This window comes from Carya illinoinensis, chromosome 1 (assembly GCF_018687715.1).
Source record: "Carya illinoinensis cultivar Pawnee chromosome 1, C.illinoinensisPawnee_v1, whole genome shotgun sequence".
Lineage (NCBI taxonomy): Eukaryota > Viridiplantae > Streptophyta > Magnoliopsida > Fagales > Juglandaceae > Carya > Carya illinoinensis.
In genome coordinates, this window is record NC_056752.1 from 33,050,643 (window position 1) to 33,122,731 (window position 72,089).

The window sequence follows — 72,089 nt, forward strand, 5'->3', positions numbered from 1 at the left end:
TTCCATCCCTGTACGCAGCCAATGTGGCCACCAAGCACCACGACCGTGCTCCCTAGCCACCAAGGAACTACTAGCACCTCCTCCACGAGCCCCCCTCTCTCTCTCTCTCTACCCGAAATGGGTCTCTCATGGCCTAGATCTACCACTGACGGCCCTAGTGACGCCATGCTCCACCTTCCTTGCCACCAAGCACTTCCACCAACCTCCCTCTTCCTCTCCCTAGCTTCCCACGAAATTACATAGCCTTTCTCCACCTTAAGCACCCTCACTCTCTCTCGGATGCACTGTTCACAACGTGATGTCGTCGTGCTCTGCCATCTCAGATCATCATGAGGCCACCTTGAGCTTTTACAAGACCATGCCTAGCTATTCCTATGCCCAACCGCCACTTTACGCGGTAGACAGCCACCATATGCGGTGTTAACCATCACGTATAGCTCCTCTGACGGTTTGATCATGATGGGTAGCGAGGGATGCACTGGTTATCTCATCGATGGTATAACCCTCTATCTCTTATTGCTTATGATTTATGTTAGTTGGTTGGTTCGACTATAGATTATGTTGTTAGTAATTGTGGAGTTCGCTGTGTAGTTGTGAAGTGAAGTATGGCTGTGTAACAAATTGTTGGGTATAATGGTGTAGTGTTGTGGACTGTGCTGTGAGTAACGGTGTGAGGTGTATGCTGTAGTTGTGATGTGGCATGGTGTGTGAAGGGAGTACATGTGGAGTGCACTCCATGTAGTGCAGTGACGCACTGAGTGACGTGCGTTGTAGTAATGTGTGGCGTAGAACGAAGAGAGTACATGCAGCGTGTGCTTTGTGTTGTGTAGCGATGCACCGTGAGGTGTGTCAGGTATAAATAAATGGTTGTGTAGTTGAAGAGCGTAGAGTGTATTGTGTAGCGTCGAGAACTGTGTAACAATGTCTCGAAACAGCTGTGACATGGCCTGTAGTCCGAGGTGATGGGTGTCACCTTGTGGTTGACTTATGGCTAAGAGTATGTGTGAAGTGGTAGAAAGGTATCAGAGTAGTGCAGTGGAAGAATGACTGGCATCGTGCTGTAACTCGAGATTTGTCTCGAGCTACGTGATGTAACAAATGTGCATTTGTGGATGCAGTCCTCTTGTTAAGTGTCGGGATGAACATGTACAATGCCGGAAAGTAGGAAGAATCATATCGACCGGGTTTGAACAAGTTGGTATCGGAGTATGAAGCTTATTTATACATGCGGGCGTCCATTGGACTATAAGTTGGTCTTAGGTGATAAAAAAGGATACGTTACACGTGCCTCTGGCGAGACACGTGTACCAGACAGGTTTATCATATGTAATGGGTAATCTATCTTCAGCATAGTTACATGATGTTTAAGCCTCAGAGTTGGCTTAAGGTCATGTGGTTTGTATGGATGGGAATGAGAATTGAGTATGTGCTAAGATACATAAAAATATTTATGGGTAAGTTGTCTAGGATTGGAATGCATGACTTAGTCAGTCTGAGTCATGAGTCGACCTGTGGTTAATAGAAGAATAAGACGAAGGTCTTAGTGTCTTAACCCTAAGGTAAATTACGGAGGTTCACTTTAAGGAGTAAGACTCCGACTATTTTAGCAAGTAAATGGCATGTAAGAGTCCAGAGATGGATGTAGAGTGTTCCAAGTGAGACGTAATTCTATTTCTAGTATAGTTACGTATGCATTAGATAGAGAATGATGTCAGGTTATGTGTATGCATGTAGGTTGCCATCTGACACGCGCATGAATGGAGTACATGGAATGAGTATGGCATGAAGTTCAGGTAAGTATTTTGTTCATACTCTTCTAGAGTTTTCTTAAATAAATGAAGACAAAAATGAAACGCTTATTCTCTAAAATGCTTTATGAACTGACGCTTTTCTCTACAAAACATGCTTTATGAAAAAGAAAGCTAAGCATAAGTTTTCAAGTATACGTAACTGACAGCCCTCCTTGGCACCCTCTGTTCAGGCACCCAAAGTAAGTAAGGCCCCGTTTGGTTACATAGATGAGATGAGATGAGATGTTTTAAATAGTAATGAATAAAATATTGTTATAATATAATTTTTTAATATTAATTTTGTATTAGAATTTGAAAAAGTTAAATTGTTTATTATATTTTGTATGAGGATTTGAAAAAGTTGTAATGATGAGGTGAGATGAGATGAGATGAGATGTTTTGGGTTTTGGTAACCAATCGGGGCATGAGTGTATGCATGTGGATGGATGCTATACGTGGTACGTATTGTATGTATGTTCACGAAATGAAATGAACTGATGCTTTAAAATGATGCACGGACTGGCGTTTTTAATGATACCACGAAAGAAAATTGTTTTTAAAATGTCCAATGCTTTTAAAATGACTTTTGTGAATGAAATGACTGAAGAACTGTGCTCGCACCATGGCAGTTATATGAGGGAACAACTCTCTTAAATGTCCCTCCTCATCACCAAGCACAATCAAGTCCATTTTCCTCTTGGTCATCTAAATTGATGCATTGCGCTCACACTACGATGATTAAAGGAGGGAATACCTCTTTGAATTGTCTCAGTCACTTCTCGCCACAGGCACGATAGAGTCCATCTCCCACCCGAACATCTAGCATACGTGCAGTGTTTGTGACTGTTTTGATCGAATAGCACAACCCATTCCAAGCCCAGAAGAGTGGTATACACACACATTATGATGAAGGAAACTCAATCGAACACTAAATCGAATCAGGATGAAGAACATGGAAATCGCATAAACAATAATGGGCAAGGAAAATACAATCACGTAATGGTAGGCGGAAAGGATGTCCAGAGTCACACTCATTATACATTCAAGTGTTACAAAGTACAAAGTTCATTATGCGTCCACATCTAAGTGGGGTAGAAGGAATGGTAATAATATAAAATGATAATAAATGCACGTATACAAGTGTTATTAATAGATTAGGGATGAGGAGCCTGAGGTAGAAAGGTGTTGGAGATCATATCATGGCCAACTAATCGAGGAGATAGAGTGAGAAACTATTGGGAAGCAAGGTCTTCAGGTCAAGTTTAAGGAGGTTGGCTCCGGGGTTCTTAAGAATGAAATCTAGTATCTTTTCCAAGCTATCCCTGTAACCATAATCTTGTTGCAGATAGACCTAACTGTTGTTAACATAGGGGAGATCTGCATCAGTTCTTCTTGGGAGGAGGCGAACCTAGCCACTAGGAAGTCAACCCGAAGGTCACAAGCGACGATCTCATCCTAGGCCAAGGTCAGCTCGGATCTTAGGGCCTCGAGTTCTCCATCCTGAGATCTGATTTCTTCTCAACTTCGTCAAAGGGAGTCATCAAGTCCTGCAATTAGTCGGTCCTGAGATTTGACCTCAACCTCAAGCCACCTACACTTCTCGAGCTCCAGCACATGCTACCCTTCTAGGTCCTAAAGGTGTTTCTCAATCTCCTGGATGACTTTGCCATGCCGTTGACATTGCTCCCTTAACTTCACAAACTTGACGTCTTGATGGGATAACCTGTCTTGATTGGCATCTTGTTGCTCCCCAAGCTGCTTTGCCTCAAGATGACAGTTGCTTATCTCCTCGCCCCTCTCAACTAGCTCACCTTGAGGTGAGCCACATTTCCTCAAAGGCAAGAGTACCCCCTCTACTTCTTGTGCCACTGCCGATAAACATTGATGGAGGCCTCTACCACGCTTTCTCTCTCCCCCTGAGCATAAAGTAACTCTTCATAGGCCTAGACTACGAAAGCTACAACCCATGAGCCAATCGATTCCCTGGGGCATGTAGGCAGTAGAATCGTAAAACAAATAAAAAAAAGCAAAATAAATATGCTTATTAGAGATAGGAATCCTTTGAGCTGCCATGCTGTGTTGAGAACGACTTCCTCTAAAGCGCCCCCACTTGGATTGACCCTAGAAGCCCTAGTGCATCCCTATTCTCCTCCCTAAGGGACACACACTAGCCTCGCCAGCGCAACCGGTGGGGTCAAAGGAAGGGTCCCTGGGGGAGGGGGGAACCTACATGCCTATCGAGGGGATTCCACCACCCAAGCGCCAACCGCCTAGTCAACCAAAGGCCTTGCTATCTTCTCCACATTTACATTGCCGATTGGGGGTCTCAACCGGTCCTTGTCGGTGAGGTGCTTGGTTGAAACCTTTGATTCCACCTCTTCTTTGTTGCCCCTAGCCTAGATAGGACACTGAAAGGGGAGGAAGGCAAGGAAGTTGCTTCATCGTCTACAACAGGGGGGTCATCTCAGGACTAGCCTTGATTGCTAATGAAAAATGTGCATTTTGCCTCCATATGCTGTTGATGGAAGGGAATGGGAAGGGCAGTCGTCCCTAACCGATTTCCCCACCACCTTAGTTGCAGCCCCAGTCGAAGGCATCCCTCCAGCACCTTCAAAAGGGAGGTTGAGGACAATTGAACCATCTTGGGTGGGGTCTAGGAAGGTCATGAAGAAGGCCATGTCAAATTTACTGTTTGTATGGCCAAACATTGTGGGCTGATCCTGACCGTCTAGAAGGTAGCCAAAGCCCAATGTTGTGTCAAAGTGGCTCATAGGCCAAAAGTTGGATGGTAGAGCCTCATCGTCGCTGCCAATTGGCTTATAATTGCTCCATAAGGACTTGAACATTTTCTAGCAAGGATGGGTTGCACCGTGTCATCGCCCTTCTAGTATAGTTCGCTTGCTGTGTCGGTAGGGGTGACGCCCCAACTGGCATGACAGGTAGAGCACGAGAGTTGGCTTAAACTTCCCAGTCAAGAATAAGCCCCTCACCCCCTTGACTACTACTGGAGTTTGACGATCCCTACACAGCCTCGATGCGGCCCTTTTCTTCCTTCCCCTCTGCAGTCGAAATGTGAGGACTCTTCTCGCCACGAAAATCGAAGGCCTCTCTCAGGAAGTTGCAGCCAGAAACCCTTGATCTGTCTGACATCACCAAAAATGTTCGATGTTCTTTTTAGTCAGCAAAGCCTAGCTCCAAAACTCCTCCTGATGACCTTTTACCTAGGTGTAAACCCTCCCAATGCGAGCAAGCGAGTGAGCTCGTGGAAAACTTATCCCGAACTCCTGTTGTCAAGGACAAGCCCCCACATGGCCTGGATGGGAAATTCCTAGCGGATTGCATTTCTGGCTAGAACTCTCACCCTCGTCCCTATACAAAAAAGAACTTGTTGAATCAATCATTGATGCGGGAGGATTGTTGTTCAAGGTGGGCCACCCAAAATTTAGGTTGGGACCTGAAACTGCACACATTGCCCTCACAACCCTATATTTGGTAGGTATGGAAGAACTCCCTAACCATCAGGTCAGGATATTCTTCATCAACAACACCAAGCACCCTTAATAGGGTGAAGTTGCACCAGGGCCAACTCAACAAAGTCTAGAATGTCTTGAATAGGGCAGCATAAAGGAAGTCGCAATCCATTCAAGAACATCATAGGAAATAAGGTCACCTTCTTGACAAACCCCTCCAAGTCCATGGCCCTCTGATGGGGTTTCAGAACCTCCAGAGTAATGTAGTCTGATATCGCAAACGAGTCGTGTACGACATTCAGTTTTGAGTGAGAGGTAGATGCAAACCAATGGTATCCCTCGAAATACTAGGATATATTGTGAGGCATGCTCCCTAGGTCCTAAGGAGAGCCTTCGGGAAGCAGCTGATGCGAATCTCGAGATAGAAAATGGGAAGCTTTTTTTGGGGCCATTTCCTAGGGTTTGAGCGACGTTGAAAGAAGAGGGAAGGAGGAACACCGAACCAATGGGAAAGAAAGAACAAACAATGCAGAAGGAGAATGATTAATAGTCTGGGCTTGGGATATAAGTAGGTTTGTTGAGCTGATTGGACCACCATGTCCATTAAATGGTCCTAGCAATATAAATGGACATAGTAGTGGCTACTCAAATTCAAGACGTTTGAATTATAAGGCTTGCCCCATAATCTCTTTTGACCACTATACCACAACCTCAACTATATATATAGGAAGAAATATATTATTAATAATTTCTTTGCCTTTTTTGCTTACACAAACGAGATGAGATAATATAAAAGTTAAATAAAATATTGTTAAAATATAATTTTTTAATATTATTTTTATTTTGAAATTTGAAAAAATTGAATTTTTTATTGTATTTTGTTTAGGAGTTTGGGAAAGTTGTAATAATTATATGAAATAAATTGAGATACTTTGTGAAAATAAACTAGGCCTTAATATAATCTACCACAATCAAACATGGTAAGATTTTTATATCTGATAAATAATATAGGGGCTCTCTTTCTTATGGTAATTTGTATTAATTAAGTATATAATTTTGATTTAGTTATAGAATCTAGCAATACATTGATCCATAAGAAAAGATATTTGCAATCGTGAATTATGTAACTACCGTATAATCGTTTTGAAAAAAATAAATAAAATATAGGACCCATATGAAAAAAATTAATTTTTAATAGGGAACCTCACTCTTTTTCAAAGCAATTATGCGGCATTTACGTACTTCACGGATATATGTAAAATTACTCTTGATCCATATATGACATTTAAGAGTATGGATAATGTCTCATCTCGTTACAAATGATCATTTAAACGGTAATGAATTTTTCTACTCAGCATATCTATATCACACATTTGTTGATGTGGATTTTTATTTTTTGTCCTTTTATTTTTTTCCCCTAGCGGTCTAGGACTAAAGAGTATAAATTTTCAAGAACTAATTTCTAATAACATATCCTCTTATCATTGGATAAAATTCAAGAATCAAGACTATTTATTTAATGTTTAAATAAATTTGCATTAAAATCAATTGAGCGAATGCAAGACATAAGGGTGGAGAAACTGACAATTTGATTACTAAGACTAAGGAAATACTAGGAGAATGAAATGAAATGAAAAATTTGATAATAATAATTAAATGATTTAAGTTATGATGTTTTGTTGGATTTTAGAAAAGAAAAAATTAAAAATTGAATACAAATATTATAAAATTAAAATATTGATAAAATATATTTTTTTAATATTATATTTGTTTTGAAATTTGAAAATGTTGAATTATTTTTTGTATTTTGTTTAAAAATTTGAAAAAATTATAATGATTAGATGAAAAAGTTAAATATTTTAAATTGAAAATTATTTATCTTTGAGGGATATTTAGAAATAAAATAAGATCAGATAAGATGAGGTGGAATAAGATGAAACTCTTCCAAACAACTCCTAATAATTATGTTATGTCTAAAAGATTGTACAACAATTTTGTTTTCTCTCTCTAGTGAAAAAGCTCTTGAAAGAAGGTCCAAAAATCTTACACTTTGTACCACCCACCCTTATCCCGTCTGTATAATCTGGACATTGTCCTAATGTGTTTTTTATTTTTTTTTCTGGGTTTTCCTTAGTACTTTTCCTACAGTAGTATAGAGAAGTACCAATCTACTTCTTTCTGGCCACCCATGACTACTACACGCCGCATTGCAAGACTCATTAATCGCCGATCCTTTATAGGACAGAAGAAAATCGTCAAAAAGAGTAGTGCGTGGCTCTCACACGCGGCTTAAACCGCAAGTGGATCTCACATGCCACCAGACTAGGGCGAGTCTGCCGCCAACATAGGCGGCATTTTTGGGGCCACCGACCTTGAATATCTTAGATCCAACCAATATTCATTCTCCTAGGGTGGTGCATGGCCCCACATTTCTGAGCAGTCGCCTGCTAGTGATTCAACGCTTCCTCCACTTGCTATCTTCTTATGTTATCGCTCATCCAAACTAAGGATCGTGGGAAAAAAGTAGTGATAGTCTTAGTTAGTTAGTCCAGATCAGAGACATGCACAACACAAATCCATTTATTGTGGCTTTCGGTTGCAGTATTATAGTCCGTTTATAGGACTGTTTCAAAACCACTTCAGGCGGCTTCTCTTTGTAGGAAATGAGTGTGAGTTAGTCATTTATTTATTTATTTTTTTTTAGAAGAACATCTTCATTGAATTAAGTCATAGGTTACAATGCATCACTAGCAACAACTTGCTTAATACAATTAGGAATTTCCTCTAGATCGTGTAGATTAAACTCACTTAAAAGGGCATTATTGGCTAGCAAGTGTGCTGCCACATTAGCATCCCTTTTAGTATGATAAACATTCTAAGCAACAAAGGATCTTAATAGAATTTGTGTCTTCAACTATAAGCCCTCCTGTGCTTCTATCTTCCCCTGAGTCCTTGAGCTTTTTGACTACTTGAAGAGAGTCACCTTCCAGGATAGCTTCATTGATGCCAGATTCTTTGCAAAACAAAACAACCATAATCAATGCATAAGCCTCTGCAGCATAAGGAGATAGACTGATTTCCCTTCAAGCTCTAAGTGTACCTAGAACTCTTCCACAGCTATCTCTAATGATGGCTCCAATTCCAACTAGGCCTTTTGTGGTGTTGAGAGATGCATCCCAGTTCAGTTTGTAGTTCCCCTTTGGAGGTTTTTTCCAAGTCTGAGGTAAAGAGGCAGAACTGGCCAAAGTTTAGAGGCCCTTAGCTTTTATTGTTCTGAAGCATCTTAGGTCATTATGAGACCTTTGGATAATGGAGCTCGGGTGTTTAAGATCCTTCCCATACAAGAATTCATTCCTCCTAGCCCAAATTAGTCTAGCAATCGAGCCTGCTTCTTCCAACTCCTGCTGAGGTTGTTCTTCTATCATTTGCTCCTAGATAGACTTAAAACAATTGCCAGTCAAGGATAGCTTTTGTAGTGGCTTGCTGGCCTACCCCCATACATCTTGGGCAGCACCACAACTCCATAATATATGACATGATGTTTCCTCCTCGAGATGGCATATTGGGCATGAGGAGACTTCTCTTATTTTCCTCTTTTGTAAGTTACTGAAAGTGGGCAGTGCCTCAATGCATGCTCTCCATAGAAACATTCTTGTCCCATTTGACACTTGCAGCTTCCATAGAGATTTCCAAAAACCATCCTTGGTAGTTTTAGTTGAAGGGCCACTGTCTTGGCTAGGTTACAAGTCACGGTGGAGATGGTATGCACTTCTAACAGTGAACATACCATTTGAGGTACATTCCCAACTCAGTCGATCCTCTTTGTAGCCTAGACTGATGGGAATTGATTTTATAGTCTCTACACTTCCTTGTGAGAAGAGGCTGGCTAGTAAGTTGATATCCCATCTCCTCAAAATAGGATCAATTAAATCTTCCACCTGAGAGACAACTTCTATAGGATTCCTGCCATTGTTAGGGGTTAGAACATGAGGTCTTGGCAGCCATCTATCCTCCCATATGTTAACTTGTGCCCCATTCCCAATCCTCCATGTGAGTCCTTCTTTAAGTAGGTTTAGGCCAGCTTTTAAGCTCTTTCAGGCAAGAGAGGGTCTGAGTTCCAGTTTAGCTTTCAATAGGCTCCCTTTTGCAAAATACTTTTGTTTGAGAATTTGAGCTGGGAAAGAGTAAGGTTTTGTGAGGACTTGCTATCCTTATTTTGCTAATAGGGTCAGGTTGAAACTTTTGAAGTTCCTGAACCCCATTCCTCCTTGATTCTTTGGCTTGCTGAGTTTATCCCATTTGACCCACTGAATTTTGGCTTTTCCTTTATTAAAGCCCCACCAAAATTTCCTTAGAAGCTTATCTAATCTATTAACGATAAACTGAGGAAGAAGAAAAATCCTCATGGTGTAAGTGGGGATAGCTTGTAGGACGGATTTTACTAGGATCTCTTTTCCAGCTATTGATAAAGAGTTAGTCTTCCAGTTTTTCACTCGTGTCCAAACTTTGTCAATTAAGTTGTGGAAGGATGCTATCTTGGCTTTCCCCACCATGGTAGAAAGGCCAAGGTATCTTTCAAAAGATCCTGTTGCATTGACTCCAACTATCTGCAGAATTGTACTCTTGTTTTCAGTTGGGGTGTTCTTGCTGAAGTAGATTGAGGATTTTTCTTTGTTGAGCTTCTGACCAGAGGCTAGTTCATATTGGTCCAAGATCCTCATCAGTCTACTCCATTCAAGGGAGTTGACTTTGCAAAATATCACACTATTATCATCAAAGAAGAGATGGTTTACTTTGATAGGGCCTTTGCCCATTGGGACACTTGAGATATTTCCCTTATACTCAACCTTGAGGAGGAGGCATGATAATGCTTCTGCACAGAGGATGAAAAGGTAAGGGGAGAGGGGGCCCCCTTGCCTTAATCCTCAAGTGGGCATGAAGAAGCCTTGAGGTTAACCATTTAGAAGGATAGAGTAGGAGATTGAGGAGATGCATTTCAGGACCAAAGAGACCCATCTGTTATTAAAGCCCAGTTTGCTCATTACTGCTGCTAAAAAGCTTCATTCCATACAATCGTATGCCTTGCTCATGTCCAGTTTGAAAGCCATGTAGCCTGTTTTCCCTTGCATCCTGGTTGTCATTGAGTGTAGAGTTTCATAAGCCACCAGAATGTTATTTGTGATGGCTCTACCTGGCACAAAAGCACTTTGATTTGGAGAGATAATGTTAGGCAAAACAGCTTTAAGTCTATTTGAAATTACTTTTGCTACTATTTTGTATAACACATTACATAAACTAATTGATCTGAAATCTAAAACTCTCTTGGCCTATTGGATCTTTGGGATGAGGGTGATGACAGTGTCGTTGACCCCCTTCAATGAACCCTCTTTGTTCAGAATGTTGAGGGCAAACTTTGTTACTTCTTCTCCCACTAGGTTCCAGTTTGTTTGATAGGATAAAGATGGGAATTCGTTTGGACCTGGAGAGCCAAGACCATTCATTTGGAACACAGCCACCTTGACTTCTTCTGCTGTGAATTCCATCACTAAGTGTTTATTCATCTCAAAAGTAATTCTGTGGGGCACATCCTTGATGCAGTCAGCAATGCCTGTTGGGTTAGATGTGGAGAAGAGATCATAGAAGAATTTTGAGAAGATGGAACCAATCTATTGTTTATCAGTCACCAGTGAACCTTGTCCATCCATTACTTAGTTAATTATATTTGTTTTCCTTCTTTGGGTGGTATGTTGGTGGTAAAATTTGGTGTTCTGGTCACCCATTTTGAGCCAATGCTGCTTTGCCTTTTGTTTCCACTTTAGATCTTCCTTTGCAAGGGATTGTTCAATCTCATTTTGCAGCTTGAACATTAAGTCTACATGTTCCCCATTACCTGTCTCTTGTAACTTACTTAGTTTTGTCATTTTCTGTTTGATCTCAGCAGGTGCATGCCTATTTTCAGTAGCATTCCATTTCTTTAAATCTGAATTATAATTTCTCAATCTCTTTACCATGGTTGGGACCTGATCCTCTCCCCATCCTAGATTCCCTCATGCCTTCTTTATGGTAGATGCACACCCCTCCTTTAGGGTGCAGGCTGCTTGGAATCTGAACACCTTTGAAGGGGAATTGTCCTGATGCCTCTTGTTTGATAAGGCAATATGTAATAATGAATGATCTGGCTTGACAATAGGAGATACAGTACAACATGCCTCTTTGTACCTCTGAAACCAAGTTGGGTTGGCTAATTCTCGATGTAGCTATTCTTTAGTGAAATTTGGACCTCTTCTGTTATTGGACCAGGTGTATTTAGGACTTAAAGTCAAAATCATCTCCAATGAACAACATTCAAGAGCTTCTCTGAACTTCTCCGTCTGTTTATAAGGTTTGGGGGGCCTCTTGTGGGTTAGTCATTGGCCCTAGATTTTTTTATTTTTTCTTGTATTGTACTATCTGATTTGGAATGAATGTCAAGGTATCTATCTTGTTATCTTTTATATTCTGCAAATGTTTTATATATTTATAATATGTTTTGTTAAGAATTAAAACTACTTCTAATAATTAGTCATGCTTTCCCACTCAAAACAAAAAAACCATTTAGGCATAGATTGTTTTGAGAAGAGAATAGATGAGTTAAGATAAAAATAAAGGGTTAGAGCACCCGTTTAGGAATAAAGGAAAAAAACTACGCTGCTAGGGTTTCTCACCTCTAGGGTTCACGCTGCTAGGCTGTTGCGTCTTCATGGCTGTTGCCGAGGGTATCTCGGTAACGGCTCCTTCTCGGTCACGTTCTTTTGCAGAATTGGTCCAGGTTTCTCCCCAGCCTCTTCCTGAGATTTTGGTTCCTTTTCGGGCTCCAAAATCTGTGGATGTAGAGGTGTGTGTTTTATTCACTAAGGATGAAATTGATAAATCGGCGGTCTGTTTCGGTTCTCTATTGTCCTTAAATTTCTACGTCAGCGGCCTTCTTTAGATTCGATCAGAGCTTTCATTCGTGCTAGATGGGGTCTCACCAATCAACCTATTGTTTCCTCAATGTTAAGGCCTTGTAACGTTTTCATCAAGTTATCGACCAAGGAGGATTTTGTTAAGGCTTTGACGAGGGAGGCGACAGACATCAATGGTGTAGTGTATCGTGTCTTCAAGTGGAATACAGAATTTCAGGAGGATAAAGAACCTGTCATTGTGCCTGCCTGGATCTCTTTGCTTGGTCTTCCTCCAAACTATTATCATGATTCTTTTCTGCATTGTATTACGGCTCCTCTTGGGAGATATTTGAAATGGGACAACCCTACCAAATGTGCTACTCGGACAGAGGGGGCACGAGTTTGTATCGAGATCGATGTTTCAAAGGAGCCTTTGATGGCGTTTTGGATTGGTATCCCTCAACAGCCTCATGGTTTTTTTCAGCAAGTGATATATGAGACGTTATCTACATATTGTATGAAGTGCAATATGCAAGGACAAAATGAGAAGACTTGTAAGCGGAACAATCATAAAAAGGTGAGCGATCATAACCCTAAAGACGATGGAGGGAGGATGGATTCAACTCGGATGAGCAAAGATCAAGAAAAAATCCAAAAGGAGAAGGAGAATGATATGGAGCAAAGAATGGTGATTTTTGAAGCAGGAGAAACAAGTGATCCGATGAAGTTGCATGATGGTGGAACACATATTCAAGTAGACAACCAAGAAACTGAGAATAATCCAATTGAAAATTTGAATATTTTACGACAGGAAGTGGCTAATACGGATGGGGCCGAATAGTTAATGACGGTTTCTTCTCATGAGGACCTAGGTGCACAGAAGGAGAATTCGTTAAAGGAGGGAAGATTTGACCTGCATGTTGTGCCTAATGTGATGGAAGCCATGATTGAGTTGCATGAAAATGCATTAATTTCTTAGACATATTGGGGGGGAAGATCATGCCTGTCTGATTATGGATGGTAATGTGGAGGAACCTGGGTTGATTGTTATGGATGACCAGTACGGAAATATTGTGGAGATGAAGGAACATAATGTTGCTGAGGAAAATATTACGGAAAGAGAAGAAGGGGAATTCCAAGTTTGCTCAGAATCAGAAATGGAAGGACATGTACAACACTTGGCCAAAGGAAAGGATTGTATATCCGATTCTGAAGTACAAGTAGAGATTGAAAAAGGAAAAAAAACAAAGGCTGTTAAGCTAAGGGGATCGGCAAGGGTTAAAAGCAAACCCTCTAGATTTGCCCTATGATGAGTTCATACTTATTCTGGAATGTGAGAGACTTGGGTACGTCGAGAAATAGATTGAAGAAATTAATTGTGAAATTGAAGCCTAAAGTCTTAATGATTGCTGAACCTATGATTTCTCATAGTCGAATCTAGGTATGGAGAGATCGGTATAATTATGATAGTTGTGTTTCAAATGGAGATGTGGGGGGAAAGATATGGTTAATGTGGAAAGATGATACTAATTTGGTAGTGCAGGCCATGGGAGATCAGTTTATTACTGTCAAAATGGTGGAAAATTCGAAACCTATTCTCATGACTATAGTTTATGCGAAATGTTATTACCAGGATCGAAGACGTTTATGGCGTGATTTAGAAGTGACTAATCTGCAGAATGTGCCATGGATTGTTGTTGGCGATTTTAATATTATTAGAAATGATAGTGAAAGACGCGGGGGGAGGCCTAGAATTTCTATGGCTATTGAAGATTTTAATAATTCTATTGATATATGTGGATTAATGGAGATGCAGTTCAGTGGGTCATTGATGTTGTGGTGCAATGGGCACACTAACTTTACTCGCAGTTGGGCTCGTCTGGATTGTGGTTTTTTTAATTCATCGGGATGTGATGAGTATCCAGACACCCACCTTAAATACTTGGCTAGAACGTCGTCTGACCATGCGCCCATGCATATTACGTTGTCTAGGAAGGTAGTGCCCTATGGTATGTTTCAGCAAATGTGGACTACACATGATTCCTTTCTTGAGTGTGTTTCTAAGGTGTGGTCGGGAGAAGGGTCGGGGTCAGCCATGTCCAAATTGGCTTTTAAACTCAAAACTCTAAAAGATGCTCTCAGGGTCTGGAATAAATAGGTATTCGGAAGGACTGAATCGAATATTGCAACTCTGGAAGGGTGTATTAAGGATATTAAGGCTAAGCTACATAATTCTTATTCTCAAGAGGAGGAGATGGATCTTATGGCTTCCCAGTTGGAGTTAAAGGTCTGGCTGGATAGAGAGGAACAGAGGTTATCTCAGCAGGCTAAACAAACTTGGCTACCAAAGGGTGAAACTTCCTCTATTTTCTTCCGAGCAGTCAGTAGACGGAAGTATAGTCAAGTGGATGAGATGCATCTTGCGGATGGTAATATTCTTACTTCTCCCGAACAAATACATAATGGTGCTGTGGAATATTTTCAAAATTTTCTGGAGGCTCGTCTATTGGGTGATATGCCAAACTTGGAAGGCCTGGTTGATAAGATGGTCACTGATTCCGATAATGCAGATTTGTGTAGAGTTCCATCTCAACAGGAAATTAAGGAGGCTGTTTTCTCTATTTCGGTGGATAGTAGTCCGGGACCTGATGGGTTTGGTTCTGGGTTTTATCGATCATGTTGGCAGATTATTTATAAGGAGGTTGTTGAGGCGATGGTAGAATTTTTCAGTGGTGCCATGCTTCCAAGATTTTATTCAGCTTCATTCTTGGTATTAATTTCGAAAATTCCTAATCCCAATAGCTTTGATAAATTTTGTCCATTTAGTTTATGTTCGGTGTTTTATAAGATATGCTCTAAAATTCTAGTTGCTCGGTTATCTTCGATATTATCCAGAATTATTTCGTAGGAACAAGGAGCTTTTATTCAAAGTCGGAGTATTTTTGAAAATATTAGTCTCACTCAAGAGATGTTCCATGGTTTAAATAAGCCAGCTCGGGGGGTAATGTTGTTTTAAAGATTGATATGGCTAAAGCATATGATAGCATTGATTGGAGATTTCTTCTACATGTGCTTAATTCTTTTGGATTTTCCGACGTGGTTTGTGGTATTATAAAACAATGTGTTACTACTCCTTAGTATTCCTTGGTTATGAATGGAATCCCGAAAGGTTTTTTTAAGGGGGGCTGAGGATTACGACAGGGTGACCCGTTATCCCCATATCTTTTTATTCTAGTGGAAGAGATCCTCCCAAGGCTGTTAAAACAACAAATACAATTGGGGAAGATTAAACCATTCTATCATCCGAGGGGAGCACCTATTATTTCCCATCTACTTTATGCGGACGATATCGTGATCTTTACAAATGGTGGAAAGGCATCTCTAAAGGCTATTTCCAAGGTTCTCAAGAAATATGGTGAATGGTCGGGACAAATGGTGAATGAGAGGAAATATTCTATTTTTTTCTCTAAATATATGTCATTAAATCAGCGTAGAAGGATTTTACATGTGATTGGTTTTAGTGAAGGGACAATTCCGTTCAATTATTTGGGCATTCCAATAGTTGCAGGCAAACTTCTGGTGGCACATTTTGAAGGTATTATAAACAGAGTTCGAGATCGTATTGAGGGGTGGAAGTCTAGGCTTCTGTCCAGTGGTGCTCGCCTTATTCTTTTAAAGCAGGTTTTCCAAAGTATTTCAATTCATTGCCTCTCAATTTTACATACTCCTAAAGGGTGATGGAAAAATTGGAGCGTATATTCAGTACCTTCTTTTGGGGAGTTAGAGATGGGAGGCCGAAAAAGAAATGGAGGGCTTGGGAGGAACTCTGTCAGCCTGTTTCGGAAGGTGGTGTTGGATTACGGAAGTTGCATGAGGTTCAGGCCTCTCTCCATATGAAGCTGGTTTGGAATTTGTTACATGGTAATTCTATTTGGTCGAAGTTCTTTCTTGCTAAATATGTACATCAAAAGCATATTTCTATTGTGGATCCATTAAAAGGGTCTAAATTCTGGAAGATGCTATTACAAAATTTACCGGCAGTGCAGAAGTATTCAAAATGGAATGTCAAAGATGGTAATTTATCTTTTTGGCATGATAAATGGTTCTCGGCTGGCCCTCTTTCTAACCAACATGAAGTTAGAGACCCATCAGGTTTATCTTTAGCTGAGGGTAAGACTGAAAATGGTTGGAAGGTGGAAGTGTTCGACTAGTTGGTAGGGGCGGAAAAATCAGAACAGATCATTGCTGAATTGGGAAGTGTGAAACAGAGGAAAGACGTTCTTATTTGGCTTCCTAAGGCTCATGGCTCTTTTTCAACTAAATCTGCATGGGAATGCATTCGGATACGTGGTCCAAAATTACCATGGGTTAAATGGCTGTGGAATCCTGACTTACCAAGAAAAATGTCAATTATAATGTGGAAAGCTCAACATAATTGTCTTCCAGTGGACGATCGAGTGCGCAGAACAGGAATTCCGTTGACATCAAAGTGTGACTGCTGTAGTGAAGGGAGCTATGAAGACCAGAATGATGTTTTGGCAACTGGAGATTTTGCAGAACAAATTTGGCGTGTGTGTTCTATAAAGCTAGAGCTGCCATGCATGCAAGGTAAATCATGGAGAGAAAAGGTGGAGTTCTGGTATAGGCGTGCTAAAAATTCTTCTTAGAGTGGCCAATTAATTGGCATGTTGCCGAGCGTTATCACCTGGAGATTATGGAGTCGACGATGTACTGCTAGAATGGAAAATCGGTAGGAATCTATCCAATCCATTTGGCGTATTGGTTGGCCTCGGTAGGGGAAAATCTTAAGGCGTCAACAAATTGGTCATCAAGGGATGAGAAAATTCTGAGTAGCTTCCAAATTCCGTATAAGCAAAAAGGGGTTACGCCACAGATAATTAAATGGATGAGACCCCAGGAAGGATGGTATAAACTGAACGTGGATGGCAGCTCATTGGGTAATTCGGGTATTTCGGGGGCAGGAGGATTGATTAGAGATTTTAGAGGAAATTTCGTTTCTGGTTTTGCTATAAACACTGGCAGTCGGACCAATAATTTTGCTGAATTTATGGGGCTGCTTCAAGGAATCCGGATTGTAAGGTTTTTGGGTTTAAATAAGGTAGATATCGAGATGGATTCGAAGCTTGTGATAGATTGGCTAATGAAGAAGAGATGTGGTCTCTAGTACTTGGAAGACTACTGGGAGGAGTTGTTAAGCCTTCTTAAAGGAAGGACATTTCGGATTAAACATGTTTATAGGGAGAGTAATTCTTTGGCTGATGGCTTTGCACGATTGGGTGCTGCTAGAGTTAATAAAACATGGAATAAGAGTTCAGATTTACCTTGGCTACTTAGGGGCATTTTTTGATTGAATAAGAGTGAGTGCTCTTATCTTAGATTAAGAACTTGTTCTGCATCGTTTTTTTGATTGGTTATGATGTTTTTCTCTTTCTTAAGTTGTAATCATGGTTTTCCTTCGCTAAAAATGAGGATCTCTTAATAAAATTGGGGAGGGATCACTCTTAGACATGTGGCTCTGGCTATTTCATAAAAAAAAAAAAAAAAAAAAAAAAGATAAAAAAAAAATTAAAAAAAAATTATTATAATATATATTTTTAATATTATTTTATTTTTCCTTCACCCATAAACCCCCTTCGCTACGCTTGAAAACCCTTCCCTCCTTCGTCACTCGACTCCTCAGCTCCAACTCCCTTCACCCATATACTTCCAATGAACTTTTCCAAACCCCGTTCCTTTCCCGAGAAAATGAGCTCCGAAAACTCCAACGCCCCCAAAATTTTCCCACCACCTCCACAGCTTAACCTCCAACAAGCCTTCTCTAACCTCCAACACCATTGCTCTAACCTCCTCAACCACCTTCCCAACCCCTCCTCCTTCAAAATCCAACTCCAATCTGCTCTCTCAGACCTCCAACAACACGCAAGACATGCCTTGGACCCCAAGATTTCGGGATCTTCTTCTGGGAAGAACCCGGTTTGGGCTCGGGTTGCTGGACCCCCTAACACCCAGCGTACACCGGTTCCCCAGTCTCCTGGTGGTGGGGGTGTGGCTCTGTCGACTGAGGCCATTGAAGAGCGGCTGGCGGGCGTGCCTGTCTACGCGCTGAGCAATGCCAACGACGAATTCGTGTTGGTTTCGGGCGTCTCAAACAAGAAATCTCTGGGGTTGTTTTGTTTCAAGAAAGAGGACGCGGAGGCGCTTCTTGAGCATATCCAGAGCATGGACCCATCATCACAAAGTGGGTCCAAAGTGGTGGCTGTTGCTCTGAATAAGGTTGGCGGTTATATCTCGGTCTTGTAATTAGTGCTTTGCTGTGTGTAGGAGGAGAATGAAATTGGTGGGGGTGACGAGAAGACTTATGAATAGTAATAAAAAATAATAGAATATTTAATAGAAATAACAAGAAATGAATAATAGTAAAAAATAAGTGAAAAGTAATAATGAAGTAATTAATGATAATATAATATTTTGAGAATGCCTGAGGTATTCTTGGTATCCAAATCTAGAGTTATCTTTGAATGATGGTAAAATGATTTAAAGATAGCAGTGAAATGAAGGAAATTTCATTAATCATGAAGAAGCAATGCAAACATTGTCTCTCAAAATAATAGATAAAACCTCCCATGGACCATCCTCAAGCCACACAGATTCAGAAACTAGGCCTTTTGCTACCTGTGCAGCAGCATGTGCTGCTTTGTTCCCCTCTCTTTTAACAAACACTAATTTCCAATTTGGTTGCCTTGGCATAATGAACTGAATATCCTCAATCAAATGACCAGTCCAAGAGCAATCTACAGTGTTGTCACTTACGCTATCAATTACCAATTTAGCATCACCTTAAAAAATAACATGATGAATCCCAAACTCCTGACAAAGCTGCATAGCTCGTAACAAGGCATAGCAATGATAGCATTTTGCATGAAACACGGAAGAAACATTTGATCTAGGAGCAGCCAATATAGCCTCTGCATCCCCTCTACTATCTCTTAGGATTACACCAATTCTCATGGAACTGTTATCTGTAACATATGCAGCATCAAAGTTAAGCTTGCAGAAGGGATCCAAAGCTGGTGCCCAGAGAACTCTGTCATCTGTTGGTGACAGCACTGATGTCACTGAATGCTGCTGCCTCTTAAACTGAATTACCTCTTTGAACACACATCAGCCATTGCAGACTTATAAAGAACAGCTGGACTTTGGAACTTTTGATCAAACACCCATCTGTTTCTTCGAGTCCTGTTAAAATATTTTTATTAGATTTTGGAGAATGAATGAGAAAAATTGAATAAAAATATTATAAAGTTAAAAATATTGTTTAAATAAATTTTTTAAAATTATTTTTGTTTAAAAGTTTGGGAAAGTTGTAATGTTTAAATAATGATAAGATAAAAAGTTAAAAATTTGAAATTGAAAACTGTTTTGTGTTTAGGTGATATCTGGAAAGGAAATATCTGAAAATACTTGAGAACAATTGTGTTCTCAAATGACCTTAATTCTTTTTATGCTTTCCTACAGGTTTTTCAGTTGAAGCATAATGGGGTGGCCTTCAGGTTGATACCGGAGTCTTCGCAAGTTGAAAATGCTCTTAGGGTAAGTGATTTAGTTGTCTAAAATTGATGAAAAAATATACCTTTGTGCTCTTGGTGATGGACTTAATTTGGGTATTTTTATTGGAAGTCTACCTTTGCTTGTATGTATTAGTCGAAAACCATAGGCATTCTGACATTTGTGTTTCATGAAACTGATAACTATCTGACCTGCCTAGTTTTCTATTAGTGTACGCTTCCTAGTTTTGTAGTAGTGTATGCGCTGCCTGCATGTACTATAAATATAGCTCGTCACAGTACCTATTGACGATTAAATTAAAAATACATTTTCCCATCAGTTTTATTTCTTTTCTTTATTTCAAGTGTGCTAACGTGAGAATTGCTATTAGAATATGTTATTTTGATCTAAATAATTTTGGGATGGTAATGTAAGCTGCAATTGATCCACTATTGACAGGGCTGAACTTTTGAAGTGTAAATATAATCACCCACCCAAAACTCCAACAGAGTATGTTGAAGTTGTCATGGTTTGTTTACCTTCAGCAAAAAATTCTGGAAAATTGTATGTTTCAGAGCTTTCATTCTAGTCCTGACTTTCATTTATAGACAGTAACGGTAGAATAGAGACATTTTTTCCTTCCTTCCCAACAGAAGTTTTTGTTGCCTGTAGAAATCTTAGGAAACACTTTCTGAGGAAATGCCTGGCAAAAATACATCAATAGGTTTGTTCGTTGCTATTCAAAACATATGTATATATACGACGGTATTTGACACTTGTCCTCAACACTAACACTATCATTCTAAACCTGAAAGATGATCCATGGACTGCAAATCGGGACTCAAAACTATTCAAGAGGGCTTAACTTAAGCAATCACTCGAGAGAAAAATGGATATTCACTTGCTAGATTCGTAAAAGTAAGAAGATGATTCATCTTTTCCTTTTTTTAGGCCAATACATGGGCTTATCAAAAGTTGGACAAACTCATAGGAATACTAAACATATTTTTTGTTAAGTAAATAATTTATATTTTTCAAAGAATAGGCAAGGCTTGGTACAATGCATAGTTTGCCCTAGCTAAGTAGGTGCAATAGAGATAAGAAAATCATGAAAAATCTCGTCCATTAAAGTCAACAGCAATGGCCCAAGTACAAAGAGTTCTAGTAAAGAAAGCTTTTAGTTCCTCCATCAATCTCTCTTTGTCTTTGAATATCTGTTCATTGCGCTCTTGCCACAAACACCACATGATGCATATAGGGATTATCTTTCACATAGTTTTAATCTGTTGAATACCTCTTCGATTTGTCCAGCTGGCCAAAACCGCCACCACTGTCTTAGGCATAATCCAGGCCAAGTCTAATCTACCAAGTACCTCATTCCATAATCCTCGAGCTGTCTCACAGTGTAGTAGGAGACAGATTCACCCCCATTCCTCCACATACAACAACAATCTGCGATGATCATCCTATGTTTCCTCAAATTATCGATTGTGAGGATTTTATCCAAAGAAGTAGTCCACACAAAAAACGCTGCTTTGGGGGGCGCCTTATGTCTCCAAAGCTTTCTCCATGGAAACTGAGTATGAGGCTCATAGGAATACTAAACTTTATGTAAGGGAATATAGTAACTAGAATTTTCAATACCTTGATACTCACTGTTCGATTCCCTTAGCTTTTCATTTTGGCAAACAGGGATTTATGTTATCTTTGGTGAAGTCGATATCGAATGAAACCATTAGGTTTCTTTTCAGTTCAATTGTACACACGGCATGAGTCAATAAGTACAACCATGAGCAACATAGACAATCCAAAGTTCTGTTTGTCTGTGAAATATCATCATGAAACGGTTAGGAAATCCTTAAAGAACACTTACTGCTATGAAGCTAACCATGATTAGCTGCAACAGTTTCTCTTGGTGTAACCCTAATTAACTTACAATAGAGAACTACTAAACCTGCTCTTTCCCATGGTTGAGGTGAAACGTAACACCCCAGCAAGTACTCATTTGGTAGAGTGCTACCTTTTCAGTGTATGACATAAGGTGAGGTTACTTTATTTATTTATTTTTAAATGTTTGTTCCCTTACCACCATCCTCCTCCTCCTTGAAGGAGGAATAAGATCACTTCATCAATGCCTATTTGAATGTGCTTTAACTGGTAGGCAGTTGACTGAGCATCAAAATGAATTCATCTACCTCAGCCAGTATTGACCGAAATCTGAGACACTTTCTCAGCTGAGAATTGTATGATTAATTTTATAATTTTGTAGAATCCATTTACTGAAGCCTACTTTTGAGTCAACATTTTATTCGTTATATGCAGGATCATATATTAAAATATATTCTCAAAATATCTCTAATAAATGATATAAAGAATATTTGAAGAGATCATATAATGTTTCTTATAAATTTTACACTGATAATTGTCTTCAGAAACGTAAGCTCAAAAACTATATGGTTGATCTCAGCCAAAAATGCATATTTTTTGTTCTGATTTTTAAAAATAATTTTTTTAAAAAACAATATTTGTTGATTTTACCTAATTTATTCACCATATAGAGGTGTCTGCATTGTACATGAATTATATATGTTTCTGTGTAGGTGATGGAACAGGTTGGTTTTACTGACGATGGCTTCACTGGAGTTCCAGTTTTCCAGGTTCCTTTCTAGCAATCAATTACCACTCTTTTAGTCATCTTTTTATATATATTGATTAATGAGATAACAAGGAATGTTTCAAGCCATGTAAAAACTACTAAAATAATTGAATGAAATATATAACTACACACAATAAATTTAGGAAAAACAATAATGAATCATTTGCCACTTTTGACCTTAATAATGACAATTGAGCCAAATCAAGTTTAGAAAGTCATGGTTGCTTTTGTTTTTCTGATTGGTTCTTGGAACAAAGTCCCGACTAATTTTGAGGTTGCTCAGGGGCCCTCAGCAAGGAGTTTCCTGCAAGTAAGAAATCATAATTACTTATTAGAAGAGGAAAAAGTAATCATAGCTTACACCCAGTGCGATGACCCTTAGAAATTGTTTGCATCCACGAGTTTGAATCTTAGATCTGGTGGGAGCATACCACCAAGACTAAGACGAAGGCTCTTACCACTTGAACCAACCCCTAAGGGTTGTTGTTACTTATATTGAAAAAAATCATGGTTTAAGTCTAGGAAGATAACACACTTCAAAATACCTACCATAGCCTTATCTGATACATAGCTGACATGGATTTATTTGGATATGGCAATTTGTGTATTTCTTTTTTCATGGACTGCACATATGTGTGGCAGGGTACTAGGATACAAAGGCATACATGGAGTTATGTTTAAAGGGTCTACATTATTATGTTTATGGTCATCTTAGTCGTCAAATTTATGAGTTAATGTGAGAACATGGTATGTGATAGATTTGATAGCCACTATGGTTTTGTAAACTTTCTTTTTATTGAACTGAAAAGGTCTGGTTAGAAAAGAATAAGAAATCCTGCAGTGTTTGTAATGCACCATGGTAAGGTACTGAAGGTGGCAGTTGATTCATGGGGTCTCCCATAGGCTGGGATTTCCAAGGGCTGCCTTTTCCTAAGGAAGGAAGATTCTAACTGTTGGAAACCAAAACCTTGCTTTGTCAATAAATTTATCATAACACAGAAATATGCTGTTAAGGATCCAAATCGTAATGCAGTTAGGATTGGTTGACAGCATTCTGTGACCAGTATTTAAATTGTATTGCGTGGATAAGCTATGCAGAGAATAATATTATTTATCGTTAATTTAATGGTGGATAAATGATATATTAAATATAGTATGTCCACCCGAATTGGCATATTTTTCTGTTTTACGCCCCGTAATTTTTCCTCAGTCGGGCTTTAGGCAGAATAGCAGAGCAAGTACACTTGAGTTGGCATGCTTGTTTCCATATAGGGCCTACATCATTTTTTCTAGTTCCTAATCTGTATGTGCGCTCCATTGTATACTTACTGTGTACTTGGGCTTTGCCTACTTGATTCAATGAAATTTTCTTTTACTTATCAAAAAAAGATTAAAAAAATTGGGTCCATTTTGAATTTGCAAATTTGAAATTGGCCCTTCCGTTCTCAATGCTTTGTGTTGCACTTGATGATGAGTTTATTTGTCAATTAATTTTTGGCACTGAACAACCTGGTGTTTCTTACTTGTCCAAAAAAAAAAAAAAAAAAAAGACTGGTTGTTTCTATTTTGGAAGCTCTGGCCTGAGAAACTCAGTAAACAATAATCTCAAAAACTGACTAGGCCAGGGTTTCGGGCAGAATAACTTTTTTTTATATGAAGTTGAAAATTTTACTGAAGAACACAAAAGGCTTAGCCCAAGAATAGAGGATGCATCTGCAAATGGATGACACACACAAATCGAGAAATGGTCCAAATTTTTTACCCATTTAAAAAAAGTATAGAGGATGTGTACAAGAGAAGCACCTGATTAGGTATATAAAAGGGTTGAAGAATCATGAAATCCAGCCCATGAAAATTTACAGCAGCTGTCCAAAGAAACAGGGGATTTCAGAAGAAAGTTTTAAGCTCTTCCATTGTCCACTCATGGTCCTCAAAATTTCTATCATTCCTTTCCCTCCAGACACATTACAATAGATGGAAGCCATCTTCCACATTGCCGTACATTCAGGCTAAATAAGTAATTCAGATTCAGATGCCTGTAGATGCCCAATACTTCACTTGGTTAGAATTGTTCGCCCCGAAGTTGCGGGAATATGGTGTGGTTTGAATCATTCTCTGGGAAATGGTACACTATATCTGTTACATGGTACACTCAGGCTAGGCTTAGTTGGTTTGCTATTTCAGATCATGGTTCCTTTCAAAAAGTTCGTTAAGATTGATTTGGTATGTCTGCATATTCATACGTATACATGGTATAGACACATAGACAAGTCTATAATTCCATGAACAAACACAGTATATTGCCATTACTAGTTTCGTAAATTGGAACATGGAAGTACCAAATATCAGGTCACAATCTGGCTTGTGGCTGTTTTGGGGTTTGTGGTGTGGTTGTTGTTTTGGGGGGGGGGGGGGGGGGGGGGGGGGGGAAGCATGTGGAGAATCCATTAGCTATGGCTTTAAGATCACTATAAGATTTACTTTAGTCCCCAGATATGTACATTCAAGCTTGATTTTGCACTTCTGTTTTAAATCTTTGATTTCAGTCAAGGAGCTTGATTCTGAGGAGCGAAAACAAGAGCTATCGTCCAGCTTTTTTCAGAAAGGTTTGTTGAGAAAGATAGCCATTTCAACATGCAGTATTCTAATTCTGTCATGTTATAATTCTTTTCCTTATTATTTGTAGGAGGATTTGGAGAATTCCCTTCTAAGGGCTGCCAAGGAGCAGAATCAAATAAATCCTGCTTACAAACGAGGGAACATTCAGGTTGGTTTCCTAATTTCTATGCCTCGCGAAGCTTGTTCTATTCACTTACTTAATTTTATCTTGTAGGTAGCTGCTCTTGAGGAAGTTCTCAAGGGAATGAAGGTAAGTGGCCTCTTTATGGAAGTTTTGCTTTACATCCTCTGGTCAGTTGGCCGGAAGATGGTATTCATTTGAATTAAGATTGTAAGCTTATTTGCCTCGTTTGTTTTCTTGGATGTTTGTTTATTGTCTCCTGCATAATTAATGGCACTGTATGAAATATTAAGAGGTAAAATAACCATCTAATATTTTGCAGGAGAGTTCTACTCCAAATTGGGATGACGTTGTTTTCATACCTCCTGGTTTCGATATTTCTACCCGGAGATAGGCAATTACAAAATGAGTTGGTCGGGACTTCTTCATATAGATCATCAATTAAATGATGGTATGAGAACGGTGTCTTCATGATTTTGGCAATATCATCTCACGTCGTTCATGTAGAGGGACTGGACATATAACTAGCAAGCAAACGGGTACACAATCATGCACCACCCCAGCAATGTGAAGTATGTTATTTTATTGACTGCAAGATAAATTTGGCTATCTTTATATTCCTTGTTTTCTTTCCCTGAATTAAGTAGTTAAGTGGCTTGACATCTACATACAATCAATCAATGGCTTGATCTTGAATATTATTTCTGGTAGTAGAGGCATTTTGCTGGCTGATACGTACTTCCTTTTCTAAATAGAATATAATTTTTGTGGAATTCTTGTAGAGGCCGTAGGAAATATTCACTTAGAAACCAGCCATGTAAAACGGTCCAAGACTCCATATGGAGGTCCAACATTGAAATAGACAGCTTTAATTTGACACTACTCTGAACTTACCATCGATGGATCTGATTAGTTTAATTAAAGAGGTTGTGTTAGAGTTAACTCAATACCATCATCATCATCTAGGGTGCATTCCTTGCTTACTTATTCCATTAGGTTACCCTCAGAAGTGGGTCATCAACAACAAAGGAAAATGGGGTTCAAGAAACAGCGGGAACTCAATAGGCTAACATGGTCCATGAATTCTGAAGGTAGCTCAAGTAGGGAGATGTCAAAAGGGAAGGGGCTGGCTTACTCCAATAAATGAAATCAAAAATTCTATCGTGGAATGTCTGGGGTCTAAATGACGCAGGTAAGCGGCTTCAAGTAAGAAACTTATTGCGTGGTTGGAAGCCAGACATTGTTTGTTTACTGGAAACGAAATTGAAAATAGTCAATACAAATATAATACGAAGTATATGGGGCTGTGTTCATGTCGATTGGGTGTATTTGGCAGCTAAAGGAGCCTCGGGAGGAGTGTTGGTGATGTGGGATCAACGGGTGGTGGAGAAATTGGAGGCAATGGGGTTTTTCTCAGTGGCATGTTCTTTTAGGAGTGTGATCAATGGGTTTATGTGGGCCTTTGCAGGTGTTTATGGACCCAACGCAGATAGTGACCGAAGACTTCTATGGGATGAACTAGCTGGATTACACAGCTGGTGGGATCTTCCTTGGTGCATAGGCGGTGATTTCAATGTAACAAGATTCCCAAGCGAGTGTTTTGGAAATAGACGAATGCGTCCCGCAATGTCAGATTTCTCGGAATGCATTTCTGAGTTGAACCTAGTGGACTTACCACTAGCGGGGGGCATATACACGTGAGCGAATAATCAGACATGGTCTAAGTCAGATAGATTTCTAATCTCCCCGGAATGGGAAATTCACTATCCAGAGGTGTGGCAGAAGAGATTGCCTCGGTTGTGCTCGGATCATTGGCCCATCATGCTGGACGGTGGGGGAATTCAACGAAGGCAGCAACATTTTAAGTTCGAAAACATGTGGCTGCAAACTGAAGGCTTTGTGGAGAGGGTCGGACAGTGGTGGTCTTCATATCAGATTCAGGGTACTCCTAGTTTTGTTTTTGCTGGAAAGCTAAAGGCTTTAAAACAAGACCTAAAACTTTGGAACAAGCAATCCTTTGGCAATATCAGGGTACTCAAGAAAACAAAGCAGTGGGAGATACAAGAGTTAGAAAGGGTTCGAGAGTTAAGGCCTTTGAATCAGGAGGAACAAGCCCAAAAATTAGCTTTGGTTGTAGAGATCGAGAGGATCATTCTAATGGAAGAGATCTCGTGGAGGCAAAAGTCTAGAGCTTTATGGCTGAAGGAAGGTGACCGTAGCACTAAGTTTTTTCACAGGGTTGCCAATTCTCACAGGCGATCCAACAACATCGAGATGCTGAAGATTGATGGGTCAGAGTGCAGGGATGTGCAAGTGATTAACAATCACGTGGTTAGTTTTTATGGACAGCTTCTTACTGAGCAGGTGGGGTGGAGGCCTAAGCTAGAGGGGTTGGCTTTTGAGTCCATTGGACCTTTGGACTCTAATCGTTTGGAGAGGTCGTTTGAAGAGGCAGAGGTGTTAGAAGTGGTAAGGAAAATGGCAAGAGACAAGGCTCCGGGTCCAGATGGGTACTCTATGGGTTTTTTCCAAACTTGTTAGGAGATCCTAAGGGAGGACTTAATGGAGGTGCTGCGGGAGTTTTATTCGTTTGGAAAGTTTGAGAAAAGCTTTAATGCCACTTTTATAGCCTTAATACCAAAAAGGGCGGGAGCGGAGGATATACAGGAGTTTTGCCCCATTAGCCTAGTCAATGGGGTCTATAAGATTTTATCCAAGGTACTGGCAAATTGCCTTAGTCAGATCGTTGGAAAGATTATTTCAAAGCCTCAAAATGCATTTGTAAAGGATAGACAGATCCTAAATGCAGTGCTCATCGCCAATGAGACTTTCTAATTGACATTTGGGGGAAGTATGGTTTTGGGGAGAGATGACGTACTTGGATCCAATGGTGCATTTCTACGGCAAAATTCTCAGTCTTAATAAATGGAAGCCCTACTGGTTTTTTCAATAGCACATGAGGACTAAGACAGGGAGATCCATTGTCCCCATTACTCTTTGTCATTGTAATGGAAGCTTTGAGCAGAATGATCTTAGTCCTGGTTGCAAATGGGCATATGACTGGTTACTTGATTGGAACCCCAGGAGGGGGTAGTATTAACATTTCCCATTTGTTGTTTGCAGATGACACGCTAGTTTTTTGTGAGGCGAACCAACTCCAAGTTAGAGTACTGAAGGCACTCCTACTTTGCTTTGAGGTAGCTTCAGGCTTGAAAGTGAATCTGGACAAATCAGAGATGATGCCTATTGGTGGTGTTCAGCGTCTAAGACACTTGGCGAATACTTTGGGGTGTAAGACTGGTACACTCCCCATGACATATCTAGGCCTTCCGTTGGGGGCCCCCTCGAGAGTAGTTGCGTTATGGGATACAGTGATTGAGAGAGTAGAGCAACGTTTAGCAGGTTGGAAGAGAATGTACTTATCAAAAGGGGGTCGGGTTACGCTAATAAAGAGTACTCTATCTAACCTTCCAACATATTTTCTATTCCTGTTCCCTATTCCAGCAAGGGTGGCACTTCGAATTGAGAAATTACAACGGGACTTCTTGTGGGGCGGAATATGAGAGGAGTTCAAGTTTCATCTAGTCAAGTGGGAATAGGTTTGTAAGCCTATCTCGAGTGGGGGGTTGGGCATTAGAAAGTTGAGAATCTTTAATCAGGCGCTACTTGGAAAGTGGTTGTGGAGATTCCATAGAGAACCAGAAGCTCTCTGGAAGTTGGTGATTGAAAATAAGTATGGAGAATTATGGGGTGGTTGGTGTTCTAAGGAAGTGCGAGGGGCTCATTGCGTGGGATTGTGGAAACATATTAGATAGGGATGTGAGGTTTTCTCTCATTATACGAGGCTTCGTTTAGGAGAGGGAAACAAGATCAAATTCTGGTATGACACCTAGTGTGGTAATTGTGCGTTTAAGGATTTATTCCCGACATTATTTTTGGTTGCAAGCGACAAAGAGAAATCAGTGGCGGAAGTCATGGTGGTAATGAGGGAGCAAATCCAGTGGAATATCAGTTTTAGCAGGGCTGCTCAAGATTGAGAAATGGACACTTTTGAAGCTTTTTTCAGACTCTTGTACTCAACCAAACCAAGTGTTCAGCTTCTAGATTCGTTGTGGTGGGTACCGTCGGGAAAAAGCTTTGGAAACACAAGGTGCCCCTCAAAGCGGCTTTCTTTGTGTGGTCGGCTTCTTTGGGCAAGATCTTCAGAACGGATAATTTGAGAAAACGAAGGGTGATCATCGTAGATTGGTGTTGCATGTGCAAGAAGGGGGGAGAATCTGTTGACCATCTTTTATTACACTATGAGGTAGCTCGAGGGTTATGGAACGAGGTTTTCTGTAGACTAGACTTGGGTTGGGTTATGCCGGAATTAGTTGTGGCGGTTCTTGCTAGCTGGATAGGTCTGAGGGGCAACAACCAGATTAAGGCAATTTGGAAGATGATCCCGATATGCATTATGTGGTGTGTGTGGCAAGAGCGCAATGATCGGACATTCGAGGATAAAGAGAGATCAATGGAGGAGCTGAAAGTCTTCTTTTTTAGAACTCTCTATACTTGGGCTATTGCTGTTAGTTTTAATGGCCAGAATTTACATGAGTTTCTTATTTCTTTCGATCCTACGAAGTGTAGGACATTCTTTGTACTGAACGTGGCATTTTGCCTATTTTTTTGAATATATCTTCTTACTTTTCTCAAAAAAAAAAAAAAAAAGAAAAAAAAAAAAGAGAAGCAGATATAATATCTGTAAAGTAAACAAATGTGTTTACTCTTAGCTAGGGTTGGCTGAAGTGGTAAAAAGATGTTGGTCGATCTTATGAGTATGAGTTTAATCCATTTTTAAGAAAAGTGATGATTTGGACTACTTCTATAATCTGTAGGTCTTAAACAAATTTGGTATATAACTAAGCAAAAATCATATTGTCAACGTTGACATCGATGTTCGAAATTTCACATCACAAATATATATATATATATATATATATTTATATATTTGTAGTTTTAGGATGTTCAAATTTTGCATACTTTTTATAAAAAAAATAGATAAATATGAGATTCATGTTAAAAATAATTTTTTTAATAATAAATTTTATTTTATTTTATTTTTTCACTCAAGAACTGCTTCCAATATTAATAAAAGTTCATCATTTTAATTTTTATCATCTTGTTATCTCATAATATATTAAATAATTAAAAATTATTTATTATATTTTATTTATAAACTAATCATTTAATATTATATCATATGAAATGATAAGAAAAAATCACGAATAGATTTGTTATAATTAAAAAATTCGAAAAAATTGGCGTGTTAGATGTTAGTAGTGATGCTACATCATACTGGAGCAAACAAACCTCATCCTTCCGTGGCGTATCTTCTTGGGACAATAGAATAGTGAGTGCATGGGTACAATGATGGGCATTCTCCTCTACAAGGTCACACGACCTGCCATCTACTCCGCAACTCTGGTAAAGTGACTTCAGAAGTATGTCAGTTTTTGGGGGAGTCTATGTGTTTTTTTTTTTTTTTTAACCTCAGCTTTTGGGGGTATTTGGATGTGTACCATACAAGTACTAGTAGTTTATGTTATTTTATTGAATCCAACTAGTAGTTCAATAGCATGACCATTGGTTTATATTTTTAATTTTTAAATGATAAATGATACTTGAAATAATCGAATACGCAAGCTTTGAATATTTATTTTTTTTAAAAATGAATAAATATAAAATTTATATGAAAATTTTAATTTTTTAATAATAAATTTTAATATTTTTTAAAAGGAGTGCGTTGAATTTATACAACCCATGATTGTATTTAATAGTATTTTTTTTAAATTTCTAGTACTTTCATGTGAGTCACTTGACTTTCTATGTATTATACAATGCATTCTGTATAATTTTATAAGTTAAATCATTAAATTAATGTTTTAATATTTTTTATTATTTTGTTATAACTTATTACATCCAATAATTATATTATTAAAATTTAATGATCATATTTATTATATTATTTAACTATCTTTTTTATTTATGGTCATTTATTCTAACGGTAATATTATTTTCATGCATTATTTAAGATCGTTTTATTTAAACTTTTAGCAAACTCAACCTAAAATGTCTCTCAAAATCATGTTAAGATATTCAAACAAACAAGAAATATTTTCACAATTTTTAGTTAAAATTATAAATTTGTTTTAAGTTTTAGAGAATCTGATATTGCTATTGCTGATCATCATCTCACCGGCCACGCTATCCAACCGTTACATATAAATTCTAACATTTAGAATGCAAAAGAGATAGACATACGATAAAGTGAGTTTCATATTAATTATTTATTAATATACAGTTAAAAAACAAAGCCTCATCGACCTACTTCATGTATTTATTAAAATTCATGGGTTTGGAGATGGGTTTTTGGAGTAGCTAGGCAACCGGAATTGAAGACCATCTTTACGTTGGTGGTTGTTTGATATATTTATAATTCCTCCTACATTTATTATTTCTCATTGATTTTCCAACTGTGAAGGGAGAAAAGCTGGTAGGCATAAGGGGGTTCTAGACCAAGACTAGCTGATCAGCTAGCTATTGCATGCACAACTCGGTTCTTACTGATGGCTACTCTTTAGTCTTTATATATAATGATCTTTCATGTTGTTATTCATCATGATTTTAGCCAAACATAATATATAGCAGGCCACCCACATATTCTTTTTTATTTTTTTTTTATTTTTTTTTCTAAAAAAGAAAAATTGTTAATGATCTTGATGTAAACTCAACCTGGCCTTAGGTTTTCACTGATCTCTAGCTTATAAAATATTTCAATTTTATTACTTTTTGGAGAGAAGATTCTCCCATTTCAACGGCCATAAGATCGAAGGGTCTGCATTGCATGCAATTTCAGACATTGGATCTTAACGTTCAGAGTCCAAAAATATAGTACTTGTGCCGTCCCCACTGACCCCATGTCTTTTAATCTTATTCATAATGCAATGTTTTGTTTAGGTGGCCTGCCTAATCATTGCATGCCCAAGATCATGAATCACTTTAGTCCTTCATTTTTTGGCGATGGCACCAGTTCCTATACTAGGAATATATATATATATATATGTACATATATAATCATCATCATTTGTAATTTCCCCTGTTTACTTTTCTTTATTTCAAGACAAAAGAAACGTTTTTGGACATAATTATTAGTCGACTACTTTTGATAAAGGTTTTATCATTTCAATTGCATATTAATCCAAAACCAATTAATTAAATGCCTCATGCAGACTCCTTATATCTACGTTACCCTTTACTTTGTTTACAAGATCATTTGTATGTCTCATGATTTGCCCTACCCCACTGATCCCTCACCCCCAAAAGGTAAAAAAGAAGAAAAAGAGAAAGTTGTAATATTTATCTTTGTTTTGATGAGCAAAGGGTAAAGACCCTTTTGTTTTTCTTTTTCAGCCATGAGCGTGTGACCATATATATATATATATAATTACCTTTTTGACACCCTTTTGTTATTTTTGTAATCTTTTTTGTGAGCAGGGGAAAATTTCATAAATGCTTTGGATCCGAATTTGAATCCTAATTTCTGTCACGAAATTTTTTTTTTATTTAGTGATTAAAGAAGTGTATTTTAGTGATGTTATAATTTTTTAAAAAATATAAAAAAATGAATAAAAAAATTAAAAATAAAAATTTTGTTATTTTTATTCGGTGGCTTCTCTCGCACTGCATCTTCCGGGAGATGGAACATTACTCTGAAGATTATGCACGCGTTAAAGTCGAGGAAAATTTGCCATGCAGTACAGTAACCACGAGAGAGAAAGAGTAGTACCACTGGTGGCAACATGATTAGACGCTGAATAATAAAGCGTGATGGGTGTAACTTCACCGCATATTAATTAAAAGGGAAATGCTACGTACAGGAAAGTTGGCGCAGGAATTGCCCACACCTCCCACTGTTTTATTTTTCACTTCTTTTTTTGTGCGCAATTCCTGCACTAACTCACCTACATCAATTATTTTTCTAATTTAAAAACAGTCATTCAAGGAAGGATGTAATTGGTCTTCATGAGTCCTTTAATTTCTGTGGAGAGAGAGAGAGAGAGATTGGTGTCATTCGGGGAGATTGTAAAGCAATTGACACGGAATGTTTAAAACTTTATTTGGGGAGGCAAGTCCCTTCATACTTGTTGGTAAAGTATTGTTTCACGGTATCAAAATCTGTGATTCGTATGATGTTTCACCGAAATTTAAAAACGGTCTTTGATGGAGATTGCTGTCTCTCAGTTGCAGACTTCAAAGTTGCTTTTGCCCACTGATTTCTTTCTTCAATTACGCCTTTTTTATAAGTCCACAAGCACGGGTTTGTATTTTGTAATTTGTTAGTGAAACGTACAAGATACGTTTTTCCAATCATGTCAAAAGTTTTTGGAAATAAGATCTATAAATAGTAAATAAAATGTAGTTGAAAATAGGATAATGTAGAGTGACATAAAAACTTGGTATAGAAATATGAAATTGGTTGAATATATTGAATAGCAATGAGTTGATGAATAAGGTGGGTGAAGAGAAAAATATATTTTTTCTCTCTTGACCAAAGTTCTTAATTCAAAACAATTATTGGCACTCAAAAATAACGAAAATGTGACACCCAAATGCTAAAAACTAAATATGTCTACCTGTGAAACATAGAGGAGGGAATATTAATAATCATATCTTCCCTCATAAACACTTTCTCTGTTTGCACTTTGATTGCCTGGGAAACAAAGTAATTAGTGTAATTTTATTTTATTTTATTTATTTATTTATTTTATTTTTGTGTTTTCAGAACTTATCTTGTTTTAGGGAATACGTACTTTTCTAAAACTAACTTTTTTAAAATCACTACAAAAAGTAAATAAGAGAAAAATTGAGGGACAGAAATGGAAAGTAAAAATCCTCTAAAATCTACTAATCATAAGTGGATAGACGCGTATATAATAGTAGTAGATATAATTGTTATATATATCGGCCTTAAGCAATCCATCACATTATTTTAAGAGTAATGCTACGTACATAAGTGGAGTGAGCAAGCACCACATCGTTTTGAAAAAGAGTATGGTCTATTATTAAAAAATAATTTTTTTTTTTATGTAGATATTGTATTTACTCACTTTTTTCAAAGAAATTACGCAGAACTTTACACTATACGACTGTAAATATCATTTTTCTTTATTTTAATTATTTTCTTCTGCTTAGCTCAATATCTTTATATTAGTAAAAAAAAGGTCTACTTTGCACTCTAAAATTACTTCGATTTTCCATTTCTCATTACCATGCAACTACTAAAATTGAGAATTTGCACATTCTTTATATTCATAATTTATTGCCAAAATGGTGTCATCATGTTATTTCTTTTTATTATATCTCAATGAACATAATTAAAATAGGGTGCAATTTGTTAGTTTCAATAATCAATAGATGAAATCCGACCGTTGACTATGAACTAAATTCTAATCCACCTATAAAATTGAATTTTATGAATAAAATTATAGATTTATCCAAATAATTATGGGAAAAAAAAAACTCTCCATGCATATTAATTGAGAAGAAAACTGCCAATTGTGCATAATTAAGAACGCCATTGAAAGGTGTAATAGTTATTGTTGTTAACTTCCTCCTCGTTATTCAATAATATTCTGATGTATGAATTCAACCATGTAATTTTAATTAAACTTAACATCAACATAATAAACTTATGAGGGATCAATATGATAAATCAACTAAAAAAAGGAGTAATGTCAGTTATGAAGTCTACAATTAAGTGCTGTGTAATTATTTTGAAAAAGAGTAAGATTTATTATTAAAAAATTAATTTTTTTTTTTCACGTAGGTCACATATTTATTTATTTATTTTAAAATAATTACACGACGTTTATATATTCAAATATCATTTTTCTTTAAAAAAGAAAATGCTTTGGCCATTAATTGATCTTACTTGTAGATATGAAAAAGGAGATCATGAATTAAAACGAGTTCTCATGCAGATAATCCCACGGCCAATTAGATTATTAGATATTTCTCATGATTTAGCCTGTAGCTCTACATGTACATGCATGCATATGTCTTCTCATTGGACGTTTTCTTCGAGAATTTGGAAATGGTCAAATAGCTCGAATCCCAAAATGTCACACCTTTCTTTTACAAGAAAAACACCGATGCTCATTTCGCTTTCTTTCAGCTTCAAATCATAGAAATCACGCGTCTAATGTGACAATTCGAAAATATATATACAAAGGAATCTTCTTTAACAAAGCAAATATATATTAATAAATTATAATGTGTATATATATACGTGGCCCCACTTCAGTATATAATTATTATCACCGCCACGGTAGCTCGATTGGTTGGTTGGAGAAGTAGTCGGTGCTGCATGGGTTCGAAGGTTTGAACCTTCAGCTAGCTGCCTTTCCTCCCTTAACATATAATCTGGAATCGAAGTTTACTATGCAGAAGTAGGTTTGAAATGCCCTGCTCGCTTTGAGGATGTTTTCGATCTGACATAAAAATAAAATAAAAAATATCATCTAATACCATTACAATTTTATTTATAGTTTTTTTTTTTTTTGTATATTATCCTTTAAAATAAGAATATTTTAATAAAATGATGTTATTTTTATAAATTATTTTATTAAAATATTGCTTATTTAAAAGATTTCTTGCTATATAAAAGATTATTTTCTATAATCCGAAAAGATGTAGATACAATATTTATTATATTGAATGTTATATAGGGTCTATATATATTATCTACTAATTAATAGCATTTAGGACTCCAAAGTTCTATATCTTATAATATTTTTCTGAATTATAAAAAACATAAAAATTTAGGAAACCTCGGTCCAATTCCCTTCGGAGCACGTTGTATATTTTTAGATATGAATTATTAATGAGCCTCATTTACTTTTCCGTCCTTTTCAATGTTAATTCACCCAGAACCAACCTTATTTTATGTAATATTCCATTTGCCTACGCAAAAGGAAAAGAAAACCCTCTGGCCCGCACTCCTCCTACCACAGATTCTCTGTGGGGTTTTGCTCATGATCTTCTTGTATTTCTGCTCGGATGATGCTTCATGGGAACAACCAAGCTAGCTACAGGCCGGAGTAGCTAGGCCACATTAATTGAAACGTCCAAACTTAAACAACAAAGCCAAAGCAAAGTTACTGTTCTTTTTTTGTTCTCCCACTATCGGTTGTTCCCTGCAAAGGGAAACCAAAGCGTACATGATTGAACTAAAGATAGTTCCTAAATAGAACTATTGGTCGATGCAATCCAAGCATCAAGTTATAATTATTATTTGTTGAGTAATTACTTCAACAAATTGTTATATAGCTCAAGTTTTATACAATGACTTTGATTTATATTATTATCTCGACCAGAATCAATTGCACTTGACCACTCCTCGATTCTTCCCTGCAATAAATAATCACTTTAAAGTTTGTTATTGCTAGATAGTGGCTTGTTTTGTTGTCAATCGATCATAGCTGAAACTGAGTGTGCCTTCTTGTATAAGAAGCCAAAAGAGTACATGCATATATATCTATATATATACTCATCATACAAGCATAAATACATATACATATATATGTATGTATGAAACAAAACAGAGAAAACTCTTTTGTTAAGAGCTCTAGGTTGCTTTAAACATCTCCATCAATCGGCTTGAAACGAGTTGGCATCGGTCCCATGCATGCATATAATATAATTAACCTAATATTCCAATGCAAATTCTCCTGATCCAATGGCTTTAATCGGCTTGAGATAGGTTGGATACAGCTTTGTAATTAGCAGTAACGATCGAATAGTACTTGGTGATCATCATGCATGTTTAAAGTTTAAACCGCACAGCCCCATTACGTGAGAAAAAATTCATATTTTTCATGAGGGTCGAGTAGTACTTTGCCTTGTGAGAATTTTCAATACCACCGATTAGGTATATAGGGTGTTGCTTTTGTTTTTCAAGTGGTGGTATTGCTAGCTGTGCTACAATTATTATCCCAACTATTATTATTAATGTTGTGGTATATACCTCTTCCCACTTTCTCTTTTGGGCATCTTTTCCTTGAGAACCAATGAGGAGAGTGGGAAAGTCATCATGGAAACTGAGAATAAAGCACAGATCATTTGATATTCTGAGCTTCACTTTTGATGGTTCCTGTGATTTAATTTGTGAAGACTAAGAGCCATTAAATATTATATCTTTGATAGCTAATTAAATACTCATGTCATCTTGAGGAAAATTAATCTCATCCAGCTACAAGTTTCGATCACAATCTCCATTTTAGACCAAATTCTAGCCACAATCAGGTCCTAATTGAGACAACTTGCGTGGGTTTTTATCACTGAAATTAGATCGAGAGTGAATAGATCGAATTACTGGAACATGAAGAATAAAAATTACGAATAAATTATTGATACATACAGTTATTACCTCCATTTTTCAATACTATAATTGTTTGGTATGCAGCTGCATTAAGCCAAGTTCAATCAATATTCTAAGCAGGAAAGAACCTGATTAATTAAGGCTGTGCTAAGAAAATGGCCTTGGCATAATGGAAAGTCACTAGATCTCCACTAAGGTGCATGAGGAGGCTGGCTATATGAATTTATATATATTGTTGGAGGAGAATCTCCATGTTTTTATCCTTCTCTATCTCCATGTTTTTGTCCTTCTCTTCAAAACTAAAACTGCAAAACATGATCATTATTTCTAAACATGATGATGAACGATACTCATGATCGATGTCACTCTAATTAGTTCAGTGTAAGCACGTCTCCATATATCTCTTGGTAAAATCCTATATATCAATGTTGACAAGTGAGTGTACGTGTAGTGCTTGTTGGCAGTGATCTGGACCAGCTGGGGCACGAGATTTTGAGCTGAAAGATGTGGATGAGACTCACATATATGTCATTGGCATTGAAATTCACAAGGACTTGATCCAGAAGTATCACGGGTTATATATGGGAGACTTTCGAATGGATCGGTAGTACCACTTTACAGGAAATGGAATGACAAATTAGCTGAACTTACGTTGAAAATGTAATATAAATTCTAGAATATTGTGGTGGGCCCACTTTAGATTTTCCTTGCCTAATATTGCACAAATTTCTATAAAAAAATATTAAATACTCGTATGCTCTATTTATTAAAAAAAAATTGAGCTTTATCATTTAAAAATGATTTTTTTTTTTTTTTTCACGTGTGAGAGTGCACAAAATTTGTATGTCTTAATTAAAGAAAAATGATCCTATGTCCCATAGTTTTGCCTTATCATTTCGATCACTTATATATTTAATTTTTACTAATTTTGTAATAGTTAATAAAGTCACTATTAGTGTATTAATATATTTTTTATTTTTTAAAAATATTTAAAAAATGGGAAAAAAAAATCAAAAAGTACCATTTATACTATACGGCAATACCGCTGGAGCAGGTCCTACCTTAAACTATACAAATTATATATATATATATATATAGACACATCCCGTGTAAGTAAATTTGGTCTAGTCCACTTTCACGAGCAAGGAGAAAAAAATTAAAGTGATAAGGTTTTGGCCTTTTGCAGACATCTGTCTGTAAAGTCATCGCAGCTAGATTATGTAGGGCTGTGTCCTCTTCGAAAACAAACTATGCCATTGCAACAGCCAAAATAGTTGGTATATATCTTTTAACTCTTCAACTACATTACATTGGTTGCCTTGTGACTCTCTCTTACTTCCAAAGCATATATATCCACTTGATGATCCAAAACTCTGTGCTCAAAATTAAAGAACAAGTAATGAATATTACTACATATATAATCGTAGAGTATATAAATTTTACGTAATTATTTAAAAAATAAATAAAATTTATTATTAAAAAATTAATTTTTATTTTTTTATATAAATCTCTTATTTAGTCAAGTTTTTCAAAAGAATTAAACAGTATTTACAGATTTCAAGATTGTAAATATTATTTCTAATAAGTAATATACAAAAAATTTTTCCTAAATTGTATCAAGTAATAAAGATATTATTTTACTATTTAATAAAGAGTTACACTAATTACAAATTGATCTATTAATTAACACATTACTTACTGCAAAATTCATTATAATTATAATTATGATTTCACAATTTTGTATATTAATTAATAAATAAACTTAAAGATAGATATTTTGGTGATAAAATGAAAGTTCAAATGCATGATTGGTGGTCCCAAGGAAACTTGCAAGGCTTTATTCTCCCATACCACACCCGTTGTCATCCACCACCTCTTTTTAAAATCATATCAAAGAGGGGGGGTCCTACCCATCGTCCTGGGAACGGAACGATGATTGTAAAAGCATCCTCAGCAGCAAAGAAAAAAACATCTAAGAAAAATGACCAAAAACCGACGGATGCCCAAACCAAATTAGCTTCCAGCTTTCAAAAGAGTGCTCAGCTGGCACCAGCTTTGGCTCTTCCAGTTATTGCTCACGCGTCCCCACCCCCCTCCATAACATCACTACTAATAATCCCTCCCTTCTTTATCTCTACAACCATTTCCTCCCTCCTATATATACCTTCCCCCTCAACACCCTTCCCTCATAACAATCACAATCTCTCTCTCTCTCTCTCTCTCTCGAAAAATGGCTTTTTCTTGTATTGGGTTCTCTGGGTGTGTATTGGTTGGTCTGGTGGTGGTGAGTTCTTTAGTAGTTGCCACCTCTGCTGGTAACTTCTACCAGGACTTTGATTTAACATGGGGAGATAACCGTGCCAAGGTATTCAAGGGAGGACAGCTTCTGTCTCTCTCTCTAGACAGGGTCTCTGGCTCTGGCTTCCGCTCTAAGAATGAATACCTCTTTGGGAGGATCGATATGCAGCTCAAACTTGTTGCCGGCAACTCTGCTGGCACTGTTACTGCATACTATGTATGTCTTAAAACTTCTTCATTTTTTCACCAATTTCTACTCATCTTACACACACACACACACATCATGTATGTATGCCATTAGATCATGACTATTGCATGCCCCCAAAAAAGTGAAAGTTGACGACTCATAAACAACTTTCAAGATTTTGCATCTTAGTAGAAATTTTTAGCTTGATGTTTACCATGAACCAAATGAAACATGTGATATTAATTAAGTAACAAGTGGCATCATCAAACTGCTACTTATATATATATGATTAAATGATATATTTGATTTCTGCTGATGCAACAAATACTGGTTTACTTGAGGTGGACCTGTGGTTACTCATCTCCAATCAACTGATATCGTGTTAACAATATTTTTTCCCTCCTTATCAATTCACTTGCTTCTTTTTATCTCAAAACATAGAGGGCCTCCTTATCAATTCACTTGCTTCTTTTTCTCTCAAAACATAGAGGGTACTTTATTCAATTCCTTGATGTTTCTAGCTTGATGAAATATTGGACCCTTGCCAACTTTTTCTTAAAGATCAAAAGAAATTATTAGTTGATCTCCCTACACTTGATGATGATCCATGAAGGTGTCTCTAATGCATAGATATTATACCATGAGAAGTCATTTTCACGGCATGCTTTCCAAAAACACCCTCAAAACTTCGAAGCAGACTTCTCTTTATTTATAGTCACATATAAAAGACTGTTAACCCTTTTTTTCTTTTGCAGTTGTCTTCTCAGGGGCCAACTCATGATGAAATCGACTTTGAATTCTTGGGAAATCTTAGTGGTGACCCTTATATTGTGCACACCAATGTATTCACTCAAGGCAAGGGAAACAGGGAGCAGCAGTTCTATCTCTGGTTCGACCCCACCAGAAACTTTCACACTTACTCCGTTATCTGGAAACCCCAACATATAATGTAAGAATATAAACATCCCATGCTTCTACCATTTCTTGCTTCTTTATGTTAAACCTCACAGTTGCACAGTGCATGCTGCAACGTACACAGGGAAATGGATTCCATGAATGTGCCATATTTTTCATAACTTTATATGAAATGAAACAATTCCCAACATATTTTTTATTCTCTTTTCAGCTTCTTGGTCGATAACATTCCATTGAGAGTATTCAAGAATGCAGAATCGATTGGCGTTCCTTTCCCAAAGAGCCAGCCCATGAAGATTTACTCTAGCCTTTGGAACGCAGATGACTGGGCCACGAGAGGGGGATTGGTGAAAGCTGACTGGACGAAGGCCCCCTTCACAGCCTACTACCGGAACTTTAACGCTACTGCATTCAAGAGTACAAGCTCTCTCTCGGATTCTGCATGGAAGACGAACGCGCTTGATGCCCCAGGCCGAAGAAGACTGAGATGGGTGCAGAAATACTTCATGATTTACAACTACTGCACTGATTTAAAACGCTTCCCGCAGGGTTTTCCTCCTGAGTGCAGCTCACGATCGAGGTTTCTGTAAATGAAAAAAGCTGATAAAATCGGAGTAATTTTCTCGTTGAGTTTGAATGGAGTCTGTAATAAATATATATAAATATATATATATATATATATATATATATATATTTCATGCATGTTGGTGTGTGCAGATTCTTTATAACTACTTCCTCTTGATCGAGCTTATGCACTTGAGCTCCAAATAAGTTAAATTCTTTTGTGTCTTGTTTGTTAGAGGGGACTCACTTGATGAGCTCCTTACCCTGTTCAGCCACCCTGTAAATGTGATCGCGTTTGAATATATATTTCCTTCAAATAATAAATCTTCTACTTTCTTTCTCTCTTTTCTTTTGTATCGACAGTGCATGTTACTAAAGGAACTTTTATGGAATTAAGGGCGTCCTTTTGTTTGGGGGAAGACCAAACCCTGGCTTCTATTATTGTCATAGGTCAACATTATTTCGCGTCGACAAAAACTCTGTTCCCTTAACAAATAGTTTCACCAAAGTATCTGAGACTACGCAACAAGCCTTTGAAAAAAGATCGCGATAGGGAATATTTAATTTGACAACCCTCCATTAATTTTTATTTTTTTTTAATTTCCTGATTTTTCGTAGACTAAAATGATTATTCATACGGCTTTTTATTTAAAAGAAATAAAAGAAAAAATTAGTTATGATTTTCAAATGGAATGTCAGGTAGAAATATAATATTGAGGTAATTTTATATGATCTGTAAATAGTAATATTTTGTTGATTCTATTAAAATATATTTAAATATAAATAGATTAAAATATGTGTTTAAATGTATGAAGTATGAGTTTAATTTTTTTTTTTATAAAAAAATAATAAATTTTGTCAATAATGTATTTAAAAGGATTGAATTGATTTCAACCATCAAGATAAAAAATTTAAAAAAATAATAAATTTTATCAATAATTTATTTAAAATAGATTGAATTGATTTCAACCATAAAGATAAAAAATTTAAAAAAAATAAAAAATTTTATAATGGATTGAATTGATTTCAACCACAAGATACCCTAAAGTTTAAACCGTCCAAAATAAGTCTCGCTTTGCACGCAACATAACGGTCCTCTATGCGGTCATAAAAGCAAGCACAAGTCTGGCACTTAGCATGACATGGCTACTCTTCTTCTTCGAAAATTTCAAAATTTCATCCAAGTTTGGTCCCATTCAATGCTGCAGCAAAACAAGGGAACAAATACAGAAAAGAAAGGTACCTTCTTTTCAGAAAAATCAAAGTCACGAGATGGCTCATCAGATAATGAACTACCCAACTTTATTTTCCCGCTTAAAACTAATGTAAGTGAGTCATTTTACTTCACTAAATTAGGTTGATCTGAGTACTAAAGATTAGGCCTTTTTCGACTTCTTCCCCAATGTTTTGGATAACTAACATTAGGGAAGAACAACTATAGGAATTGTTTAAACAAATCGTTATCTATCCAAGGGAATGTCTCGTCTTCATCATGGTAAGTGTTAAAGAAAGTAATCCATAAACTTATGGTCAGAGAAATAGCCTTAAGCATATCATATTTAAACAATTCCAGAAATTATAGATGATCATTTACCCTGCAGACTAAAGCAGCCAGGACATCCTGTTGCTGCTGTAAACAAAACTTTCATCCTATAATTCAATCTATCATCAGATTCCATTTTAAAAAACTGTAACAATATTGCATAGGGTGCCCTTAGTGGGTGTGGCCCTTGTGCTTCCCCATATTGGGATGCCAAGCAATAACGCCTGACATTACTCTAGGCATTATGCCTGGAGTTATGGGTGGTAAATGCTAGCCTTTAAGGCCAGTCGCTTGTTACCATACAAATTTTGAGATAGACACTAATTCTGGTTTTGTAATACCCTCTTTCAAATATTTCTTTTATGTGAAAAAGCTAGGGGTGCTACCCGCACCATACGGTGCGGGGTAGACCACCCCCCCCCCCCCCCCCCCCCCCCCCGCCCCCCGCCCCCGCATGGGGCGGATGGGGTAAATCTCCCCCGTCCCCCGCCCCCGGTATGCGGGGGCGGGGTACCCCGTCCTGTATGACGGGGTACGGGGTGGGGGGACAAACCGTCCGGCCCCCGCACCCCCCTTCTGGGCCTTGGGCCGCATCTTCTGGGCCTTGGGCCCAGGTGCATCTTGGGCCCAGAAGCAATTTCTGGGTCATTTTGGGCCCAGAAACAGTTTCTGGGCCCAAAATGGTCCAGAAATTGCTATTTTTGGCCCAAAAAAAGCTTGTAGGCCATTTTCATTTTTAAGCCCATAAAATTATAAGTAAAAAGGAAAAGAAAAGTTAAAAAACCAGATTAAAAAAAAAAAGTGTTATGAATGGTAATTGATTTTATGGCTAATAAAAGTTACTAGTCTAAGAGTCTAATACGTAATAAACTAATAATAATAACTAAGCTATTACAAAATTGAAAGGCTAAACAATTACAAAATTACAAACATAAAAGTGTCCAAGGGACATTGTATCAACATTACAAATTATTGAATACAAAATTGGAACAAATAATTAAAAAATAAATATTCTAAAGAGGCTTGTCAGCTGTGGCTTGTCTTTGAGTCAAGGGGTGTGACAGTTGGGGCGGCCCGGGCTTCAGCACATTTTTATGTTGCAGAGGTGCTAGACGTCTCATGTGTTACTACAAAAATTAATATTAAAATTAATATCGATGAAATGGAAATGAATATAAATAAATTAAAATAATAAAATAAAAAACATTTACCAGGTGGTCCAAATCCAGACTGATCACCACCCTCATCGGTCTCCTTAAAATCTAAAATATCCGGAACATGAATATCCTTTCCTATCGTCCAACTCTGTGTGCATATCAATGCCTCTACAGTTGTAGGAGACAATGAACTACAGAAAGGATCCAATATACGACCTCCGGTACTAAAGGCTGACTCTGAGGCAACGGTGCTAATAGGGATGGCCAAAATACAGCGGGCAATTTCAAAAATGATGGGATATTTCTTTGAGGCATTCTTCCACCATCCTAATATATCGAAATGATCATTATCATCTTAGATCATATCCGCTGACAAATAGTTGTCTAACTTAGAAACGACCTCTGTAGATTAGTGGACTAGTGTGGGATTCTGTGCGAGGATCTTAGTCCACGGCATTCTGCGCTTCTTTGTAGGAGACCCGGTGACGGTGTCTGTAGAAGGCATTGGGGTCGGTGTATGTGTCTTCGATGTAGTACCACCCTTAATTGCCATAAACTCGTCATACAATTTTTTCAGGGTCTCTCGGGCCAATTCACCAATAATTTCAGTCCATACCTGATCGTGAGCAAGTCTCAACCCATATAACAAGCCTGAAACTTTCAGACGGGGATCAAGAATAACAGCCACATATAAGAAAATATTCATTCTAGTCAAATCTCCCCAATACTTGTCATATTTTTGCATCATGCTCACTGCCATCCCCCTCATCCTTTCATTGGAACCCCTACGCATATCTTCTAATTCTTCTTTTACCCTACATATTTGTTGACAAAACCCATGGGATGTAGGGTACAAAGAACCAGATATATTCAATATGACATCATAAAATAATCAAAGAAAATCAACGAAAGTAGAAACTACCACCCAATCATCATCATTAGGCTTTCGTGATCCACCGTGCTCATCAAAGTATTTGACATATTGGATGTCTTCATCACCTAATAATTGAAAGGCTGCCTTATATTCTTGGGCTACCTCCAACATCAAGAAGGTTGAGTTCCATCTGGTAGGCACATCAGTACAAAGACCCTTCTTTGATGTTATGCCCGCAGCCTTTGCAGCAACTTTAAATTTCTCCAATCTAGAAGGAGAAGACCTCACCCATTTCACAGTCATTCTAACTCGTGCAACCGAGTTATCAACATCTTTCAACCTCTCAGTCACAATTAAATTCAAAATATGTGCAGCACATCTAACATGCAAGTATTCACCACCCAAGAATGTCTTATTTGCATCTTTAAGATAATTCTTTAGATACCTCAATGCGACATCATTAGACGACGCATTATCAACTGACACAGATAAAACTTTTTCCAACCCCCACTCCTTTATTGCGGCCTCCAAGGCCTTCCCAATCGTTTCACCCTTATGATCAGTTATTTGACAAAATTTAATAATTTTTTTGTGCAGAACCCAATCAGCATCAACAAAATGTACAGTCAACGACATGTAATTCATATTTTGGATTGAAGTCCAAGTATCGGTAGTGAGGTAAACTACCAAACCCGCCAATTGGCCCTTCAAAACATCTTTGTCACGGAGGTACATCTTCTTAATATCCTTTGCCACAGTGTGACGAGAAGGAAGTACAAATCTCGATTCCAACTCTTGGAACCCTTTACCCTTCACAAACTGAAAAGGCAGCTCGTCCATGACAATCATACGAACTAACTTTCTTCTACACTCATCGGAGTTATACTTCGTATACCCCTTCAATGTTGGCCCTCCGGCCCCACTACTCCCATCCGCCATTTTAAAATCTAATCTAGATTGACCCTTCTCTACTAAGGATTTTAAAATTGAACTCTTCTTGCATTGTTCCTCTAGATGGACCTTCAGCTGGGATGTACCATGTTTCCTCTAGTGACATCCATACATTTTCCCACAGTGATTACATTTAGCTTGTGGGTTGTTAGGGTCACCACCCTCTAGTTTGGTAAAGTGTTGCCAAACTATGGATACAGGTTTCTTGCCCTGTGTGGGCTTCGGAGCAGGGCAAGGTGTACTCGTTATAGGGGTAGGAGTAGGGTTAGTTTTTGGGGTAGGGGTGTTGGCTGGGGAAGGCGAGCTATCACTGAAATCCGAAGACATTCCTGGTTCTCCAACAAAAAAGGATAAAAATAAAATTCAAAGTGCAATCCAACATAATCAGGGCAAAAATGCATACAAACAGAACAAGTCAAACAGAATATTATTTTATTTCTCAATCTTTTTGGCTTTTCAATATATATATTTTGTGCTCCTTAATTTCTTAATTACCAATACCTTTTGCATTTTTATTATTAGTACCATAATACATGAAATATCAACATCTTGTACTTAATTAGGAAAACATTTTCCTTTTCCTTTTTATAATGAAGTTGTGCTCTGGTTTCTCAATATTAGGTATTTGCATGTTAAAAGATTCTTCTAGTATTATTATTCTTAATTATAGACAATAATATGATCAGGTAAATTTCTCCAAAATTAACTAATGTATAGCAATAGTGCAGATAACTCCAAGAACCCGAAAGGCTAATCTTAAAATACATAAAATAAAGCTCTATAGACCACTTGCCACAAACAATCCATTGTCTAGCTTTGCTTACATGTGAGCACAAAATGATTTTCAAAACCGATAAAATCCAATACTTCTAATTTAAATAACTCAAAGAACCCAAAAGTCTAATCTTTAAATACGCGAAAGTAAAGTTTTAGATGTGAAACCCTAATTTAAAAATTATATTTTATATAAAAATTTAAGAAAATTGTAATAATTAGATAAGATAGGTTGAGATCAACTCTAAATCTAAAAGAGAACTAAAGGTAACTTGTCATAACTAGTCCTTTGTATTTATAACAAAAGAATAAAAAAATAAAAATCCTTTGTATTTATACATGTCAGCAGAAAATGAACTTCAAAATCCTACAAAATCCATGGTCTTTATTTTTTCAGAAAAAATTTTGTCTATGATCCATCCAAAGAAAAAATTTTCAGTAGAAAGGAGCTTTTATTTTATTTTGACTCTGTTTTTACCCAAAAAATAAATTATCAAAACTTATTTATCATTAACTATTTTGAGATTTATCGTTTCCAGTCCTTACTATATTAATTATTATTTTAATTTTCTTAGGTATCAAAAATGCAATGGATCTATAATATTATATCCCGTTAAATGCAAAGGAAATATTGAATTTAATTGTTACATTTCTAAAGGGTTTCAATTTTTTAATAGTTTACAAACTAGTTTCTAAACCCATAAAAAAATTAGGGTTTTGGATTGGAACCCCACAATCCGAAACCCTATTTCAAATTTAGGGGTTTCAATAGTTGAAACCCCTAAATCAAATTAGGGTTTGAGATTGGAACCCTAATTTAATTTAGGGCCCCAGTCCGAAACCCTAACCCCTAAATTGATTTAGGGGTATGAAACCCGTAAATCAATTTAGGGGTTAGGGTTTCAATGAAAACCTTAAATCAAATTAGGGTTTCGGATTGGAACCCTAATTTAATTTAGGGCCCCAATTCGAAACCCTAACCCCTAAATTGATTTAGGGGTTAGGGTTTCAATGAAACCCCTAAATCAAATTAGGGTTTCGGATTGGAACCCTAATTTAATTTAGGGTCCCAATCCGAAACCCTAACCCCTAAATTAATTTAGGGGTTTCATGAATCAATTTAAGGGTCCGAAGTTCAATGAAATTTACAAAAAAAAAAAAAAACAATCCATTGAATCCAAACAATCACACAATCCATTGAATCCACAGTACACAATTTACAAATCTCATCCTCCATCTCCGATTCAACCCCATCCTACCTCCAATCTCTGATCAAAACTAAATAAAAAATAAAAAATAAAAACTCAACGGAGAAAATCAAAAGAGGAGGAGAAATGTTACCGTGCGGCGTTGTGCGTCGTGTGAGAGAGAGGGAGGATGGAATACGTGCAGCGGCCGGACTGGTTGCCGGTGGGAGGAGGGAACACCGAACACGGGGGCTAGGCAAAAGGGATTAGGCAGAAGGGAGAGGTCCGAGAGGAAGGAACTCGGGAGGGGAGGGGAGGGAAGGGGAATCAGGGGATCGGGGGGGGGGGGGGTTAGGGTTATTGAAACGGCGCCGTTTTGTGGTTAACAAAACGGCGCCGTTTCTCTTAGATATCCGGTTATATATATATATAATATTATATTATATATATATAACGGTGCGGGGCGGGGGAAAAACGGACCGGGGGGGTCCGTTTCCGTCCCCCGCCTCCGCTGGGGGTTGCCATACGGGCCGGGGGCCCCCGCCCCGGCCCTAACGGTGCGGGGCGCCCCGCCCTGCCCTATGCGGGGGTGGGGCGAACGGGGCGGGGCAGCGGGTTCTGGGGCCCCGCTGCCCACCCCTAGAAAAAGCTCCTTGGATGTGGACATATGGAGTGTCTCTAGTTAATTAACGTAGTGCACTCACACACTGGGTAGAGACGAACTCAGATTGAATACAGATTTGAACATTGGATTGATCACTAGTAGAACAATTAGACAAATTGACTTTGAGGTATTTCCTTCAATTGTGGATATTTTCATGAATTTTAACATTGGTATCAGAGTTTGATTTGTCGTTCCCAGTGATATGTCTCTCTATTTTGTTCATGATATAAGCATGCATATTTTCTTTTATGCATATATTTACTCAGAGAAGGCACTACTTTTATATGCTTATATTTACATTCCTACGCATTTGTTTGGGCCCCTATTTGTCACCCTCTATTTGATAAATAATGATATGTTTTACGTTGTGCAATATACATATGTCTATATGAAACTTTGTTTTGCACCTTTGAAAAATATATCTAGTCATATGAGTGAGCCTCTATGTTATATATTTTGGATCATTAAGCCTCTATCTGTTAAAAAAAGGGGAAAGCAAAGAATTAGAGACTCACGGTGGCACCATGAGTTTACTAGTGAGTGCTCATCTAGCCTAGAGCAACGTTGAGATGTAGCGGCTGACGGTCGCAGCAACGACTTTGGCGTTGCTATATTTTTTTATATATAGTTATTGTTCATATGAACCATCCTAACTAATGAAGAAGAAAACCCTATACGGTCATCTATGTTCAAAATGGACCCGTTTTGGTTTTAATAATACAAACTAGCCTATACCTATTTATTTCTAAAATATAAGGGTGTGCGCTTATTTTTTGGTCCAACCTTTTGGAGGAGGCACTTTATACATAAATAGAAAATCTCTGTCTCTCTCTCTCTCTCTCTCTCTCTCTCTAGTCTTGACATTTAAATTGTGGAATATGTGAGTGTTGCTTTGGTCTTACCATGTAGCACACTTCACTATCGACATGGATTATTTCAAATGAACAACATCTATGAAACAATTGCATTAGATCCATGATATGAGCTCGAGGTAACATCATTTTTCATTGTACTTTGATATAGTATTTCTAACATGGAAATATTCGCAACGGAGAGAGAATACCCCAAGGTCAGTCTTTGCAGTCATTCTACGAGTGAATCCAGCATACAAATCTCTAGTCGATATGGGTTCGCTTTGCCTAGTGCATCAGTGTACTACGTAGATAAAATTTGAGATACTCAAAATGCCCACAGCCTAATAGTTTTTTCACAGAGACAAATATTTAAGAGAATGTATTCCAAAACCAGAATTTGTGTCCATCTTAGGAAGGATAACTAATTTAAGACCAGTTCTTGTATGGTAACAATCAAATGGCCTTGGGCCAACCTTTACCACCCATAACTTCAGGCATAACACTTGGAATAATGCCAGGCATTATTGCTTAGCATCCCAATAAGGGAAGCACGGGGGGCATACCCACTAAGGGAGCTTCTCTACTTTATTACATTTCCCACTCACAGATAGTGGGCATGCCCTAATCATGTATCTCTAAAACATATTCTTTATCTCATTCATACAAGCAAATATGTTGTGCAACCGCCAAGTAATTCTTAAAATAAATATGTGTGAGTACTATACCAAATCTATTCCAGAGAAGACCAGCATAACAACATCCCTATAGTGTCCTATATGCCGTAGACTCATTTGATCACATCTGATCAAGCATATTCAATCCATCTCGAGTTCCAAAAAACTTAGAACTATATTTGATCACTTCTAAGGCATTCTGACGTGTTCACAAATTTTATCACTATCACATTATAGTGCTAAAGTTTGACGTCAGCAAACAAAACCAAGAATGTGTTGTCAAATAGTTTCCCTTCACCTTCATGTCACTCAACTTTAGTCCAACTACTTTCCATTCAATGCCTCTTTAAACCGTATCAATCATGGCCATATAAAACATGCTAGAGAATGAAACATTAGAATCTCTATCTTATGAAATAGTCAAAGGTCAAGAAGGGCATTAAAAAAAATAGGGAACCATTCATTCACTTTCATATATGATCGTATAAGCATATGTAGTATGAAATACATGTTACAGTAGATTTGTCTTTCTCAAAGAGTGTATGTTATATCAAACACCATACGAATCTTAGTCCAGCCATCTCATTTTTGCATCCAACATGAGTCTCTCCATTTTCTCACACCAAGGCGCCAAAGAAAGTCTCGCATATGGCTAACTACATGCTATATGGATTGTAGGGTGCCCATACACGGTCCTCCTAAAAAAGATGGGCTTTATCTTAGATCCAACTAAAGTGATATATCTTTTATGTCTTGCAACTTATCATTATATGGACAAGTATCGAGTGACACAATGTTTTATCTCAGCTCGCTATCTCTTTGTAGCGCAAGAAAATGATTGCTCATATGAGTGAGTTGTTCTAAGTCTGTTGACATACTTTGTTTACATATACAAGTCATGCCATATGATAAAGACAAACTAGAAAAAATATCATACTGCATCAATATCTCAAAGGAAAACTTACATTACTTTGTCAACTTAAAATAAAATTATAATCATAGTTTACGCAATCCTAAACTCCAAACATGAGCCATAAAAGCTTATCTTGCGATGAGCTTTGTTAGAGGATCAACAACCATATGTCTCGTAGAAAGATGTTTCAAGACCACTTCCTTTTTATGGCACCATATCTCTAACGTAGTGGTATTGGATATCAATGTTTTCGGTTCTTCTATGATACTTTGGATCATTAGCATATACAAGAACAACCATAATGTCAAAAAAAAAAAAAAATCATCACTAGATCAAAAGTATCCATGCAGATATATCTAGTTGTTGAAGAAACCTCCTCAACCAAACCGCCTCCTAAATTGATGTTGAACATGCTATATACTTCTCCTCTATGGTGGATAAAGCTATGCATGGTTTTTTTTCCTTACTACTTCATGTAATGGTGCACTTGTTCAATAAGAAAATGTAGCTAGCTAGTTGTTTACTTTGCCTCGTCTAGTCATTGCTCCAATCAACCTCATTGTAACCCCTAATTTGCAAATTTGAACCTTGATAGCACATGACATAGTATGTAATTTTTTTGAGATATCTCAAAACTCACTTGACTATTTTTCAATGGGCTAGTCTGGAGTTAAATTGGAATCTATAAGCCAAGGCGACAACATAGCATATTTTTGGCCAAGTATGCATTATTGTGTAAATCAGGCTACCAATAGTGCTATCATAAAGAACATATATAGGCCATCTTCTTGATTTCTCTTGAAGTCTTGGGACACATTTTTTGGGCATAAGCTATTGTCTTTAACAATGGGGTGTCAATGAGCTTACAATTACTCATTTGAAAGCACTCAAGAATATTCTTTATGTAAATCTGCTGATACAAACACATAAGTCTCTTTGAATGATCTATATAGATCTAAACCCCCAAAATGAGTTCTACTTCACCTATGTCTTTCATCTCAAAGTTGAGGGACAACCACTCCTTAGTGGCGACATTCATACCCTTGTCATTTCCAACCAATAAGATGTCATTAACATATAATAACAACAATACAAAACTCATTTTGAACTGTTTTACACAAATGCAGTTGTCTTTTGAAATCATCATAAACACATTCGAGATAATAGCTCGATGGAATCGGAAATACCACTATCTAGATGATTGCTTTAGGTCATATATAAATTGTTTGATCTTACACTACTTTATGCTCTTGACCTTTGACCATAGCTCGTGAGTTGATCCATATATATCTCTTCATCTAGTTCTTCATTGATAAAAGTAGTATTAACGTCCATATGATAGAGTTCTAAATTCAAATATGCTATTATTGCCTAAAATAAGGAAAATTTAGGCAAACCTTGCTACTGGAGAAAAGCTTTCTCATTGACAACACCCTCTTGTTGGGTATAACATCTCACCATGGGATGAGTTTTGTAACTCTCTATTAACCCATATGCTTTGAGTTGAAGGTTTAAAACCCATTTTTCCCAATGATATTCCTCCTGGGTGGTAGGTTAAAACTTGATTGGTCCTCATAGGCTCAATTTCATCATTTAGTATTTTTATTCACTCATCTTTATTAGAAGATGAGAGAGCTTCTTGGACCATCCTATGCTCATCATCATCTTGCAAACTCACCATAAAAGTTTTTCCTTCAATTTTAAATTGACGGTGGGGAACATTTCCAAGTAGGCTCTTGTGTGGTTGAGGCTATTTTGGATGACCAACAAGTGCTATGTTGCCACTTAGAGGTTCTTAGGAGCTTGATGAATTCTCTCTCAACTAGGAGGCCTAGAGTGGCTTTCTCTTGATTCACAATTCTTGAAGTTCCAAATTCCTATCAACTTCGCCTTTAATTGAAAATTCATTATTGATGAACCTCACATCTTGGGACTCAATTTCAAATACCATTCCATCAAGTTGTTTACTAATCAATACATATCCCTTAAAGTGGTCATGATGCATTATAAAGATACACTTATTCCCTTTAGGTCCCAACTTTTCATTTTTATTAGAAGAATTGTGAACGAATTTCCCAAACCCCATGACAACAAGTTACCTTAGTTGGGTTGGTCACTAGTCCAAAGTTCATACGGAGTGGACAATACTGATTTGGAGGGCATTCAATTAAGGATCTAGGTTGCAGTCAAAAGTTAATCTCCCAATATGATATTGGTAGGTGTGCTTGCGCCATAATCAACCTAGCCATCTCAAGCAGTGTCTAATTTCTCATTTCCACCACGCTATGTTGTTGTGGCGTATATAGCATTATCAATTGCTGCTTCAAACTTATGGGAGATCAAATAAACATGATCACATAGCGAAAAATAACCTATAAATGTTGATGAACTAGACAGATTCGTGTCTTGTCCTTACACTTATTGTGCCACAATATCTGAGTAGACTAATATCAATGGAGAAGATTCCCTTATTGCTCCTCCAAATGATTTTTTCTTTACTTTTTCCATCAAACAATGTTCACATGTGGACAATGTGACTTTAGTGAGATTGCCTATCAAGCATTCTCTAGCTAATCTAGTCATCCTATCTTGCTTGATTAAGCCAAATCTAGCATGCCCTTTATACGAATATAATTTATTAGATGTAGCGAGAAAAACAATAAATTCTTTTACATTTGAGTAATCCAAATCAATTATCATAAAATTGTTTGATAGAAAAGCACAATATAAAAAGCATTACCCAAAAATATGGAAACATCATTGTTTTCAAAGAAAATGCGAAAATCAAGTCTAACTAAAGTAATTACAGAAAGTAAGTTTCTTTGTATTTCATAAGTGTTTAACATTTTGTGAAGTAATAAAGTGCGACTGCCTCACAAATCTAGCTTGCAGGTGCTACCTCTCAGCATTTCAACACTATCTTCATTCCCCACCTTGATACTATTGCTCCCAACTGGAATTTAATGACACTTCAAAAGTTTGACTTATCTCTTGCTATGTACTCAATCGCTTCTAAATCAGCACTTCACAAAGGATAGGAGTAAGCAACTTGTCAACCATCACATAATTTGTTACATAAACAGAAAGAGAATAGTTAGAATGTGCCTTCTTCGGTTTAGTATAGTCACGAGCGAAGCAACATTTCTTTCCACAGTTGAAATAATCTAAAAGGTCCCAACTCATTTTGCACATGTCCAATGGCTACCCCAATCTTGGTGATCTTGCGTTTGTGCCTTAATGCTTTGCATGAGTTAAAGTCAGCCATATAGGATGAATGTTTGGGCTTGACAACCTCTAAGCACTCGACCTTAAGTTTTAAGTGACGTGAGACATCATCACAGATTTTGATATTCTCATTATGCATCAAATTTTGACTTATTATTTCCCAAGTGTTTAGCAAGTGTATTATTCCCTGGACTTATTCCTCATTAGTCAGATTCTTTTCGACCACCTTGAGTTCGCAGATCATGAATGAAATCGCTCTAAGATGCTTCTTATCATGAATGATCTAGAATTTGACACATAATGAGAACATCAAAACCTTTAATGATATGTCACATCACTTGAAACTTGAAGCCAAGCACGTGGGGGCTACCAAGCCCAAATATTCATCCTATATGGCTAAATCTAGCTCGTGTAAAGCATTAAGACACAAGCGTAAGATCATCAAGATTGGGCTAGCCACTAAATGTATGGAGAATGAGTCAGGACCAATGAAGCGCAACAAGAGAGGCAATTGTAGGAAGATCAAGTCTAATTTAGATTATTTTAACTGTATAAAGAAATGTGATTTTGCTCGTGACTGTACTGCCCCAAAGAAGATACCATCTAACTATTCTCTTTCTGTTTATGTAACAAGCCATATGATGGTTATTTACTCCTATCCTATATGAACTGTTGATTGAGGAGCAACTAAGGACATATAGATAGAGCTAGATTTCTAGAGTGTCATTGAATTCCAATTGGGAGACATGACATCAAGGTGGAGAATGGAGCTAACTTCGAGGTGCTGGGAATTAGTACCTACAAATTAGACTTGTGAGGCGGTTGCACTCTATCGCTCCACGATGTGTTATATGCTCCCAAAACATGACAAAACTTACTTTTCATAATTACTCTTGTTAGACTTGATTTCTGCATTTTATTTGAAAACAATAGTGTTTCCTTATTTTTTGGAAATGCTTTTTATGATTGTGCTTTTCTTTCAAACGGTTTTATGATAACAGATTTAGATTATTCAAACGTGAATGAATTCACTTCTTTTTTTTTTTTTTTATCTTTTCACTAGATATGATTATTTAGATTTGTATAAATGGCATGCTAAGCTTGGTCATATTGGGTAAGGAATGATGACTAGGTTACGTAGGGAAGACTGGATAGACAATCTCACTAAAGTCAAATTGCCCACATATGAATATTGTTTGATGGAAAAAGTAAAGAGAGAACCATTTGGAAAAGCAACAAGCACATCTTGCAATTAGTACTAAGATATTTGTGGCCTTTAATGAATGTGAGGGCAAGATACAAGGTTGTCTATGCCATCACATTTATAGATACTTTTTTTGTGATATAGTCATTTTTATTTGATCTCCCACATGTCGCTTCAGATAACACGTGAGCTTGGTCAAAAATAAATTAGACAAGAGAAAAGGCTCTAAGAATTGACTATGGATGTGAATATCTGTATGAACAGTTTAAAAGACTCAATGATAAAAAAAACTAAATCAAATTGCAATTGAGAATGTTGTAAAAACCACAACAAATTAGTGTGGCGAAAAGGAGAAATTGGGCATGCTTGAGATGGTTAAGTTGATGATGGTGCAAATAAACCTACTAATATCATATTTGGGGGATGTGCTTTTGACTGCAGCTTACATCCTTAATTGAGTGCCTTTCGTCCACTCTTTATGAACTTTGGACCAATGAAAACCCAACTTGAATAACTTGTGGCAATGGGCCTCAACGGGTTTCATTTATGATTCTTCTCATAAATATGGGAAGTTTGGAACTAGAAGGAAGAAGTGTATCTTTATAAGATACCCTGACCACTTTAAGGGATATGTATTGGTTGGTGAATAACATGATGGAATGGTATCTGAAATTGAGTTAAGAAATGTGACTTTGATTGATGATGAATTTTTTATTAGAGGTGAGATTGATAAGAGTTTGAACTCTAAAAAGTTGGGGATCAAGAGCAAGCCACTCCAAGCACCCTAGTTGAGAGTGAGGGAATTCTCTTAGAATCTACAAGTGGCAACATACCATTTGATGGTAATATATAATATCCTCAATCATGTAGAAGCTCATGTAGAAATATTCTCCATCGTCAATTTAAGATTGAAGGGAAAACTTTCATGGTGGGTTTGCAAAATGATAATGAGCCTATGACCATCCAAGAGACTCTCTCATCTTCTACTAAAGATAAGTGGATGAAAGTACTAAACGATGAAATAGAGTCTATGAAGACTAATTAGGTATGAGATTTGGTAGACCTACTGTCAGGGCGGAAGGCTATTGTGAACAAATGGGTTCTAAAACTCAAACATAAAGCAGACAAGTCAATAGAGAGGCATGAAACTTAGCTCATGGTGAAACGATATACCCAACAAGAGGGTGTAGAATATGAGAAAACTTTTTCTCTTTGGTAAGGTTTACCTCAATTCACCTTATTCTAGTCATAGTAGCATATTATTTGGATTTGAAACTATATTAGATAGATGCTAAGTCTGCTTTTCTCAATAGAGAACTAGATAAAGAGATCTATATGGATAAACCCATGTGCTTTGTGGTCAAAGGTAAAGAGTGCAAAGTGGCAAGCTCAAGTGATCTATATATAGTTTAAAGCAATCATATAGACAATGGTATCTTTGATTCTATTTATCCATTATCTCGAATGAGTTTACGATAATTGCAGAAAACCATTGCATATATGTAAATTGGTCTAAAACATACCACTATGTGTATTTGGTATATACATTCACGACATTCTGTTTGCAGGAAATGATAAGAGAATGATTGTCGCTACTAAGGAGTGGTTATTCCTCAACTTTGAGATGAAGAACATAGATGAAGCAAAATACATTTTGGGGGTAAATATCTACAGAGATCATTCAAAGTGACTTTTGTGTTTATCTCAACAAACTTATATAAAGAATATCTTTGAGCTCTTTTAGATGAGTAATTGCAAGCCCATTGATACCCATGTTTATAAAGGTGAGAGCTTACGCCAAGAAATGTGTCCAAAGTCTCCAAACGAGATAGAGAAGATGACCCATGTTCCATATGCTAGCGCTACTGGTAGCCTGATGTATGCAATGATGTGTACTCAGGTAGACATGTGTAGTTGGCTTAGTCAGTAGATTCCAATCTAACCTTGACCAGCCCCATTGGAAAGCAGTCAAGATAATTTTGAAATATTTTAAGAGAATTGTAGACTATGTATTGTACTATCAAGATCCAGATTTGCAACTGAAAGGTTACAATGATGCTTGATGGGGCAGTGACCTAGATGAGCGCAAGCCGACAACTGGGTATATTTTCTTATTGAACAATGGTGTTATTACATAGAGTAGTAAGAAACAATCCTACATAGCCTTATCCACCATGGAGTTAAGAGTATGTAGCATGTTTAGTAGTAGTTTAGGAGGCTGTTAGGTTGAGAAGGTTTCTTTTATAGCTAGATATTGATATAGATACTTATGATCCAGTGACGATTTCCCGCGACAACATAGTTGTTCTCGCATATACTAAGGATCCAAAATATCATGGAAGAACTATATACATTGATATCTGATACCACCATATTAGAGACATGGTGCCACAAAAGGAAGTGGTTCTGAAATGTTTTTCTACGAGTCACATGGTTGTTGATCCCTTGACACACCTAAAGCTAAATACGCTTTTATGGCTAATGTTAGGAGTTTAGGACTGCGTAGACTATGATTATAATTTATTTTATAGTTGACAAAGTAATATAAACTTTCCTTTGAGATATTAATGCAATATGATATTTTTCCAATTTATCTTTATCATATGGCATGAATTGTACACACACACACACACACACACAAAAAGTATATCAATAGGCTTAGATCAGCTAATTCACACAAGTGTTAGCCTTTGGTGCCACAAAGAGGTAGCGAACAGAGATAAGACATTTTGTCACTTGGTAATTGTCCAAAGAGGAATATGTTGTAAGACACAAAAGATATGTTGTTTTAGTAAAAGCTAAGATGAGGTCCATCATTTGTAAGAGGAGTGTGCATGGACACCCCACAATCCATGTAGCATGTAGTTGGCCACATGCAAGACCCTCTTTGGCTCCTTATAGGTGAGCAAAAGGAGAGAGTTGAGTTTGTTGAGTACTGTGGAGTCTGGTCCACACCGCTTGAGCGGAGGCATTGGCCACTCGAGCGAATTCAGACAGATTCGAACGTTTGATGTTAGCTCGACAGTGAGTTCAAGTAGGAAGTTTTTGCTCGAGCGGAGGCATTGGCCGCTCGAGTGAATTCAGGCAGAGTTGAACGCTTGATATCAGCTCGACAGTGAGCTCGAGCATATGCGGGAAGGAAGTTCGCTCGAAGCGCGCTCGACATGTCGCTCGAGCGAACATGCATTTTTTAGGATTTTTCCACCGTTTAACTATATATATGATTATTATATTATATGGACATACGAGAGAACATAATGGACGTACTGTGTTGAGATCCATCATTGTAGTGTGATATTCCTCAATAATAAAATCCTCTGCAGCTCCCGTGGACATAGGCAATTTGCCAAACCACGTAAATCTTGTGTCGTGTGTGATTGATTGTTTTTTCTCGTTTCATTTTTTTTTTTCAATTTATTGTCATCGTTTTTCACAACAATTGGTATCAAGAGCCAAAGTTCGGGTCCGAGGAAAAACGATGGCTAGAGATGAATTGAAGGCATCGGGGATCGAGAAGTTTGATGACACGGATTTTGGATACTGGAGTATGCAGATAGAGGACTACCTCTATGGGAAGAAACTTCATCTTCCACTATTGGGAAAGCAACCGGAAAAGATGGATGATGCTAATTGGAACTTGTTGGATTGACAGGTTCTGGGGGTTATTCGATTAACCCTGTCGAGATCCATTGCACACAACATCATCAAGGAGAAGATGACTACGAATCTCATGGCGGCCTTGTCAGGTATGTATGAAAAGCCGTCAGCAAATAACAAGGTACATTTGATGAAAAAGTTATTCAATTTAAAGATGGTAGATGGTACGTTTGTTGCACAACATCTGAATGATTTTAATACTATCACAAATCAATTGTCGTCTGTTGAAATTGAATTTGGTGATGAGATACGTGCACTGATACTATTGGCTTCATTGCCAAATAGTTGGAAAGTTATGAGAATGGCTGTCAGTAATTCTGCTGGTAAATCTAAATTGAAATATGATGATATTCGTGATTTGATTTTGGCTGAGGAGGTGCGCAGGAAAGATTCAGGCGAGACCTTGGGTTTGAGTTCAGCTCTAAATGTTGATTCTCGAGGGAGATCACACGACAGGAACTCAAACAGAGGAAGATCAATATCAAAGTACAGGAGCAAGAGCAAATCGAGGCCTGGTTAGCAGGCAACTTGTTGGAATTGTGGCAAAGCTGGCCACATAAAGAAGAACTGCAAAAACCCTAAGAAGACCGAGAATGATAGTGCTAATGTGGTAACTGAAGAAGTACAGGATGCACTATTGCTTGCAGTTCATAGTCTAGTTGATGACTGGATACTGGATTCAAGGGCTTCCTTTCATACATCTTCCCACCGGGAGCTAATGCGAAACTATGTTGCAGGTGATTTTGGGAAGGTGTATTTGGCTGATGGAGAGGCTTTGAACGTAGTGGGGATGGGAGACATTGATATTGCACTCCCTGGCAAGAACAAATGGACCTTGCAAAAGGTCAGGCACATTCTTGAGTTGAAGAAGAACCTCATTTCTGTTGGGCAGCTCGATGAGTGTGGTCATTCAATGGTGTTCTCAGATAGCACCTGGAAGGTCACAAAAGGGGCATTGGTACTAGCTTGGGGCAAGAAAATTGGTACACTATATATGACTACTGGTTTGATTAACACTATTGCTACTACCGTTGCAGAGAGCACAACAGATTTGTGGCATTGCAGGCTTGGCCATATGAGTCAGAAGGGTATGAAAGAACTTCTGTTTAGAGGCAAGCTACCATAACTGAAGTCAGTTGATTTCAGTATGTGTGAGAGTTGTATTATGTGGAAACAAAAGAAGGTCAGCTTCTTGAAAAGTGGCAGGAGACCTAAGACAGGAAGACTGGATCTTGTGCATACAGATGTGTGGGGTCCTTCCCCAGTGGCATCTCTTGGAGGTTCTCACTACTATATAACGTTCATTGATGACCATGGTAGGAAGGTATGGTTTTATTTTTTGAAGCATAAATCTGATATATTTAATGTGTTCAAAATTTGGAAAGCCATGGTTGAGATAGAAACAAGCTTGAAATTGAAATGTTTGAGGTCTGACAATGGTGGTGAGTATGTTGATGGTGGGTTCAAGGAGTATTGTGCAGCTCTGGGTATCAGAATGGAGAAGACCATTCTTGGGGCACCACAGCAAAATGGAGTTGCTGAGAGTATGAATAGAACCATTAATGAGCGTGCTGAAGCATGAGGTTGCACGCTGGACTATCACCCACTTTCTGGGCAAATGCAGTTAGCACTACCGTTTACTTGATAAACAGAGTGCCATCAGTTCCACTGGATTGTGGATTGTCGGAGGAGGTTTGGAGCTGGAAAGAGGTCAAATTTTCTCACCTTAAAACTTTTGGTTGTCTTTCTTATGTGCTTATTGATTCTGATGCTCGTAGTAAACTTGAGGCTGTCAAATAAATGTTATTTCATTGGCTATGGAGACGAGGCATTTGGCTATCGTTTCTGGGATGATCAGGGTTGGAAGATCATAAGAAGCAAGAATGTGATTTTCAATGAGAAAATTATGTACAAGGATAAGTCTAGTACAGCTTCTGTAGTAGCTCCTCAGGAGTCCGAGTTTGTAAGATTGGATGACTTACCAGAGGGTACAGTGCAGTGTAGAGATGTGAGTGACGAGGAGAGTGGGTCCAGTTCACCTATTCCTATTATTCCGCAGGCAGTTTCAGAATAGTCCACTCCTACAGTTGCAGTTCACAAGTCAGTTAGGACTATACGTCCTCCACAACGTTTCTCACCTACTTTGAATTATATTCTGTTGACAGATGGTGGAGAACCGTAGAGTTACGAAGAAACCTTGTAAGATGAAAATTCTAGCAAGTGAGAGCTAGCCATAAAAGATGAGATGGATTCCCTGTTAGGGAATCAGATATGGGAGTTGACAGAACTTCCATCAGGGAAGAAGGCATTACACAACAAGTGGGTATACTGGGTGAAAACTGAGCATGATGGCAGTAAGAGGTACAAGACTAGACTTGTTGTAAAAGGCTTTCAGCAGAAGCAGGGTATTGATTACTCTAAGATCTTTTCTCTTTTGGTGAAAATCACAACCATTAGGATGGTACTGGTTATGGTTACTACTGAAGATTTATATCTTGAGCAGTTAGATGTGAAGACAACTTTTCTTCATGGAGACCTTGAAGAAGATATTTACATGCACCAGCTTGAGGGGTTTGTGGTACAGGGAAAAGAAGGTTCAGTTTGCAGATTGAAGAAGAGCTTGTATGGCCTGAAGCAAGCTCCTAGACAGCGGTACAAGAAATTTGATAACTTCATGCATAGTGCAGGGTACATTAGATATCAGGCAGATCACTGTTGCTATGTCAGACACTTTGACAATTCTTACATTATTCTGTTGTTGTATGTGGATGACATGCTTATTGCAAGGACTAGTATTGATGAGATCAATAATCTAAAGAAGCAGATGTCAGAATACTTTGCAATGAAGGATTTGGGAGCTACAAAGCAAATCTTTGGCATGAGAATTGTTAGAGATAGAGTCAGAGGTACGTTGAGACTCTCACAGGCTGAGTATGTGAAAAAGGTACTCAGCAGGTTCAATATGGACAAGGCCAAACCAGTTGGCACACTCTTGGGAAGTCACTTCAAACTTAGCAAGAAGCAGTCACCAGAGTCAGAGGAGGAACAAGATTACATGAGTAAGGTTCCTTATGCCTCAGCTATTGGTTCACTTATGTATGCTATGATTTGCACAAGACCAGATATTGCCCATGCAGTGGGAGTTGTGAGTAGATACATGAGTAACCAAGGAAAGCAACATTGGGAAGCAGGGAAATGGATTTTGAGGTACCTAAAGGGTTCCTCAGAAACCTGTTTGTGTTTCTCTGGAGAAAACTTGGAAGTGCAGGGTTATGTTGATGCTGATCTAGCTGGAGATATTGATAGCAGAAAGAGTACCATAGGCTTTGTTTGTACACTTGGTGGTACTGCAGTGTCATGAGGTTCTAATCTATAGAAAATAGTTTCTTTGTCCACTACAAAAGCTGAGTATATTGTAGTGTCAGAGGCTGCAAAGGAGATGGTATGGCTACAAGGCTTTTTGGAGGAATTGGGTAAAAGGAATCAGAAAGGCACTCTCTACAGCGATAGTCAGAGTGCCATATTCCTTACCAAGAATCCAATATTCCATTCTAGGACCAAGCACATTCAGATCAGGTATCACTTCAAATGATCATTGTTAAATGACGGACAGTTGTTACTTGAAAAGATTTGTGGAAGCAAGAACCCTGCTGATATGTTGACAAAGGGTCTTACACTTGAGAAACTGAAGTTGTGCGCAACTTCAGTTGGTATTCTAGCATGAAGACAGGGGTAGTGAGTTGCAGAGGTGGATGATATCATGTTTGAGGAAGACAGCAATACAGTGAGTGTACCAGTCTCCAAGTGGGAGAATTGTTTAGTACTGTGGAGTCTGGTCCACACCGCTCGAGCGGTGGCATTGGCCGCTCGAGCGAATTCAGACAGATTCAAACGCTCGATGTTAGCTTGACAGTGAGCTTAAGCAGGAAGTTTTTGCTCGAGCGGAGGCATTGACCACTCGAACGAAGTCAGACAGAGTTGAACGCTCGATGTCAGCTCGACAGTGAGCTCGAGCAGATGCGGGAAGGAAGTTCGCTCAATGTGCCCTCGACATGCCGCTTGAGCGAACATGCATTTTTTAGGATTTTTCTGCCGTTTAACTATATATATGATTATTATATCATATGACCGTACGAGAGAACATAGTGGACATACTGTGTTGAGATCCATCATTGTAGTGTAATATTCTTCAATAATAAAATCATCTGTAGCTCCCGTGGACGTAGGCAATTTGCCGAACCACGTAAATCTTGTGTCGTGTGTGATTGATTATTTTTTCTCGTTCCATATTTTCTTTTCAATTCATTGTCATTGTTTTTCACAATAGAGTTTGACGTGGAAATGACATCTAGAGTGAGATCTGTATGGTATTTGATATGGACATAACATACGCTCTTTAAAAAAGAGAGAATTATTGTAGCATGTATTTCATAATTCATATGCTTATATGACCAGATATGGAAGTGAATGGATGATTCCCTGTTTCTTTACTGTGTGAGTCATGTTCTTTTTATTTTTATTTTTTAGGTATCCTTGACTTTGAGTAAGTCATAAGATGGAGGTTCTAATATTTTCTACTCTAGTATATTGTCTATGGCCATGATTGATACGGTTTAAAAAGGCATTGCTGGAAAAACGGTTGGATTAAAGTTCTGTGACATGAGGGCGAAGCGAGGGCTATTCGACAATGCATCATTGGTTGTGTTTATTGATGTCAAATTTTGGCCCTGCAATGTGGTAGAGATAAAATTTGTGAACACATCGCAATGACTTAGAAGTGATCAAATATAATTTTAAGAACTTGAAAATCATTGAATATACTTGATCATATGTGATGAAATGAGTTTAGGGCATACGAGACACTTTAAAAAATGTTGTTATGCTGGTCTTCTCTATGAGAGATTAGGTATAGTGCATCCACATTTTTTTTAAGGTATACTTGGTGGTTGCACAACTTATTTGCTTGTATGAACATGATAGAGATCATGTTCAAAAATACATATCTAGAACATGCCCATTATGTGCAAGTGAGATATAATTAAACAGATCGACACCCTTAGTGGGTGTGCCCCTTGTGCTTCCCATATTGGGATGCTGGGTAGTAACGCTTGACATTACTCAAGGCGTTATGTTTAGAGTAATGGGTGGTAAAGGATGGACTGTTATTACACAAGAATTGATTTTAAATCAGTCCTTCCTAGGATGGAAACGAAATTTGGTCTTGGAATCCCCTCAAATATTTATTTTGTGAAGAAGGTTTTAGGCTATGGGTATTTTGAGCGTTTCTAGTTGATTTATGTAGCGAAATCACACATCGTGCAGAGATGAACTCAAAACTAATGGAGATTTGAATATTGGATTCACTAGTGGAATAACTACACAAATAGAGGTATTTCCTACAACTGTGAATATTTTCATGAACTCTAACAAAAAAAAAAAAAAAAAAAGAAAAAAGAAAAAGAAAAAGAAAAAGAAAATAGAATGAGTGGACTTAAAAAATCAATATCCATCTTTTTAAATTAATAAGAGTGATAATATAACACATTCGTGACGCAGAGAAGACTGCTGAAAGCAAATTGAAGCTTCACAACTCTCCAACTTGAAGAATAGGTCCACACTGCATAGAAATGATCTCGGGATCAAAGTTTTTTCCTGATTTCTTTCGAGATTTGAAATAGAATCCCATTCTCCAAATATCTAACCAAGTCAAGTTGCTTCACTGCTGCTAGCGTTTCAACCATTCCAGCTAGAATCGAGCAATGTGACAGTCAATATAGCCAAATTTCCCCGTTATGAAGGGATGTGCCAACAGTAGGGCGAAATCCGCTGGCATTATCTTACATACGGTCAACACTATTTGATATGCGAGTCTGCCTCTGGAGTGACACTTTCTTCAACGTAATTGGCAAATCTAACTCTTGGTGGTTGCAAGCACTGTTAAAAATAAGTTGAAAATTGTTTATTGACTGCTTAGGTAACGTATAATATTCAGTAGCGTATTGGGGAAAATTTAGAACAAAAAGAGAAGTTACTAAATTGCTTGAAGCACTTTGATTCGGAGTAAAGGCCGCTTACTGTGATTCTGCCGTGGATATTGAGCTCATAGTTCATCTGGCCTAGGCGGTGTTTTGCTAATTCTGCAGCTTCAGATGCTTTCCTGCACGCTTCTTGCATCTGCGTCAAATTAAAAGTAATGAGTTTATTGAGTTGTAATTTCGGTGCTAAAAATCCTTGAACAAATGCAACGGGTTCCTGCCTGTTTTCTGATAAAGATAATAGTTTGTTAAAGGGACTGACCAGAGAACTCAAGACGGCAATATAAGAAATGGTTCAGTTTAAAGAGGACAATAAACCCGATGAGCAATTGGAAGGATTATTAAGGTCAGTATTCTAATAAAATAGCTCAAGATTTTTTTCAATGTGATATGGCCATGTTTGATCGAGCGCAGTTAAAAAGGTCAGATATGATACTTCCCAAATGCAAGACTAAACTGTATTTTAAGTTAGATTCTCCAAGAAAATAAATAATAACAATAATTCAATACAAGTCCGAACTTGTCTCCATTGACTAAGCAATAGAAAGGCCGAAGAACTTGGAGGAAGAGCATGAGTTTAAGTCAATCAATGAAGCTGGTATGAACTCAAACCACACAAGGTTTAGGCCTTGTTTGGATAATGAGTTGATTCCAACTCATCTCATCTAATCACTACAACTTTATCAAAATTTCAAACAAAATATAATAAACAATTCAACTTTTTCAAATCTCAAAATAAAAATAATATTAAAAAATTATGTTCAAACAATATTTTATTTAACTTTAAACTTTCATTTCATCTCACTATCCAAATCTCCTTAGTGTTCTTGGACTAGTGGCCCGAAGGAGAGGCCACATCTGTGTAGCATTAAACACCTACCACTTCTACACCTAGAAAGTCTTATCCTACAAGCAACAATTCGTGTTTTCAAGTCGTGTTCGTGTTGTGTCATGAACACTCGACTATGTTGGTTAATGCAAACCCAACTTATTAAGCTAAACGTGTCACATTTTTAAACCCTAACCCGATCCAGTTAGATAATGGGTCGTGTAGCATCACCTGTTTTGACCGGTTTAATAATAATTAAATATAAGTCAACACAACATAACACAACATGACTCGTTTAAACCCGTTTCATGTAAATGAGTTAGAACTAATATGTATAACCCATTTGATCTTATTAACATAATTTCATATAAAAGTTAGAATCAGTATTTATTAGTAGCCCTAATATTTAAAAAAAAAATAAGACTATCTACTAAAAAAAATATCAATATTTTTCAAATTTTAACATCTAATAAAACCAATATTACAAACCCTACGATAACAAATATTAACAGAGGTTCATAATTACAATCTCAATAATAAAAACATAAACATACTAAGAAATGTCAATATTGTAACTCAACAATAATAAAATTGTAATTTGAAATAAAATCTAAACCGGTCAAAATGAGTTGATTTCGGGTTAAGCGAGTTGACACGTTTTGTTTATAAATCGTGTTTTTATATGTTAATCTATTTTGATCTGAAACCGTTAACATCAAACTCAAATCCACTAATTTAATATCGTGTTTGTGTTGGATTCATGAATCGTGTCATATATTGACACCCTATAGACTTATCCACATATTCATACTTATTTTTCATATGCCTCTGAGCTCACAGGGCTTTTCAAGCTGTGATGAACGTATATGTTTTGATAGTAGCTGTGATGAACATATATTGGCCCCATCTTCCTTCCATCTGAAATAACTCAGTGCTGCAACACAACTCTTATACATACACATATTAAGTGGAGACATGCTTTTATGCACGCCTAAGATCCATTTAACTTTCTAGTCTTGTCATGATGAAGATTGGATGTTAAATTTCAAATTTTACGATTCTTAAACATTAAAGCTGCCTTTTATAGACTTTCGAAGCGAGCATTCAGAAGTGGTCCTAGTCAAGTACGGTGTAAGTCAAACTAGCATCCACTAGGTCAATCAAATGCACATAACACAGAAATCAGATAGGTGCATTTTATGTTCTTGCAGTGCTCACCTGATTGACATGAACAGTCGGATGATCATTGAGACCATCAGCAGATTTTTGCAACATATTTCGTAGGTATGATAGTTCCTTAATCAAATCCAAGGCCACCTCTTCGGCATCTTGCATCTGATTTCGGGAAAACTCAAATGCTCTCTCTGCATGAAGACGGAAAGAAGCACAGTTCAAACAAGTGCAGAGCCCTCTGCATCCTCGTGGATTTCTCTTAAGAATCCCCTTTAGGAGTCCAGTACCAACAATTGCGGGAGGAACTGAGGCTCCGTGTTGAGATATGTTCCCAGACAAGCCATCTGCTTCAACTGGCTTTGAACAGGAAGAATTGTTTCTAAATGAACTAACGCAGTCTACTTCAGTGTCAAAAGACATTCTTGACACCGTCGTTATACCTTCTTCCCTGGACAAAGTTCCACAACTGACAGCAATCACTTGGTTAGGGGAAGTTTCCAATTGACTGTATCTATCTGATTTGACCTGTTCAACTTGAAACTGATGTTCCTTCAGTGAATCAAGCGAAATTGTGGGTTCAGGATCATCCTGAGGAGATTTTAGCTTCTGTTCATCAACGTTTGATGAATATTGTGCAGAATTCAACCCAATCATTGGCAGATTACCAGAATGGCTAGCTTGATGCTCTGCATGAAAGCTGTGGCCATTTGATACTACTGGATTTTCTTGACAGTTGGAAGCAACACATGATGGAAGCCGCATTTCTTCCTTATCCTTCTCAGATTTTGAGCAGTAACCATTCCCTGAAGCAACTAAAAAAATCCAGGATAGCAAATGTGATCTTTCTATTATTAGTGAACAGAAATATCTGCTTGAGGAACTGGAAGCAATCTTTTGCGAGCTTACTAGAATTATCATAGAGAAGGCAAAACAGGACTTACTAGAATTATCTTTTGTGAGCTCAACAAGAAATGGAAGCAATCTTCTATAGCTGAATGAGCCAGAACTTCTGTATAACTTAAGTCTTGAGCATGGATTTAAGACCTGTTTTGGAATACAGAGCCCATCTTATATGAGAAGAATTTTACAATAAATTTCCAACATCTAGTATTTAAGAAATAGAAAGTTTCTTACCAGTTTGCTTTCAGAATTGGAGTTTCTCCTATCACTAGCACGGTTAGCACTTCTTGTATTATCTCCAAGGAGTGGCTTCCCCAGGGCATGATCTGTACTCTTCTCAAAAAAATCCACTCCAGCCCTTCCATTTTCTTCTGCGTCTGCTTTAGTAAGGATCTCGGCATCTGGTGTCACCTGTACATGCTCTTCATTTGAATCATCGATTTGACTTTGAGTCATACCGTCATTAACATATCTCAGCTCTAAATTAGATGATTTGTTGTTATCTAGCTCAGGAAAAATAGGATTCAAACTCTGAGCTTTAAAAGGACAATTACTAGGTTTCTTCATTCCTCCCGTCTCAGACTGCTGTACATCATCAGAGCGCTGAGCAACTCCATAATCTCTTCCTGGAAGACACTCATGTTTAATCAAAGACAACTGGGTGTTTACATCATCTCGAGCTTTGCGAGGAATCCTGGAAGCCCTTTCCTCAGTTTCGACATTGTCATTCTGACCCTTTGCATTATCCTCCAAACCAGAAGACAGAACAGGCTTTAAGTCAATTTCATGGTCTTTACTAGTAAACCCCAACTCAGATTTCTGCAATTTTCCATTCACCAAGAGCTTTTCATGGCAATCATCAACCAGTTTTTTCGAATCAATTGGTATTAATGATTCAGTAAAGTGTTTAGAAGATGTTAAACCTGCCATGTTACCATCTGATGACTCATTGGCAGAATTGCCAGAGTCAGCAGTGTAACACTCCATTGAACAGCTGTTTGTAATAGATTTATGCATGGCAGCTTCTTCACCATTAGAACCCAATTTTGGTTGGAGCAACTTTTGTCCCAAACACTTCTCCGGTTTTGGGCACTCAGCACTTTCTGGAATATCTATAGAAATTTATTAGTAGATTTGTCAGCTTCACGTACATGCTTCTCCTTTCCGACAATCAGCTTGAGAACTTAAAAATTATTACAAGGGTAGACAAAAGGAGTTGCAACTTACAAGAATTGTCTTTCTCGATGTCCATCAGAAAAGGAAGCATTCTTTTATAGCTAAATGAACCGGGAGTTTTGAATAGCTTCCGTCTAGAACATGGTTTGAGCACCTATTCCAGAATCCCAGACCATATCACATTAGCACAAACCTTAAGAGAATACTAATGCTTTTATAGTCATAAAATGAAGTAGCACCTCAATATTTTAAGTTCCATCATTGGAAAGTTCCCATACATAGAAGTACTGATTATCATGAACACAAAGCACAATAAATTAAAGGGAAACATAAAAGTAGTACACAAACACGACCGTTTTCTTATCCTTATATATTGGAATGGAATGAAAAAGTGCATGACAAATGTCACTCTTACCGACTTGAAGGAAGAAATTGAGTCATTCTTCTTCTCCTTATAGTCGTTACCAAAAGCCCGTCCAACGCACGTATCAATTCTTTGAGTACTTTCAATTGGAGGCTTCCCTCCTTTTTCATTAGCATGCCCATTACCAAATGCCTCAGAATCAGGCGGCGTCGTCTGAAAATCGCATTCATTCAAATCATCAGTTCCCTTTAGAAGCCCATCAGTTTCACCATCATCTACTACACCTTTATCATCCGAATCACCCTTTAGGCCATCTCCTTCGGTCGCCAACGAACTAGGAGGATTCACACCAACCAAAACCTGGGTTTTACAGGAAATCCCCCAATCAAATTTCTGAACTTCTTCACTCTCATCAGTATATGGATCAACCCCATTATTTTCATCCAATGGGTACTCCTCAACAGCAGAAGACAACACCAAGTTTTTCTTCTCCATATTCTCACCGCCTCCGCAAGAAATCCCTTGATCTAAATTCTCAACAGCGACGCCTAATTTCTGAATACTATTTACATTTTCGTGGAGATTCGGACCATACGAGTCAATTGATTTGGGCGAAAAGACCCGTCTAGTGCGGAGATCCTTGATCAGGACATGGAGATCGGAGTTTTTGAGGTAATAAGAGGAATCGTGGCTGTGCAATGTGCGGTGGAGCTGGATCTGAGATTTCCTGCGGGTCGAGATACCTACCAAGGGATGGGATGGGGTAGGCGGAAGCTTCCGCTTCTTGGAGCTTTGATTTGCGTCCATCATTATGGTTGTGTTGCAGAGACAGCCACAGAGAGGGAGCGAGAGAGCGAGAGAGAGTGAGAGAAGGGTGGGTAGTGGGAGATGGCGGGTAAAGTTGAGGAATAAATTCACCAAGCTTTTTCTATGGCGGGAAGAATGTGCTCATTTGGCGGGAATTATGAGTTGGGAATATTTTATATAGAAAAATATATTATATAGAAAATTTGTTGGCCATCCGATATATTAAGTCTGATTTGGATTTAGGAGCGTGTATTTCCTTCAAAAATCACTTCGCTATCGGGCTGGATGTTCCCACCCCCACCGAACGGCTTGACTCATTCATTGTAGGCTTAGCAGCCAAAGCATAATCGGCACACGAGGCAAATAAGAATAAGGAGGCCTAGGGCCAACACAAGAAGAGGGTTGACGTGGAACAATAGGATGATGCCCGCTGTGACACTATCTTGCATACATACGTCGTAGTAGAGCCACGTCACATTAAAAGATTAGATACGAAATGTTGGCAGAGATCCTGATGAGGACCCCTATCCCTAATAGAATGCTCGAAGTTGGCTGTACTCACTAACCTGCAACATAAAACACGATTCAAGGAGCTACACTGCATTAAAGGTGACGACATGGTACCTAGCACATAGGACAGGCATATCTAACACGGGATACGAGGGACCATCTCAACGGGAGGTATAAAAACCAAATCCCATGTTAGAATGTTCTATTATGTTCTCTAATATACCAAAAAACTCTCTCTAAGGATAAAAAATGACTTAGACATTAGAGGCGTTTCACCAATCCTGAGCCTTCACTTTCCTTGTGTGGCATGAGACTAAGCCTGGTGACTGGTGTACAAAATATGTCGTCAATAGTGGTGCCGTCTATGGGATCCTTTGTAACTTAATGTGTCTTTCGCATGCTAGTTGCAACACGCTCTCAAACTACACTAAATTAGGAAGCAACCTTGAGAAATATAGAAAGAAGATTTGCATAGATGGAAGTGCGCATGAAGAGAATGGCAACGGAGATGGAAAACCTCCAATAGGAAATTAAACACTAAGGAGAAGGGGCGCAAAGACTCAAGCAGACACAACACCAAGCCAGAACGAGTGTGCCAAGTCTTGAAGTCATGAAAGGATGGACACCGATGAAGAAGAGAGGAAGAAGATGCACCATGAGCTACGTAGCCTTGTGGACAAGTATGAGGAGATGGCCAATAGAATGGGCGTGTTGTTGTCGGTTGACCAAGTAGCTCAATAGCAAACTTGCCCTATAGTGCGGAGCATATGACAGCACCACTCCCGCCAAAGTTTAGAGTCTTGTAGATAGAAATTTAGGATAGGTCCAAAGACCCCTTTGAGTACCTAGAGACCTTTAAGGTGCATATAACCATTCAAGGGTTTAGCGGAGAAGTGACATGTCGAGCTTTCTCATTGACACTTAAAGGGGTGGCAAAAGGATTGTTTAGATCTCTATTGCAGGGCTCAACTGATAACTTTAGAGAACTCACTTTATTGTTTTTTACACAGATTATGGCAAGCAAGATAAGAATGACGCTTGCGGGGCAAGGAGTCCCTCAAGGTGTATGTGACATAGTTCAACAAAGA

General features: G+C 37.7%; 5 protein-coding genes across 8 annotated transcripts; 4 read left to right on the forward strand and 1 right to left on the reverse strand.

Annotated features, from left to right (window-relative positions):
• The first annotated feature begins 17,830 nt into the window (after positions 1-17,830).
• Positions 17,831-25,846, forward strand: LOC122315602 (protein TIC 22-like, chloroplastic). The gene is made up of 7 exons (XM_043131616.1): positions 17,831-18,477; positions 19,720-19,794; positions 22,350-22,406; positions 24,952-25,011; positions 25,092-25,172; positions 25,239-25,274; positions 25,468-25,846. The coding sequence occupies exons 1-7, from the start codon at positions 17,914-17,916 to the stop codon at positions 25,537-25,539; spliced, it is 945 nt and encodes a 314-aa protein (XP_042987550.1). The 5' UTR covers positions 17,831-17,913; the 3' UTR covers positions 25,540-25,846.
• A 1,174-nt stretch (positions 25,847-27,020) lies between these two features.
• On the forward strand, positions 27,021-27,980 carry LOC122290111. Its single transcript, XM_043097687.1, has 2 exons — positions 27,021-27,666; positions 27,775-27,980. The coding sequence occupies exons 1-2, from the start codon at positions 27,021-27,023 to the stop codon at positions 27,978-27,980; spliced, it is 852 nt and encodes a 283-aa protein (XP_042953621.1).
• A 173-nt stretch (positions 27,981-28,153) lies between these two features.
• On the forward strand, positions 28,154-28,708 carry LOC122290185. Its single transcript, XM_043097797.1, has one exon. The coding sequence runs from the start codon at positions 28,154-28,156 to the stop codon at positions 28,706-28,708; it is 555 nt and encodes a 184-aa protein (XP_042953731.1).
• Positions 28,709-39,740: 11,032 nt separating this feature from the next.
• Positions 39,741-41,874, forward strand: LOC122315608 (xyloglucan endotransglucosylase/hydrolase 2). The gene is made up of 3 exons (XM_043131626.1): positions 39,741-40,081; positions 40,807-41,000; positions 41,178-41,874. Exons 1-3 carry the CDS (start codon positions 39,797-39,799, stop codon positions 41,554-41,556), a joined length of 858 nt encoding a protein of 285 aa, XP_042987560.1. The 5' UTR covers positions 39,741-39,796; the 3' UTR covers positions 41,557-41,874.
• A 22,824-nt stretch (positions 41,875-64,698) lies between these two features.
• Positions 64,699-70,616, reverse strand: LOC122315618. 4 transcript variants are annotated; one of them, XM_043131656.1, is made up of 7 exons: positions 69,736-70,616; positions 69,372-69,474; positions 68,379-69,256; positions 68,186-68,288; positions 67,290-68,047; positions 65,283-65,381; positions 64,699-65,144 (listed from the first exon to the last, which is right to left on the reverse strand). In XM_043131656.1, exons 1-7 carry the CDS (start codon positions 70,492-70,494, stop codon positions 65,061-65,063), a joined length of 2,784 nt encoding a protein of 927 aa, XP_042987590.1. In that variant the 5' UTR covers positions 70,495-70,616; the 3' UTR covers positions 64,699-65,060. The 4 variants fall into 4 exon arrangements, with proteins under 4 accessions (XP_042987590.1, XP_042987581.1, XP_042987571.1 ...); XM_043131647.1 differs by having other exon boundaries at positions 67,290-68,056; positions 69,736-70,614; XM_043131637.1 differs by having other exon boundaries at positions 67,290-68,288.
• Between the last annotated feature and the right edge of the window lie 1,473 nt (positions 70,617-72,089).

Excerpts from the sequence above, each read along its gene's own strand:
- LOC122315602 (XM_043131616.1), top strand. The coding sequence starts at position 17,914 with ATGAACTTTTCCAAACCCCGTTCCTTTCCCGAGAAAATGAGCTCCGAA. Across the intron at positions 18,478-19,719 it reads TGGCTGTTGCTCTGAATAAG|GTTTTTCAGTTGAAGCATAA; the intron begins GTTGGCGGTTAT and ends GCTTTCCTACAG. Across the intron at positions 25,012-25,091 it reads GTCCAGCTTTTTTCAGAAAG|GAGGATTTGGAGAATTCCCT; the intron begins GTTTGTTGAGAA and ends TATTATTTGTAG.
- LOC122290111 (XM_043097687.1), top strand. The coding sequence starts at position 27,021 with ATGTGGCTGCAAACTGAAGGCTTTGTGGAGAGGGTCGGACAGTGGTGG. Across the intron at positions 27,667-27,774 it reads TCCAGATGGGTACTCTATGG|CCTTAATACCAAAAAGGGCG; the intron begins GTTTTTTCCAAA and ends CCACTTTTATAG.
- LOC122290185 (XM_043097797.1), top strand. The coding sequence starts at position 28,154 with ATGGAAGCTTTGAGCAGAATGATCTTAGTCCTGGTTGCAAATGGGCAT.
- LOC122315608 (XM_043131626.1), top strand. The coding sequence starts at position 39,797 with ATGGCTTTTTCTTGTATTGGGTTCTCTGGGTGTGTATTGGTTGGTCTG. Across the intron at positions 40,082-40,806 it reads GCACTGTTACTGCATACTAT|TTGTCTTCTCAGGGGCCAAC; the intron begins GTATGTCTTAAA and ends TTTCTTTTGCAG. Across the intron at positions 41,001-41,177 it reads TGGAAACCCCAACATATAAT|CTTCTTGGTCGATAACATTC; the intron begins GTAAGAATATAA and ends TTCTCTTTTCAG.
- LOC122315618 (XM_043131637.1), bottom strand. The coding sequence starts at position 70,494 with ATGATGGACGCAAATCAAAGCTCCAAGAAGCGGAAGCTTCCGCCTACC. Across the intron at positions 69,257-69,371 it reads CATCGAGAAAGACAATTCTT|ATATTCCAGAAAGTGCTGAG; the intron begins GTAAGTTGCAAC and ends AAATTTCTATAG. Across the intron at positions 68,289-68,378 it reads CCAATTCTGAAAGCAAACTG|GTCTTAAATCCATGCTCAAG; the intron begins GTAAGAAACTTT and ends ATTCCAAAACAG.